The sequence below is a fragment of the Aegilops tauschii genome, chromosome 7 (genome assembly GCF_002575655.3).
Source record: "Aegilops tauschii subsp. strangulata cultivar AL8/78 chromosome 7, Aet v6.0, whole genome shotgun sequence".
NCBI lineage: Eukaryota > Viridiplantae > Streptophyta > Magnoliopsida > Poales > Poaceae > Aegilops > Aegilops tauschii.
Genome location: NC_053041.3, coordinates 172,379,946 through 172,452,034, shown reverse-complemented (window position 1 = coordinate 172,452,034; position 72,089 = coordinate 172,379,946). Strand labels below are relative to the sequence as shown.

At 45.5% G+C, this 72,089-nt stretch overlaps 2 protein-coding genes across 2 annotated transcripts; one reads left to right on the top strand and one right to left on the bottom strand.

The window, feature by feature from the left end:
• Window positions 1-27,262: 27,262 nt before the first annotated feature.
• Window positions 27,263-29,086, top strand: LOC109769418 (uncharacterized). Its single transcript, XM_020328164.4, has one exon. The coding sequence runs from the start codon at window positions 27,456-27,458 to the stop codon at window positions 28,902-28,904; it is 1,449 nt and encodes a 482-aa protein (XP_020183753.1). The 5' UTR covers window positions 27,263-27,455; the 3' UTR covers window positions 28,905-29,086.
• Window positions 29,087-29,773: 687 nt separating this feature from the next.
• On the bottom strand, window positions 29,774-35,286 carry LOC109769407 (uncharacterized). The gene is made up of 6 exons (XM_020328154.4): window positions 34,591-35,286; window positions 34,168-34,503; window positions 33,211-33,269; window positions 32,990-33,118; window positions 31,682-31,817; window positions 29,774-30,351 (listed from the first exon to the last, which is right to left on the bottom strand). Exons 1-6 carry the CDS (start codon window positions 34,954-34,956, stop codon window positions 30,022-30,024), a joined length of 1,356 nt encoding a protein of 451 aa, XP_020183743.1. The 5' UTR covers window positions 34,957-35,286; the 3' UTR covers window positions 29,774-30,021.
• Between the last annotated feature and the right edge of the window lie 36,803 nt (window positions 35,287-72,089).

Genomic DNA, 72,089 nt, shown 5'->3' with positions numbered 1-72,089 from the left:
GCGGAGCCAATCATCTGCAACAATCAGCTCGGTGCTGCTGGAAACACCGGCGGATTTAGCCTCAAGAAACGGGCTAAGTGATCAACAGGTGGTGGTGGTGGTGGGTTGTTGTTGTTGTTGTTGTTGTTGTTGCCTTGGTTCTGTACTAACACTTGCATCAGGGCATTCTGCAGCTGAATCAACTGAGTGATCTCCGGTAGGAAAACAAATCCGGTGTCGCGTCTCGGAGGCATCTGATAGTTTTAGAAAAGATGAGAATTTAGAATAGGATGAGGTCTAAAGGGAAAACACTACCCATATGCTCATGAGACAAACACAATCAATAACACTCAATCAAATCAAACAAGGCATACAATCGATCTAACTATCGTTACAAAAGTGCTCGGACTATACTATATACATGGGGGAATACTACTACTGATTTTGGTGGTCTACTAGAAATTTTGATCGGTCGAAGACTCCATGATATCTGCTCCAGCTTCATCAATAAAGTCATCTTCACTGGGGTCCGAGTCGGTGTCGTCGACGATGATGTAGTTATCCGGGCAAGTAGAATCGTCATCTTCTTCTCCAGGTGATGGGTCTCCCAGGAATACTTCGATCTTCTGTATTAGTTCGCCGTTCTTCTCCAACAACGTGGTGATCTCCTCCTCATATCCATCGCGCATAGACTTGAGTTCTTCCTCCAACTCCGTGATCTTGGTCAATGCCTTCTTCAGATATATCATGTCTGAGCACATCCGGTTCTCCTGGCGACGAATGTGTTGGTTTTGCTCCTGGATGAAAGCTGCAATTGATCCATCCTTCTTGGTGCTGATCATCTCCCATTTTTCATCTCGGCGTCCACAGATCTGATAAACAGTATCCTTAAGCTCCCTGCGGTAGACTTCTCCAATGCGTCCCATAGAGATGTGGGCTGCCATGCTCTTCCCTAAACTCCAGGTTGGTGCATCAAAGGAAAACTCTATAGGCTCAGTGACTGGCGTAAACGTCCTTCCAGGAATTTGAACTTGAATCTTCCAGCGCTCCTCTTCTGATAGTGTGGCGTTGTGGGTCCCGGTGAAGCTTGGTATACTGATGTTTAGGTACTTAGTGACTTCCTTCAAGTGTCGTCCAAAAGGTGTATCTTCATCCGGTTGCATGAACTTGTTCCTTGCATCCGCCATTCCTAAAAGAGTAGAAAGTGGAGAGGAGTCAGAAATGAGAAGAGAGTAGTGTTCTAGGGTTTAAGCTTAGTGGTCGTGTCCTACAGTCAGCGTGTGCTCTGATACCACCTTTGTAGCGACCAGACCTCAAACAGTCTGTGCTCTGTGCTTTAGTGTCATCCCTGGATCAGTAATGCTGACACGCACAGTACAAATGGAGGATTTATAACAGAGTAGCAATCACACACTTATTACATCGAGTATCTCAAAAGAGAAATAAGTATGATAAATATGGCTTAAGGCCATCTAATACGATAACAGCGGAAGACTTGGAAGATAAGTGAGTCCATCAACTCCAACGGCATCACTGAGTATAAGACCACGACCTAAGGCACCTTACTCGTCGTCTGAAAAGTCTGCAACATAAAACGTTGCAGCCCGAAAACGGGTCAGCACATGGAATATGCTGGCAATGTAACACATAGAGAGTAATGAACATGATAATGCTATACTACATGCATATATGGCTGGTAGAAGGCTCTATGGTTACAATTTTGCGTAAAGCCAATTTTTCCCTACTGCAAAGGAATAAATTTTATTTAACTATCACGGTGGTTGTTAAACATTGAGATGGTTGACAGCATCTCAATCCCAATTAAGTATCATCATTAACCCAACAAAATTAATTAAAGTAACATGGTGATGAGATTCACATGATAATCCAAGTACTAGATACTCAAGATGTCCATAACCCGGGACACGGCTAACCATGATTAGTTTGTACACTCTGCAGAGGTTTGTGCACTTTTCCCCACAAGACTCGATCGCCTCCGCTTGATTCTCGCACTACATGATGTTTGAGAAACGGATGACCGAGACACAGTCTTTCAGAAACAATAACTCTTTACTCCGGGTGGACAGTTACACCTACTTTCCCCTACATCTGCTAGCCCACCTCTTCAAGAGATCATGCAACCTACTCAACTATGCTAGAGCCCATAATAGCTTGTGGCTGCACACGAAAGTTTCTAGCATGAATAATCTTATGATCCCTTTGAGCCTGGGTGGCGGTCCTTAGAAAAACAGGCAACACTGGGTTCTCCAGGTGCCTCAATCCACCCAGATGTGAGTTTTAGTTGCCACCTTAAGTAAACCATTAATTAACAATCTCACATCTGTCGTGAATATCTCTCAAACCCAATCCACGTCTACTAGCATAGCATAGCGATATAAGCAAACGTAGAAGTAACTCCCAAGGGTTTGATAATAAACAGGTAATAGGTACTACCTCAACTACATCCCAATACCCACAATTTAATTAGATCCTAACCATGCAATATTTGAGGGTTGGTCTAATGCAATAAAACTGGGTAGTAAAAGAGGTATGATCAACGTGTTACTTGCCTTGCTGATGATCCGTGAAACTTAGCGATTCGAAGTAGCAAGCGGCGCACTCCGGGTACTCTATCGCAAACAAACAAGCATACAATAAGCACTCATCAAATGCACAGGTAAAACTCAAATAACGATCTAACCAGAAATTTCAACTTAAGAACTCCGGTTTGCAAAAAGAATCAAATCAAACGAAGCAACGAAAGTCAAATGGCGAAAGAAACAAGCTTCATTTACTAATTTGGATCTAGGTCAAATTTTACAGTAGCAAAAACTTGTTTGAGTGGGTTAAACGGAAAGAGAATTTCGAGACGAAACTCTAGGCGCTTGAATCGCCTGATTCCGATAATCGAGCGAAAAGATAAACGAAAACGAAAATCTGATCAGAAATCGTGATCTGGAATAATCGCGGAAAATCCGACGAAAAAGAAAACTGACGAACAGTTAAACGAACGGACGTTCGTTAACAGCGACTAACCGACGAACACGTTCGTTAAAACGAACGGGTCGGTGAACGTTCACTAATTAAATAAACCGAAAAAAATAAACCGATCTATATATAAAAAAACTAGGGTTTTGAAAAAAAAACGGACGGCGAACGGCGGCTCGGCTACCTCGTCGGGCAACTCCGGCGGGGTCGGGGCGGGGCTCCGGCGGGGTCGGACAGGGCGGCGAGGGGCGGCGGGGCTGCGGGCGTCGTCGGGAGGCGGCGGGGCGACGAGGGCGGCGGCGTACGGCGTCGGGGCAGCGAGCTCCTCGGGCGGCGGCTTCGGATCGGGGCGGGGACGGGGTGAGGGAGAGGGGGCGGGGTATAAAAGGAGGGGGGTGCCGTGGAGGACGGGGCAAGGCGGCGGGCGGCGGCGTGCTCGAGCGGGACTCGGGCGGCGGCGGCGCTGCGTGCCCAAGAGGGAGACGGGGCGCGGGGCAAGCTGGGCCGTCGGCTGGGCCTCGGCCCAGTCGGCGCGCTCGGCGTTTTTTTTTTAATAATTCCGCCGGATCTAAACAAATCATAGAAAAATAAATAAAAATCCAAAAATACTAAAACAAATTTTTACCGTCTAATTAAAATAATTAGAACAAGATGAACATTTTATCTGGCCCAAAATGCAGTTTTGAAAACGTGCAATTTTTTAACGCATTTAAAATTGCAAATAAAACCCGAATAAAATCCAATATTTGATTTTAATATTTTTCCTCCAATATTTTAATTATTTTGGAGAAGTCATATTTCCTCCTTCTCATTTATTTTAATATGAAATATTTTTCGGAGAGAAAAATAATTAAACCAAAAATCCTCGTTTTATTATTTGATAAAAATCAAATATGAAAACCGGGAAAAATCCCCAACTCTCTCCGAGGGTCCTTGAGTTGCTTAGGATTTTTGAGGATTTGCCAAAATGCAATAAAATATGCTATGCAATGATGATCTAATGTATAACATTCCAAATTGAAAATTTGGGATGTTACACTAAGAATATAGGTTGTTGAGTTTCAAGAGAATTCATTGTTTGAACCTTAACATGTGAATTGGTTGCTACTTTAACATGAGAAGTCTTATGAGAAAGAATTGTTGTTATGATGCTAGGCAAAGTGATTGAAATTATCATTGATCAAACTTGTGCACTTTGCTAGCATTCACACTTCATAAATTATTTATTTTATCATTTACCTACTCGAGGACGAGTAGGAATTAAGCTTGGGGATGCTGATACGTCTCCAATGTATCTATAATTTATGAAGTATTCATGCCATGTTTAGAATAATTCTATATGGTTTTGATATGATTTGCATGGAACTAACCCGGGCTAACGTTGTTTTCAGCAAAACTACCGTGGTGTTGTTTTTTTGCAGAAATGAAAGTTCTCCAAATGAGCTGAAACTTTTTGACATTTTTTGGAACAAAAGAGACCCCCGAAGCTTCGTGGAAGGACCGGAAGGTGAAGGAGTAGGGTACAAGACACCGGGGCGTGCCAGGGTGCCAAGGAGCGCCCTGGTGGGTTGTGCTCACCTCGAGGCCCATCTTCACGTGAAACCAACGGCAAAAAATCCTATAAATAGAGAAACCCCCAGATATAACCCTAGATCGGAAGTTCCGCCGCCTCAAGCCTTTGTAACCACCAAAAACCAATCTAGACCCCGTTCCGGCACCCTGTCGGAGGGGGAGATCGTCACCGGAGGCCATCTTCATCATCCCTATGGTCTCCATGATGAGGAGGGAGTAGTCCACCCTCGAGGCTGAGGGTTTGTACCAGTCGCTATGTGTTTAATCTCTCTCTATCTCTCTCTCTCGTGTTCTTGAGATGGCACGATCTTGATGTATCGCGGGCTTTGTTAATATAGTTGGATCATATGGTGTTTCTCCCTCTCTATCTTGTTGTGATGAATTGAGTTTTCCCTTTGAGATTTTGTTTTATCGGATTGAACACTTTTACGGATTTGAGAGCACTTGATATATGTCTTGCATATGAATACCTATGGTGACAATGGGGTATTATATTGATTCACTTGAGATATGTTTTGGCACTCAACTCGCGGATTTCCGAGGTGACATTGGGGTGATCTATGCATAGGGGTTGATGCACGTTCCCGTCTTTTGTTTCTCTGATAGAAATCTTGGGGCACTTTTTGAGGTTCTTTGTGTTGGATCGAGTATTATGAATCTGAATTTGCTTTGGTGTTATTCTAGTACGAACTCTTGATAGATCGATCGGAAAGAATAACTTGGTGTTGTTTTAGTACGAACTCTTGATAGATCGATTAGAAAGAATAACTTGGTGTTATTTTAGTACGAACTCTTGGATAGATCGATCGGAAAGAATACCTACAAACAATTTCTTCTGACGTTCTCCGCTAGATAGGAACTTTGGAGTGATTCTTCATCGCACTTTGAGGGATGGTTATATGATCCAATTAGATTAGCATTGTTGAGAGATTGCACTAGCGAAAGTACAGACCCTAGGCCACATTTTCAAGCATTGCAATACCATTTCTGCTCCGTTTTATCAATTGCTACCTTGCTGTTTTTCATTGTTCCTATTACAAAAAACAATATCTACTATCCATATTACACTTGTATCACCATCTCTTTGCCGAACTAGTGCACCTATAGAATTTACCATTGTATTTGGTGTGTTGGAGACACAAGAGACTTTTTATTATTTGGTTGCAGGGTTGTTTGACAGATATCATCTTCATCCTACGCCTCCCAAGGATTGATAAATCGTAGGTCATTCACTTGAGGGAAATTTGCTACTGTCCTACAAAACTCTGCGCTTGGAGGCCCAACACTAGTCTACAAGAACAAGTTGTATAGTAGACATCAATGTGTGATGTTTTTAAATCCCGAATGCACAACTTCGATGGGCCACCAACTATATTACAAACCGAACACCGTACCCGACCCCAAGCCGGGTTCAATACGTACGATGTCGGTTTCCCAACTTCGAGGCGGGGGGTGTCGTCCAACGCATGCGCTCAAACTTTATTGTTCTAACATGGCACACATAGCAATAGGAAACCATCATGGTCAAACCCTTCTCGTATGTTGGGTCAAAGGGATAGATTGTGTGGGGCCCCCTCGTTATCCGTCAAGGATAATATATATACCATGGGGAGCCCACAGATATGTGCGGCATCTATAAACCGCACAAGGGAGACATGCTCGATCAGAACACCCGGCCCCCTATACCCTGCATGCGACCTGAAAAAGATGTATGGGTCTGGTGTGTGATTTGTTCAAATCCCGAAAGCACAAGTTCGATGGGGCACCAACTACATCAGTAACATTACAAACAGAACATCGTACCCCCCGCGGCCAGGTTAAAGACGTACGATGTCGGGAACGCAACTTCCAGGCGGATGCGGGGGTAGGGGCCGGGTGTCGTGCAACGCATGTGCTGAAACTTGATTTTCTCTAACATGGCACACGGAGCAAAGGGATAATTTGTGTGGGCCTAAAGATGTCAATCATTCTTTGATTTTTGAGAACAAAAAAACCAATAAAAACATAGTCTACAAATTAGCAAAACAAGGATCCCAAGGTTTATATAATCGCCATGACAGGTCACTATAGAGACATTTATATCTATAATGACTGTGTCATAGCGTTTAAATGAAGCTTGAGATATGCAACTTCCCACCGGGTCACCCATCCTTAGACTACTCCAGCCCGGGCACGCTTAACTTCTGCGTTCTATTCGACTAGGCTAGCGGATGGGAAGCCGCCCCTTGCTGATAGGAATTGCCTCCTTGCCTTTAAGGCATTTCACGCTGGTCACCCTATGGGACCTACTCCCTCCTATCACACACATTTGTGCTTTTAGAAACTGTGTGCGATATTTACATGGCCGGTGTGTCGCCGCCTAGCCTTCAATGAGCACTGACACTGGCAGCGGGAAAACGATGGAAGAAGAGGCAGGAAACCGATGAGATGAGTGGCGGGAAACGGTAGCGTGTTTGGATATATATAACAACATTAAAATAGAAAAATTAGTGGAGAAGGAAGCGTGAGCTAGCATGACGCATGCGCACAGTGCTTGCCCATATACTGCAAGTGTTGTCGAAAGGGATGAGGATTGCCGTTCGATCTGGGAGCATCCAACGGTGCAGACGTACGATCCATGGGGTTTGGGTTCTGGCCAATCAGAACACATGACTCAGATCGCGTGCGCAGTAGGGGGCATCGGCCACGGTTTGGTAGGCACACGGCTTTCGTGAGTGAACCGTGTGATATTTGAAAACATTTCATGAGAAGAATCTCGGTTTTTAAAACCCCGTAAATCCAAAACTCACCCGAAAATCGTGAAACTAGGCATGGTGTCACGACATGGCACATATACGTCGAGGATTTTTTTTTGTCCATTTTGGCAAGTTTTATTACAAGCCTCTTACAAACTGGAGCTTCTCTCAAAGAAGCCTCGTGGTTCTGATAGGGAAACGTCTCCCCCTTGTGGGCGAAACAACAATCACTGCCTCTTTTCACCTTGTATATTCTTCTACGGGCAACATGGAAACGACATGATATCCGTGCTGAAATTTAAACTTATTCAGGGTTGGTTTGGCCTTTCTATACACTAATTGCGTTTCCTAGGCATTTAATGTCCATAATTCAAATCTGAACTACAAATACATGCTCCAGTTCACCAAAATGGCTCAAAAATTTCTACATGTGTCCTTGGGTGCATGTTTAGGTCCCATGCCAGGAATGGGAATGAATTACAACTGTACCGGCGTCCTTTCTCGTCCTCAAAAATTTGGAATCTCGGTTTTTAAATCCCCATAAATCCAAAACTCACCAGAAAGTCATGAAAGTTGGCATGGTGTCACGTCATGACACATATATGTCATGGTAAAAACATTGTCCAATTTGGGCCAAGCTTTATGACAAACCTCTTACAAACCGGAGCCTGTCGCAAGAACCCTCGTGGTTTCGATAGGGAAACGTGTCCCCTTGTGGGCGAAACGATAATCGCTCCCTCTTCTAGCCTTCTATTTTCTTCTACACGCAACATGGAACAATGGGAGATTCACGCTGAACTTGAAATTATTCAGGGTTTGTTTGACCTTTTTTATTCATTAATTGAGTTTTCTAGGCATTTAATGTCCATAATTCAAATCCGAACTACAAATACATGCTCCAGTGCACCAAAATGGCTATAAAAAACGTACATGTGTCCTTGGGGTGCATGTTTAGGTCCCATGGAAGGAGTGGGAATGAATTCAACCGTCTCAACGTCCTGGCTCGACCACAAACATTGCGAATCTCGGTTTTTAAATCTCTGTAAATCCAAAACTCACCAGGAAATCATGAAACTTGGCATGGTGTCACTACATGGCACATATATGTCATGGTGAAATGGAATTAATTAAGTTTTCTAGGCATTTAATGTAGTCCATAGTCAAATTTGAACTACAAGCACATGCTCCGGTGAAGCAAAATGGGTGGAAAATCATAGTGTCATTGGGTACATGTTTAGGTCTCATTGAAGGAATGGGAATGAATTACAAACTTCTCGTCGTCCTGAAACATTGAGAATCTCAGTTTTTAAATCCCAGTAAATCAAAAAATCACCCAAAAAACATGAAACTTGGCATGGTTTCATGACATGGCACATATATGTCATGGTAACAAAATTCGTCCAGTTTGAGACAAGGCGCACACATTAATAGCCAACGAAGTCCTTTTGAAACAAATAGCTGACACATTAATATCGCAAACAGTTGTATTATATGAACTGTGTGTTCCCGTAACCATTTAAGTGCGGCCACGCGTCCCTCTTTCCTTATGGGATAGTACTACCTCCGTCCTCGTTCATTGGTCATCTTTGTTTATTTTGTGCCAAAATCTAACCATACTCGGTGGCGTGCGTGCAACTGTTTGATTAGACAGGACGAGCGCGAGAAGTCTGCCGTGCAGACCGTTTCCTGCATTCCCTAATAGCAAACAGTTCGTCGGAGCGAACTGCATGCCGTATATTGCACACACATTGATATGGATGCCCGTTTCTGTTGCTCTGTCTCATCGCAAATATTTCGTATGGATCAACCGTATGCCTCGCATCGCACACGTAACAAAAATCTGAACCGTGTTTGATGTCTCCGCCATCGCAAACGTTTTGCATCTTTTTGATGGTTTTTTCACATCCCCGTTTGCGATTAATGCATCGCACACAGTTTTTCATCAAAGGGTCTCTGATCGTAGTGTTGCGTTAGCAGCATCCTGAAGTAGTGTTCCTCTCTAGTTGGTGTAGGCATCACGGGAACGGTTTTCTCTGATGTGCTACTTTCCAATTTGAGAGATGGTACAACTACCTCATCAAGTTCTACTTTCCTCCCACTCACTTCTTTCAAGAGAAACTCCTTCTCTAGAAATGACCCATTCTTAGCAATAAAGATTTTGCCTTCGGATCTGGTAGAAGGTGTACCCAATAATTTCTCTAGGGTATCCTATGAAGACGCACTTCTCCGATTTGGGTTCGAGCTTATTAGGCTGAAGCCTTTCGACATAAGTGTCGCATCCTCAAACTTTAAGAAACGACAGCTTAGGTTTCTGGCCAAACCATAGTTCATACGGTGTCGTCTCAGCGGATTTAGACGCTGCCCTATTTAATGTGAATGCGGTTGTCTCTAATGCATAACCCCAGAATGATAAAGGCAAATCGGTAAGAGACATCATAGAACGCACCATATCTAATAAAGTACGGTTACGACGTTCGAACACACCATTACGTTGTGGTGTTCCAAGTGGCGTGAGTTGTGAAAAAAATGCCACATTGTTTTAAATGAAGGCCAAACTCGTAACTCAAATATTCGCCTCCGTGATCAGATCGTAGAAACTTTATTTTCTTGTTACGATGATTCACCACTTCACTCTGAAGTTCTTTGAACTTCTCAAATGTTTCAGACTTGTGTTTCATCAAGTAGATATAACCATACCTGCTCAAATCATCTGTGAAGGTTAGAAAATAACGATACCCGCTGTATGCCTCAACACTCATCAGACCGCATACATCGGTATGTATTATTTCCAATAAGTCATTAGCTCGCTCCATTGTTTCGGATAACGGAGTTTTATTCATCTTGCCCATGAGGCATGGTTCGCAACTATCAAATGATTCATAGTCAAGTGATTCCAAAAGTCCATTGGCATGGAGTTTCTTCATGCGTTTTACACCAATATGACCTAAACGGCAGTGCCACAAGTATGTTGCGTTATCATTATAAACTTTGATCTTTTGGCATCAATATTATGAATATGTGTATCACTATGATCGAGATTCAACATGAATAGACCATTCGTCAAAGGTGCATGACCATAAAAGATATTACTCATATAAATAGAACAACCATTATTCTCTGACTTAAATGAATAACCGCTCGCAATAAACAAGATCCAGATATAATGTTCATGCTCAACGCTGGCACCAAATAACAATTATTGAGGTCTAAAACTAATCCCGGAGGTAGATGTAGAGGTAGTGTGCCGACGGCGATCACATCGACCTTGGAACCATTCCCGACGCGCATCATCACCTCGTCCTTAGCCAATCTTTGTTTATTCTGCAGCTCCTGTTTCGAGTTACAAATATGAGCAACCGAACCAGTATCAAATACTCACGCGCTACTACGAGCATTAGTAAGGAACCCATCAATAACATGTATATCAAATATACCTTTGTTCACTTTGCCATTCTTCTTATCCGCCAAATACCTGGGGCTGTTCCGCTTCCAGCGACCATTTCCTTTACAATAGAAGCACTCAGTTTCAGGCTTGGGTCTTGCTTTGGGTTTCTTCACGGTAGTGGCAACTTGCTTGCCATTCTTCTTGAAGTTCCCTTTCTTTCCCTTGCCCTTTTTCTTGAAACTAGTGGTCTTGTTAACCATCAACACTTGATGCTCCTTCTTGATTTCTACCTCCGTCGATTTCAGGATTGCGAAGAGCTCCGGAATCGTTTTCATCATCCCTTGCATATTATAGTTCATCAGAAGCCTTTGTAGCTTGGTGGCTTCCCAGCTGAGTCAAGTGGTTATGATACCCAAACATTTTGAGTGTGTGTTCAATGACATAACTGTTCTCCTCCATCTTGCATCTATAGAACTTGTTAGAGACTTCATATCTCTCAACCAGGCATTAGCTTGAAATATCAACTTCAACTCTTGAAACATCTCATATGCTCTGTGGCGTTCAAAATGTTTTTGAAGTCCCGGTTCTAAGCTGTAAAGCATGGCACACTGAACTATTGAGTAGTCATCATTTCTCGTTTGCCAGGTGTTCATAGCGTCCAGATTAGCGGGAGCGGGTGGGTCTCCTAGCGGTGCATTAAGGACATAATTCTTCTATGCAGCAATGAGGATAATCCTCAAGTTACGGACCCGGTCCGTGTAGTTGCTAACATCGTCTTTCAACATAGCTTTCTCCGGAAACGCATTAAAATTCAGGGGAATGGTAGCACGGGCCATTGATCTACAACATAGATATGCAAAAACTATTAAGACTAAGTTCATGATAAATTAAGTTCAATCAATCAAATTACTAATGAACTCCCACTTAAATTAACATCCCTCAAGTTATCTAAGTGATACATGATCCAAATCAACTAACCCATGTACAATCATCGCATGAGATGGGGTAGTCATCAATGGTGAACATCTCTATGTTGACCATATCTACCATATAACTCATGTTCGACCTTTCGGTCTCCAGTGTTCTGAGACCATGTGTGTACATGCTAGGCTCGTCAAGTTTAACCCAAGTATTCTGCTTGTGCCAAACTGGCTTACACCCGTTGTATGTGAACGTAGAGTCTATCACACCCGATCATCACGAGGTGCTTCGAAACGACGAACTTTAGCAATGGTGCATACACAGTCACTCTGTGCATTTTGAAACTGAACCGAAAAACCATACCAAAAATAAACCGAACCGTACCAATTTTACGGTTTTTATGGTTTCTGGTTTTGGTATGGTATGAACTTTTCATACCGTTTTGAACTTTGGTTTTTATGGTATATATCGAAAAACCAAACGGTTAACCGAATAAACCGAAGCAAAAAAATAAATTTATATTTCCTGAGGCGAACAACCATACAAATTATCATTTTTCTTGTACATGATGCAAATTCACTACCAAGCACATACATTTTTCTCGTAACATAGACATTTTTCAAAAAATGCTAAGCACGTCCATAACCGTCAAGGTATGGATCCATTCATGCATATATACTTATATATATAGTTATAAACTATTTGTGTAAAATAGTATGTGTTTTGAGTCATAAATTTGCAAATTATTATTACGCCATTTTTAAATTCGCGTCAACTTTGGTTATTATGGTATATACTGAAACCATACTGAAATAATTTGGTATATACCGAAATCGAACTGTATTTTAATTTCATACTGTATTTAGCAAAGTATTAATACCATACAAATTGAAAAACCGTATAAACCGAACCATGTAAACCGAATAAACCGAACACACAGAGTGAATACTCAGGGAGAACACTTTTATGTTGTAATTTAGTGAAGGGATCATCTTAAAATGCTACTTTTGTTCTAAGCAAAATAGATGCATAAAGGATAAACATTACATGCAATCAAATTATATGACATGATATGGTCATCATCATCTTGTGCTTTTGATCTCCATCTCCAAAGCATCGGCATGATCTCTATCGTCACCGGCTCGACACCTTGATCTTCATCGTTGCGTCGGGGTCGTCTCGCCAACTATTGCGTCTACAACGATTGCTAACGCATAGCGATAAAGTAAAGCAATTACATGGCGTTTGCATTTCATACAATAAAGAGACAATCATAAGGCTCCTGCTGGTTGCTCATAACTTACAAAACATGATCATCTCATACAATAATGTATATCACATCATGTCTTGACCATATCACATCACAACATACCCTGCAAAGACAAGTTAGACGTCCTCTACTTTATTGTTGCAAGTTTTACGTGGCTGCTACAGGCTTCTAGCAAGAACCGTTCTTAACTACGCAAAACCACAACGGAGATTTATCAAGTTTTCTGTTTTAACCTTCTTCAAGGACCGGCCGTAGTAAAATTTGATTCAACTAGAGTAGGAGAAACAGACACCCGCCAGCCACCTTTATGCAAAACAAGTTGCATGTCAGTCGGTGGAACCGGTCTCATGTACTGGACATGTAAGGTTGGTCCAGGTCGCTTCATCCTGCAATGTCGCCGAATCAAAATAAGACGTTGGTGGTAAGAAGTATGACTATCACTGCCAAAACTTCTTTGTGTTCTACTCGTGCATATCATCTACACAAAGACCTGGCTCATGATGCCACTGTTGGGAACGTTGCATGGAAAACAAAAAAAATCTACGCTCACGCAAGATCTATCCATGGAGATGCATAGCAACGAGAGGGGAGAGTATGTCTACGTACCCTCGTAGACCGTTTAGCGGAAGTGTTTATCAACGTGGTTGATGTAGTCAAACACCTTCGCGATCCAACCGATCAAGTACCGAATGTACGGCACCTCCGCTTTCAGCACACGTTCAGCTCGATGGCGTCCTCGCCTTCTTGATCCAGCAAGATAGGCGAAGTAGTAGATGAGTTCCGGCAGCACGACGGCGTGGTGATGGTGGTGGTGAACTTGTTCCCGCAGGGCTTTGTCGTGCACTGCAGAAAACTAGACGGAGGATGAAACTGTGGAGAGGGGCGCCGCACACGTCTAAGAGATTGTCGTGTGTTGTGTGGCGCCCCCTCCCTCTAATATATAGGTGGGGGGAGGGGAGGCAGCCAAGGGGCGCCCCAAGGTGGTCGGTCGCCCCCCTTGGGCTCCTGCCCTATGGCGCCCCCTTTCCTTGTTTGCACAAGGGGGGAGGGGAGGAGAGGGAAGGCAGGGGGAGGCCGACTCCCCCCTTCCTTTTCTCCCCAGGCCCGCGGCTATAGGAGGGGTGCGCCAGCCCCTTGTGGGCTGGTGTGCTCCCTTTTTTTGGCCCACATGGCCTATAAACCTCCCGGGGCTTCCTAGAACCCCTTCCGGCGATCCGATGATTACCCGGTATACTCTGAAACCTTTCCGGTGACCAAATAGCATCGTCTTTTATATCAATCTTTACCTCCAGACCATTCCGGAGCTTCTCGTCATGTCCATGATCTCATTTGGGACTTTGGACAACATTCGGTCACCAATTCACATAACTCATACAATATTGTATCGTCAACGAACGTTAAGCGTGCGGACCCTACGGGTTCGAGAATGATGTAGACAGGACCGAGACGCCTCTTCGGTCAATAACCAATAGCGGGACCTGGATGCCCATATTGGTTCCTACATATTCTACGAAGATCTTTATCGGTCGAACCTTTATGACAACATACATAATTCCCTTTGTCTGTCGGTATGTTACTTGCCCAAAATCGTTAAAGATTCGATCGTCGGTATCTCCATACCTAGTCCAATCTCGTTACCGACAAGTCTCTTTACTCATTCTGTAATACATCATCTTGTAACTAACTCCTTAGTCATTTTACTTGCAAGCTTCTTATGATGTGTATTACCGAGAGGGCCCAGAGATACCTCTCCGATACTCGGAGTGACAAATCCCAATCTCGATTCATGCCTACTCAACAAACACCTTCGGAGATACCTGTAGAGCATCTTTATGATTACCCAGTTACGTTGTGATGTTTGAGCACACAAGGCATTCCTCCGGTATCTGGGAGTTGCATGATCTCATGGTCGAAGGAACATGCATTTGTCATTAAGAAAGCAGTAGCAATAAACTTGAACGATCATATGCTAAGCTAATGGATGGGTCTTGTCCATCACATCATTCTCCTAATGATGTGATCCCGTTATCAAATAACAACTCATGTCTATGGTTAGGAAACATTAACCATCTTTTGATCAACGAGCTAGTCTAGTAGAGGCTCACTAGGGACACGGTATTTTGTTTATGTATCCACACATCTATTTAAGTTTCCGGTCAATACAATTCTAGCATTAATAATAAACCTTTATCACGAATAAGAAAATATAATAATAACAATTTTATTATTGCCTCTAGGGCATACTTCCATCACTACTTACTTGCGGTGGTGTTGTGGTGGAAGCAAAAGAAACAAGACAAAGGTGAGATGGCGAGGTCAATGATGAATATCGGGTCCACACCAGTGCAAAACCACCCAAAGTGGGCCGAAGGACGGAAAATATCCAGTTTTGATAGTTAAGGGACTAGGTTTGTCCGGTTGAGTTGAAGAACCATTTCTAAACTATCCCTAAGGTGGAGGGATGAAATATATACTTTTTCTTTTTTTTTGACAAGTTAACATTTAACATGTACTATATGTACTATATCGTGTTACAAGCTTCTAGATTCATACTCAACACATGAACTCACAAGAAAACAAAAAATAAATACAAATTTGTCCGTGAGTAGTGGGACCATAGATATTATTGGGGCTAGATGTGAATTTCATAATGTTCACATTTTCTTTTGCGGGTAACGTCACTTATTATATTTGAGATGCCCTGTATTTTCCGATGAATTCATATAATGTATCCGTCCTTTTGTAAAAAGAAAAACACCACTTTTGTTTGTTTATGAAGTAGTAAATCGAATGTGGAGCTACAATTTTTGCGACGTGATAGACGCGTATTGTTTTCTTTTTTTTCTGAAATTTTTGACCACCTTCAAACGTGTTTTTGATGGTCCAGTGCACTAGTGAAATTCAAGGCGCCACTGTACTCTACGTGCCCCACGGTGCGTTCGTTGGGTCGGGCGTCGGGCACATTTGCATTTTGCGATGATGCCAGGCTAAAGCAAGGCACGGTGTACGAGCTTCTGACACTTGAACGTCTTGTGTGAGTGATGAGTGCCATGCTGTGAGGTCATGTAAATGTCTAGATTAGAGTCGTGTGACGCACCTATAATCGCATCTTCTGCGTAGCCTGGCGCAACAGCTTGACCCACTCCCTCGTTTCGTTTGGCCTTCTTCTCTTTTATCTAGTCTTTGGCTCTTTGCCCTGTCTGAGATCACACGAACTCAGGTAGCAGTCCCTGGAAAAGTGAGGGTTGGCAAGAACTTCGAGCTGAGGGATGGAGGAAATCTGCAACGAAAGTCTTTGAATCGAAGGAAATAAGAGCAACTCCAACGGGGCGACCCAAACGGACACCGATTTTGTCCGTTTTTGTCCGTTTGGGTCGCCCGTCCGTGCATCCGCGTCCGCTTTTTCATTTGGGTCTGCGAGTGCGTCCAACGGCAGCCAGACCCATTTTTGACATGTCCGTCCTGACATTTTCTCAAACACGTAGCAGGCAGGGCAGGGGAGCTCGCAGCACAGGGGAGACCGATGGGCGAGCTCGAACCCCACGGCGGGGGCGGCACGACGAACCCCACTGCCGGGCGTGGCCAGGCGCGGCGAGGTCGGGCGCGTGACCAGGAGGGGCGGGGCGGCCCGGGAACGGTGGGGGGGCGACCAGCAGCGGTGCAGGGGACGAGGTCGGGCCGGGCACGCGAGCTGCGGCGCGTGGGAGGCAAGGCCGGTGTCCATTCTGTGCAGTCGCGAAGCCGCCTCGCTCGCTTCCACCGGTCCATGCGCAAGATGGTCACGCCGGCGTCCTCGGCGCCGGACCCTCGCGCCAAATCGGGGAGCGGCGAGCAGTGGAGGAGGAGGGGCATGAGGCGCAGGAGGAGGGGCGCGACGCTCACCTCCGCCCGGATCCAGCCCGCGGCCGGGCGCGCGACCAGGGGCGGCGGCGGCGGTGGCCGGGCGCCCGACCAGTGGCGAGCGCCGGGCGAGCGGCACGACGCGGCGCGGCGCGGCGAGGCGCGAGCGACGAGGGCGAGCGGCGCGGCGCGGCAAGGGCGAGCGACGCGGTGTGGGCGGCGAGCGAGGTGGAGCAGGGGCGCGTCGAGCGGTGGGGTGGGCCAGCTAATAAAAGTAGAGAGAGGGGGGATGGGTGGGTGACAAGCGGGCCAGGCCCGGACGCACACGGACGAGAGAGCCAGAAAGAGCGTCCGTTTTGTGTCTGCCGGCGACCCAAATGTGGTTCAAATTTGAGATGAAAATGGGTCCGCGCGGACATAAAGCGGAGACAAAATAGAAATGGGTCGCTGTGTTGGGCCATCGTTTTTGTCCGCGCCGACTCAAACGGACGCGGGCGGACGAACTGGGGGAGTTGTTTGGCCACGATGCGGTTCCTTCCTGGCATCATCGACTCCTTCGCCATTATTGCACGTTATATCTACTAGCAAAAATAATTAAATAGACCATGCATGGTAAATATGTAAAAATCGGCTCAGCTTGTCATAATTGACCGTGCCGTGAAAGGGAGGCGGCTACGCTGAATGCACGTTGCACGACCCACGGCGCGCCAGAGTTCTTGCACTCGGCGCACAAAAGATCGATGGCCCGATGCGCCCTATATTTCTCGTGGGGTTCTTTTTTTTCACGGTAATACGTGCCTTATTCATATTATAAAAAATAAAGTACAAGTCATGTAAAGATCAACATGACAAAACCGAAAAGATAGCAGAATTTCTCTGAGCTTGACACCAACGGTCGTCATCTGCCTTCGGCACCACCACAGCAGCCACCAAAGAAAAGAATGCGAATCACCTCCTCACCCGAGCTCGACGCTGCTCCATCGCTGATATGCAGCTTTACAGACCTCCAAGATAGCTCATCAAAAGTGAAACCTTGCCATTGAACAAATCAGACGGGGCAACACCCCGGACACGCCATGGAACTCCAAATCTGACTCCCCACCACGACTAAAACGCCGAAGGAGGAAACCATACCTGCCATCGACAGTGGCGGACCCAGAAATTGAAGTTAGCTGGGGCGAACATTTAACGTCTAATTTTTTCGACACAAATGCAACACTATTCAACCAAAACTCATACTCCCTCCGTTCGTAAATATAAGTCTGTTTGTAGATTTCTATGCAGACTGCATACGAAGCAAAATAAGTGAATTCATATTTAAAAATATGTCTATATATATCCGTATGTATTTCGTATTAAAATTTCTAAAAATATATATTTAGGAATGGAAGAAATAGCATTCAACAAAAAAAAGAATAAAAAAGATTTTAAAGACCCTTGGTGCTTAAAATGCTCACTTATGTCACAATATGATCCCATTTTAATTTTCAAACGAGATTTGGGAACGGCTGGGTCTGGTTAGGTTGAGGGGAACGGCTCGAAGCGATTTCTCTATCGATTGGGTGTAAAAAAGAATAGGACGATGATAACTGCCACATGTGTGTGCGTTAAGGGGTCTGCCCACACGTTTTTTGTGGTGTCTTAGAGGACCAGCCCACACGCCTATATGTTGGCAAAACAACTAGCGCCCACACGCCTTTTTTTCTTGCGGTTCCTCTCACACGCCTACGTGTGGGCAAAATGCATAACGCCCACACGACCTCTCTCAGCCACCTACCTCACGGTCCCGCATGCCCCGCGTGACAATCACCACGCGTCCCCGCAGTTGCCATGGTCCGGACCCTCTTCAATGTCCGTTTAACTGCAGTTGCCATGTCGCCGAACTACAGTTGCCATGTCGGACAACTACAGTTGTCATGGTTGCTCAACTGCAGTTGCCATCTCAGGTCAAATGCCAGATGCCATTTTGGACAACTGCAGCTTTGTCATGTATGGTCTGGTTTACTGTAGTTGCCATGATTTAAAAACTTTAGAGGTTGCCACCTACTAACACTAAGCAGTTGCCATGTATGGTCTGGTTTACTACAGTTGCCATGATTTGAAAACCTTAGGACTTGCCACCTACTAACACTAGGCAGTTGCCGTGTAGCGCTACAAAGAGACATTGCAAAAACAACATGTTCGGGGAAAAGAGAGAGTTGCCATCTGCTTACAAGCACACTAGGGCAGTTGCCGTGTACTCTGCAAAACACATGGCAACTGACATGTTCAGGTAAAAAAAAAAGAGAAAGTTGCCATCTGCTTACAAGCACACTAGGGCAGTTGCCATGTACACTGCAAAACGCATGGCAACTGGCAGCTTGGGTGTGGGAGAGGAGACGGGCGTGTGGGCGAGATGGCAAATGCCCACACATCAGCCCTTGTGCGTGAGTGAAAACTGGCGTGTGGGCGAACTGCTAAACGCCCACACATCGGCCCCTCCATGTGATGAAATGGACGTGTGGGCGACCGGGTGAATGCCCACACACCAGCCCAGTCCTACGTGGCACCACAATTATGCCAAGATTCATGCACCCACAAACGGACGCGGATCCACGCGTGTGTGCGAGATGCAAATGCCCACACGTGTGGGCGTTAGTGTTTTCGAAAGAATAAAAAAGATTTCCTTCTCTATCATTCATCGATTGCAGTACAGATCGATTGGGCACTTGGACCTGGCTGTAGTAACTATAAAACGTAGCCCAGTCCACCAGCGGACGAGCCCAAATCTCTTTCTCCCTCAACACTTCGATCGGGTGGGCATAAAAACCGACGGACCGAACACCGGACCGAAACCGAGACTGGAAAAACCGAATTTTCGGTTTATTTTATTAATACAGCGAAATTCAGTTTTCACTTTCAATAACCGAACTTAATTCGGTTTGTTCAGTTTTTGTCTCGGTTAGCCGAAGTAAAACCGAACTGTACCTTCACGACAATACTCAGAAGCTGGCGCCGGTCTCTTGCCTGCTGGACCAATGACGCTTCGCGTTTTCACGGGCCCAACCATCCGCTTCTGACATATCTACGCTAACTAGGCCGGTGCATTTACTAGGACTCCTACTTGCCGAAATCATTAATTAAGGAGTACTCGTTGCAAAGAACACTCCACCTTCCCAGGTCACGACAAGTGGCGCACATGCAGCGCGCCACTTGTCGCAACCTGAGAGATTTCCCTTTTTTCGTACATCCGTTTATTCAAAACGTTTTATCTCTTAAACCATTCGTCCAAATCTCAAACCGTTTTCACCATTGAATTCTTCGCGTCGAGATCTTCAAAACTAGATCCCATGTTGATAGGTTTTAACGAAAAAGACCGGACAAAAAAATGGACGAAAAAACCAAACCGGGAGCACGGTTTTTTTCCCTTCCGAAGAGGCACGCCCGTTCCTCTCGCGAAATCACAACCGTGCCTCTCGCAGAAGCAAAACCGTGACTCTCGTGGAAGGAAAAAAACAGAAAATTTTCCTTTCCGAAAGAGGCACGCCCGTGACTTTCGCGAGAGCACAACCGTGCCTCTGGCGAAAACAAAACCGTGACTCTCGCGAAAGAAAGAAAAAAATAGAAAACGAGTATTTTTTCCCTTTCCGAGAGGTACGGCCGTGACTCTCGCGAAAGCACAACCGTGCCTCTCGCGGAAGCAAAACCGTGACTCTCGTGAAAGAAAAAAAAACAGAAAACGCGTTTTGTTTTTCCCTTTCCGAGAGGCACGGCCGTGACTCTCGCGAAAGCACAACCGTGCCTCTCGCGGAAGTAAAACCGTGACTCTCGCGAAAGAAAAAAAACAAAAACGCGTTTTTTTTTCATTTCCGAAAGGCACGGGCGTGACTCTCGCTAAAGCACAACCGTGCCTCTCGCGGAAGAAAAACCGTGACTTTTCGCGAAAGAAAAAAAAAAGAAAACGCGTTTTTTCGTGTAAAAGAAAATCGATGTATTTTTTCGTCGAAAAGCTAAAAAAGACCGGGGGAAAACCAAAACGTCGAAAAAACCCAAAAAACCGTTTAAAAGCCGAAAATGCGTGCGAAAAAAAAATCTGGAGGGAGCGTCCAGAGCACGACACCTGGCGAATGGCTGAGAGCACGCCAAGTGGCGCTGATCGTTGCGAGGCTCCCGAAGGAGCGCTCGTTAACTAGTTGCTCTCCCTACTTGCTACGTATTGGATTTGACTTAAGCTAGATAGCACAGCCCGTTTGCAACCAGTATTTTTAAAAAAAATTGCTGAACCAGCAGTGCACTTCATGGACTGGACCATGGGCCAGACGGCTGCATGATAAGCCCATCTCTGACTGCGCAACCAGCCGAGTCACATGTTTTCACCGAAATCACTAATTGAGGAGTACTCGTTGCACAGATCACTCCAACTCCCCAGGTTGTGACAAATGGCGCACATGCAGCGCGCCACTTGTCGCAACTTGGAAGTTTTCACTTTTTTCGTAGATCCGTTTATTCAAAACGTTTTATCTCTCAAACCGTGCGTCCAAATCTCGAACTGCTTTCACCGTTGGATTCCTCGCGTCGAGATCTTCAAAACTAGATCCCATGTTGATAGGTTTTGACGAACTTTTTTTTCACGAAAAAACCGAGCCGGAAGCATGGATTTTTTTCCCTTTCCGAAAGAGGCACACATGTGCCTCTCACGAAATCCCAACTGTGCCCCTCGCGGAAGCAAAACCGTGACTCTCGCGGAAGGAAAAAAAAAGAGAAAACGCTTTTTTTTCGTTTCCGAGGAGGCACGGCCGTGACTCTCGCGAAAGCACAAGCGTGCCTCTCGCGGAAGCAAAACCATGACTCTCGTGAAACAAAAAAACAGAAAACGTGTTTTTTTTTCCGTTTTCGAGAGGCACGGCCGTGACTCTCGCGAAAGCACAACCGTGCCTCTTGCAGAAGCAAAATCGTGACTCTCACGCAAGAAAAAAAAAACAAAAAACACGTTTTTTTCGTCTTCGAAAGGCACGGCCGTGACTCTCGCGAAAGCACAGCCGTGCCTCTCGCGGAAGAAAAAAACGCATTTTTTTGCGCAAAAAAATTTTTGTTCAATATTTTTTGATCGAAAAGCTAAGGAAGACCAATGGAAAACCAAAATGTCGAAAAAACCCGTTAAAAAACCGAAAACGCGTGCGAAAAAAAAGAGACAAAATCCGGAGGGAGCGACCAGAGCGCGACACGTGGCGAATGGCTAAGAGCACGCCAAGTGACGTTGATCGTTGCGAGGCTCCGGAAGAAGCGCTCGTTAATTAGTTACTCTCTGTTTTCACCTCGCTTGGGTGAAGGAAAGGAGCCGAGAGCTTCAGCTATATTAAAGGGTGTTGCCCTCGCTTGTGAGGAAACACACAGATGGCAATGGACTTCGGTAGAAACCGGAGACCGTACCGAATTTGTCGGTTAACCGAAGTTTCGGTTAGCTGTTTTAAGTTTTCTTTTTCGGTTTATACTTTTGGAAACCAAAACTGAGAAATAACCGAACGGTAGAAACCGATTTTTCGGTTTATACCGATCGCCCACTCCTACTTCGATGCAGTCACAGACAAACAGCGCCGCCGCCGATGGCTTTTTTGTTCTGATGCCTGCCGGAGAAAAGATAGAAGGTAGGGTTCGATACTGCGCTGCCGTCGACCCGGGGCGGCCGCCCCAGCTCGCCCAATGGTGGGTCCGCCACTGGCCATCGACGAACCACGAGCCCAGCACATGCTCCGTCTTTCAGATGTCGTCGGTGCAGACCTCAATCTGCATCCGCAATGGCGGAGCCCGCCGCCGCCACGTCATCTTTGCTTGAAAGACTGGTTTCCAAATCCATGCCCAACCATAGGACGGATGGCCTTATCAGGGAAGGATCCGAAAAATCTTTATTCAGAATTGTCATCGTTGCCGCCGAAGCAAAGACAATGAACAACCTAAAAACCTAGACTACGAGGGAGTAAAAAGATCCACACGCGTGGATCCGGCGACCCTCCTCACCACCAACGACCGAGATCGCCGGAGGAGGGAAGCTGCAGGAGAACAACGTTGGAAGATCGGCCTCCCCTCACGGCGGCTAGAACCAGATGAGAGGAAAACAACGATGCAGGACGAAACGAAGTAATTTCCAATGGTGGGTTGTCCAATGGTGGGGTTCTCTCCTTCACGCGTGCATTGCATGCACCCGTATAGTACTCCCTCCGTCCCTAAATATAAGTTTTCTAAAAAATTCTACTATAAAAACTACATTCAGATATATATAAACGCTTTTTAGAGTATAGGTTCACTCATTTTTCTCCTTATACGGCCTGTAGGAACGGAGGAAGTATGATACGATGATGTATGAGTAATGTGGCCATGTGGGTCGGCGTGTCGTCCACTAGTGCCCAAATTTGACAAATTTGACCTATAAACGAAATCAAATCACAGAATGAACTATCCGTGAAACTTTCACGCGGCTGACTTTTTGTGTGACGCCCGACACGAAGGCGCCACACTATATTGTGCAACGCCTCACAGATAGGCGCTACACGGCCAGCGTCGCACCCATGTGATCAGAAAATTACTAAGTCAGTGTGCAGCGCCTAGTGTGGCGCCTAGCTCCTAGGAGTCGCACTAGTGCAGCGCCTAGCTCCCAGGCGTTGCACTAGTGCAGCGCCTGAGAGCTAGACGCCACGGGTCAGCCGCGTGAAATAGTTTCACGGACAGTTCATTCTGTAATTTGATTTCGTTTATAGGTTAAATTTGTCAAATTTGCCGTGCCGTGGAGCTTGACAGTTCTTGATTGATGGGGCCTCGTGCTGGACTTGACGCAGTGGGCAGATGCAGTACTGAAACGTAGTACAGTATTTGCTAGTCCTCTCGAGGACAGGGCGGCGATTGCCGACTGGGGCGTGGATTTGCCTCTTCCTGTGAGCCACCAGTACTGGACAAAGACGATTGGGGCACAGATCAGTTTATGCCAACAAATTGTTAGCTAGCTGACCTTTATTTTTAATCAACAGGGAGAGCTCCCCGGCTCCCATTTTCCCCATTCTACAAGAGCATTGCAGTGTAAACGGTGTGCTGAAGAAAAACGAAACAAGGAACATGGGAAGACAATCCATAATTATGTCAGATCAAGGATAACTTCTTTACCCCGTGTTTTTTCCGAAAAGAAATATATATCTTTACCCTGTGAAGCGCAATTTTTTTGTATGATAATACGTGTCTCATTTATATTATAAAATTATAGTACAAACCACGTAGACACCGACATGATTTTTTTTAAAGGCAGATCACTAGCCTTCGCACAAACAAACACCAGGCAAAAATAAAATTACGATTAAGACCAAAGAATCTCCTGAGCTTGACACCAACGCCTGTCACCTGCCTCTGGCATCACCAAAGCAGCCATCAAGGAAAAACTGACGGATCACCTCCTCACACGAGCTCGACGCAGCTCCATCGCTGATATGCAGCTTTGTGGATCTCCAAGGTGGCTCACCAAGGGATTGTCGTTGAACGAATCACACAGGGCAACACCCCAGACACACTATCGAACTCCAGATTTGGCACCCCTGCATGATTAAGACACCGTAGGAAGAAACCATATCTGTCAGCTACAATCTACATCCATCCTCGACTACCTCTCAAGCTCCGTGCCGACGCTAGAGCAGACACTGTCGCAATGGCGGAGCCCGTGGACACAAGGATGCGGTCGCCGCCACGACATCCCCGCTTGGATAAGCTAGTTACCAAATCCATCACTGACCATAGAGTTGATCGTCTTGTCGAGGGAGAAATTGAACCTTCTTTATTCAGCGCCGCCGCCGAAGCCAAGATGTCAAACGACCCAAAACTTAAGCTACTACTAGGACCCTAAAACCTAAAACTATCTTGTCTGCATGCGCAGGATCCGGCGACCCCCTCACTACCGATGAGGCCGTTACCGGAGAGGGGCCGCCGGAAGATTAGCCTCTACTGGCGGCGGCTAGGGTTCCAGTCGCCTGGCTCCTGAGAGCTCCCAAGATGAAAACAATATATTCTCTTTCATCTAAGAAAAAATTATGGTTGCATACATCGCCCAGATGCAGAGGCCGGGGGTCATCCTCCTTTTTCAAAAAAGATGTAAGGAAAAGTTTGAAGTTTGTTCATGCAAAAACAAATCACGGTCTCTTGTATTTCAGTCTCTGTCAATACGTCACGGAAAAAATTCAAAATAAACCTTGAACTTATAGATGAAAGCTAAACTGAACCCTGAACTCCCAATCCCTGAAATCAGCACACTAAACTCTCTGATCCCGGTCTAATTTAAACCTTTAGAGCCTTCCTAAACAGGGATTGGCTGAATCCCGGCACTATTGACTGCAGACGTGACCGTGCCAGCCCAACAAGCGCCAAACGTGTTTTTTTTTCTTTTTCATTCTTTTTTTAGCCTTTTTCCATAATATGTGACGTAAAAATACAGAAAAATAGACAACTGCTGATTCCGGACGCGACTGGGCCAGTCAGCCACATGGGAAGTGAGTTTATTTTTTCTTTTTCATAAGGTGCGACATAATAAAAATACAAAGAAAATAAAGAATCCAGAATCGAACCTGCGACCTAATGTTGTTGATCTCCTCGAGCAAGCCAATAGAACAAATAGTTGTTAGTGCTTTAATGAGACGCCCGATTATTTTAGCGCACACCGGAAAGTCGAGATTAAAAAAATTAAGGGCAAGCAAATATGGAAAACTAATCAATTTGTGAAATCTCTGAAATAATTAAAGCGCGACTACTGTTTGAAAATTCTGAATACTTTTTAATAAACGAACAACTTCTAGGCGGCTTTTGTTTTATTTCGTAAAACACCCAAAGTAAAAATACAAAAACTGAGGAAAAGGACTCAAACCTTGCGACCTACCGCTGCTGACTTCCTCCCACTAGCCACTAAAATCATTAGCCGTTGCTGCTATGATGTGAGCCCCGAAAGATTAAACCACATAGAGCAGCACCGAGATTTGACTCATTTTTTTAGGGGCACACAAATATTGAAAACGTGCAGAACAATTTTTCCAATATCCTTTTTTAAGTGCGAACACCTTTTGAAAATTCTGAATAATGTTTTAAAAAACGAAGTCTTTTAAAAAGACAAAACAATTTTGAGAAAAGTGAAGACTGTTTGAAACATAATTTTTTTAACATCAGAACAGATTTTCAAGCCTGTTTTTTTTAATAAACAATGTATGAATATGTTTTTATAATTTTATAAAATATTTATTGTCATTAAGAAAATGTAATGCATGTGTTTGGCAAAATGTTGCGGTCTCAAATTAACAAAATGGAATTTCTTGAATTATTTGCGTTAAAAAAGTACAATCGGTATTTCAAAATTGTTCATATTTTTTGAACAAAAAATGAACACGTTTTGAAATCTGGACAGATTTTTAAAGTCCAAACACTTTTTGAATTTTTAAAAAATGGGAGCAACTTTTGAAACTGGAACAAATGTGTGAGAAAAATGCTGAATAATTTTAAAAAAATGAATAACGTTTTGAGAACAGAATCAATTTGAAAAGCGAACACTTTTTAAAAAATGTTGAAAACAGCCAACACTTTAAAAAAATTGAAAACATGTATTTAGAACTTTTTTCATAATGTATTTGAAAAATGTTGGAAGTTTACCAAAAAATGTATGTGCGTCTTAAAAATGTACTTTGTGTACTGTGAAAAATTACAGATGTGTACAAAGAAACAGAAATCATCAATAAAGACGAGAGTACAGCGAGCGCGCGAGTGGCTGCTTTAATGGGCCGGCCCGATTTGATTTGCCACGTAAGCGAATACCAGTGAAGTTCAAAATAGATCGAGATCGAAGAGTTTGGTGTGCTGATTTCAAGATTTAAAAGTTCAGGATTCAATTTAGCTTTCGTCTGTGAGTTGAAGGTTTATTTTAAACTTTTTCCATACGTCGCCGCCCCTTCATCTTTCCTGTCGCCAGCCACTTCTCCCCGCCGCTAAACCAGGCTGCTTTAGCACGAGCTCGGGATTGATTCGGACCAGACCTTGGCCGCGTCCTCGAGCAGGCGGTCAACGTGAGGGAGGAGCCGCCCCGCCGCACTTCCGCGGTGGTGCCGCCCCCATCCCGGATGCCGACAGTGCCGGGTCCTGGAGTTGCCTGCGATGGGGGCGAGGATGGTGGATCTCAGCGGGGACAGTGGATGCGGGGGCGAGGGCGGCCGTGCCGCCGGCTAAGAGGAGGCGGGCGGTGGCCGTGCCGTCCTTGAAGACCGCGACGGCGGCGGCAGGGCGGAGGCCATCCAGCGGCTCTTCAAGCTGTGCCGCGCCGTATTCACGGCCCTGGCCCACGCCATGCTCGGTACCATAGCTCACCCTGCCGGAAATGGGAATGGCTTGCGCAAAATTGATGTCGTGTATTGGTTGAATCAACTGAATTTTAATTAGAATTAGCTGATGGTGCTGATTTTTGCAGACATGATGAGGCAAGAAGATATCGGCCTAAGCTCAAAGCCTGGGAGCACGGGACGGGAAAACTAAAGCAACGGGAGCGGCAAGTTTCAGAAAATTGACAGTGAATTGGGGACCGAATCGGATTCGGAAAAAGGAAACCGTCCGTGTCTCTATTTGGAAATTTGACGCGTCCTCCGTCGCCTGCAAGTCCATCGTCTACAAATATCACTACATCCTCGCCTCCACACACCACCTTTCTATCCAGATCCCAATCGCCCGCCCTCGATCGGCATCAACTCCTAGCTACAAGCAGCAGATCGGGCAGCCGCCGGGCAGGATGGAAGGGCTCGACGTCTTCCAGCACTACCGTCTGAATCCTACGGATGTGGAGGCCGTGACTTACTACCTGCCACGCCTCATCGCCGGCCAGCTGCATGGCGCCGAGAAATTCATCCACCACGTCGACATCTACAGCTGCGAGCCCAAGGATCTCGCCGCCAAGATTGCGCCCGTGCCGCAGGCCGCCAGCAGCGGCGACCGCTTCTTCCTCACCACGCGCAAGAGCAAGAACGGAAGCAAAACCCAGAGCGTGCGCACCGCCGCCGGCGGCACCTGGACCGTCAATGCTACCACGACCGTCAGACACGCGGGAGTCGAGGTCGGCGAGAGGAAGAACCTGTCGTTCAGGAAGAAGGGCAAGTCCACCGGCTGGGTCATGGAGGAGTACAAATGCTTGCTGCCAGAGGCCGTCGTCTCTGACGGGGTGAAGGTGTTCTGCAAGATCCACTTGGCTCAGCATCCTCCTGACGCGGCCCGCCAAGAATCGGCCGCGTACAAGCTTCAAGAACCGCAACGAGAGCCTGTGACTGCGAGCACGCACGCACAGAAGAGGCCAGCGCCGGCTGCCGCCGCCGATCCTCATCCGCCGCGCCCCAACAAGAGGATGCGAGGAGCAGTCCCCGTCCCGGCACCTGCCACACCGTCGTTCTGGACGCATGGTGAGGCAGCCAGAGCAATGTATGGCCCGCTGGCTTGTACCAACTTCACTGTTCAGGATGCACAAGTACCTGCTGTGGCTGTACCAGCGGCAATCGAAGGTGCTTCAGCATCATGCGAGTCCACTACAACATCCAGCCACTCCGGCGTTGCTTCTTCCTCAGATAATATGCAGCGACAAGCTCAAGCTCCTGAGATTTCCTCCCAGTCAGATGTGCTGGAGTCTGTCAAGCATTACAGCCAACAACAGATGATTGTTCCTGAGGCTGGCTCAAGCATTGCAAGGAGCACATCTGAAGAGGATGTCTTTGAGCCATTGGAGCCTGTTTCCAATTTGCTGGATGGGGAGGCTGATGGTTTTGATATTGAAGAACTAATGAGAATGATGGAAGACGACCCAATTGAAGCTGAGCCGGTCACTGGAGCCAACACTGGCGTGGAGATGGGCCAACAGGAACCTTTGTACCTGGATACCTTGGACCAAGGCATGCTGGACGACATGCTGCAGTCGGATGAACCTTACTCAATGTGGATATCAGAGGATCGGGCCATGCACGACCCTTCCTTCCATGATGCTGACAAGCAGAAGAGGTACAATGCCGCGTCTGATCTTGACGCTCCATCGCTTCAGGGACAGGACCACTTGTTCAAACCGCGGCCGTGTTTCTCCGATCCATTTGAAGCAGCGTGGAATGCCGAAGAGGCGCTCGAGAAGGAGAAGAGGGACAATCTTCACGCTGGACCGCTTGGAGGACACAACAACTTCTTCTCGTCTGCAAGTGTCCATTAAGTCCGATGTTGAAATTGTTTTCAAAGTGTATATGAGGATACTCGCTGGCTGATATATTAGTTCATCATTGCACGATCGCCACACATGTACCTCTGAGCAATTTGCTCCACTTGTTCATGCTAGCGAAAACTGTTGTTCTTCTTGCCCCTCTGGTGGATTTTCTGAACCTTGCGTTTGCTCTACTTCTTCTGCTCTGTTTCCTGTGATGGACCATGTTAAAACTGCTCTTATCCTTTTGTATTAGGCTCAGATAAGCAAGCGTGATGCAGTTATGATCTGGGCAACCGCAGATAAGTATAGTACAGTAGTAACTATGTTTGTAAATCAAAACTGTTTCACTGCTCGTGATAATCTGCAGAACTATTTCAAGGTCACAAGTTCCAGAGCAAATTCAAGTTGTGGCAAAAAAAAAAACTGTCTATTTTGATTGCTGAATGTCTTCTATTATCAACTAAAGCCTGATCCTTCTGGGAGATGCAATGTATTTAAAAAGTTCACTGAATCATCAAAATATTTCTGGTCAAAGAATCCTTATTTTGCAGCTTGCCAGTTGAAACATATACAGACCTCAGGGCAGCAACTGATGCATGCCCATGTCTGAAGTCTGAACCGTGTTGCTTTCACGAACCAGTTGAAACATATACAGACCCAGGACAAGATCTGTGCAAGGTCCAGGACATGAGGTTGAGGCCAAGCGAGAAGCGAGTGACAGGATTTTGAATCCTAACGGTAGCACGATTCCACAATCTTAAAGTCCAACATGCTCTCTCTGTAGGCATCATCCCATGTTCTCTACAAGAGAACATCTTTAATCGACAAATGAATAGCCGGAGTGGATCGCCAAGGCCCAAAGGCAACGCACACAAATCTAATGAAATCCAACTCTTAACCCAGAGACGATATACAATACTTGCAGCATTAACCAACGTACATGACATTTCAGACTAAAGAATACGCAGATGGAATCTACATATGCACAAGCGCTAGGGCATTTGGGACCGCTTTTCTCTAAGTCGCCAAAAAAAGAAAATTCCGCGAGGGTAAAAACATGATTTACCACTATACACTCTTGGATAATAAGGCTGGCGAAAAGAATGAGTAGCCATGGGACCAGCCACTACTCGATGGCAACGTCCCTCGCCACCATGTCCCTGTTCACAATAAGCTTCCCATCGTCATCCCTGGTGAAAAGCTTGTCAACCAGCTCATCCCAACTGGTCCTTCCTGCAGATTTCGGTTCTGATGAAGTCGTCTCGCTGTGAGTGTCGGAAGATGACGCAGGGCAAGCGCCCTCATGGGTTTCCTCTTTAGAGATGTCTATCGCGTGAGGAACATCCAAGGTTTTCGCCCTGTGGAGCGCATTCTTGTGTTCTTCCTTGAAACTTTGCAATCTCTCCATCTTTTGTTCAGCAGGCGGAGTTGTTGCCTTCTCCTTTTCCTTCATTAGCTGCACAAAGACGTAGCTATAATCATAAATAAAGAAATAAATATCGACTCTGGAACGGAAGAAATCAATGCGCCAACTAACGACTGTAAGTTCCAACAAATCGTATTACTATGTTAGTCCCTTTATAGTTTCAGCCAATGGAAACAAGCTATAAGTACCAACAAGGAATAACGGTTAAGTGATTTGGCACGCCAATATGCATCAACAATGTTGCATATAAAGAGCTTGTTTACCATGTATGTCTAAACAGTTTGGTCGATTGTTCCATTCTATTCCACAGAAGAAGTACACTATGTCCTACAGAACACATGACGCTAACTTGAATTTAATTTATCTCTCACTCAAACCAAGTGTGCAGAAGAAAAAGTAATACTCCCTCCGTTCCAAAATTCTTGTCTTAGATTTGTCTAAATACGGATGTATCAAGTCACGTTTTAGTATTAGGTACATCTGTATCTAGACAAATTTAAGACAAGAATTTTGGGACGGAGGAAGTATAAGAAAAATAGGAAGGAAAAGGATAAGGTTGGTTTGGTTTGTATCCATACCCTACCAACTTTCTGGTATGTACAAATATTTGGCCTTTATTTGGATGGTTTTTGGCAACTCCCATGCCCCTTTGGCCACTTCCAATGCAATCTGCTGACATAGTTGACCAAAACATGGGCAGCCAAAACCTTTGCTAGCCAAAATTTTGGAGGGATTGGCCTGGGCACCACCAAAACACACCCTAAATTTAGAAGGCTCTGAACATGTACAGTTAACTTCCAGTTACCCATTCAAAACCTAAATGTGGAAGGCTCTCAAACATGTACACCCAACTACAAGTTAACAATTCCAAACTTAAGTGCAGAAGGCCTCAGAAATCCATAAATCAGTATTTATTTGTGTACCGTCACTTGGAGAAGCAAGGAAAATTACTTGGTGCCCGGCCGTTGTTTTATGTATGGAAAAATTATTAGTTGATCTCCTAGCAAACAATGAAGCCTAAAAGTGCAACAGCTCAACCCTTAGTCCAAACATTGGAAATTTAAATGAAGTTATACTGGCATAAAGTGCATGTTGGCCCAAAAACATGGCACTTAGATTAACCCTTTTGTGCTTAAGCTAAGACAAAAGCCCAATGTGAGGACGGCGGTCAGGGGGGCGGGGGGCTTTGAACATTTTAGGATGCATACCCACGCATGTAATCCATAATATCACTAAATAGGCCCAAGCATAATACATATTGCATAATATCACATTGACATGCAAGACTGCATTTAGAAACCAAATAATTATGCCATCACTCTGAAGCTCATGGTTCACAAGCTGTGACAAGTGCACGTACCTCTAAAGCCAAGGCGGATTCTCGCTCAATCCAAATAATGCCATGATCAGCAGTGGTACTGCACGATAACACAATATGCTCAAACCGCCCTTCCACTGGAATAGCAGTTCTCACCTCAGGTGGGTATCTTGCGCAGCTACAAATTAGTAATGTAATTAGTAATGGTTACGTTATCATATTCTCCAAGTGGGAAAGTTCTTAGAAATCTCTTTCATAATCTTCATATGTAAAGAGTACAGAAACAAATTTTGTTTTCGCTCACAAAGAAATTTATCGGTCATGCAAATATTACAGACTGTAACTGGATCATCTCTTTGATTTGCAGGATACCTCAAAACACTTTTTTTTTAAATGTAGGATTGACATGAATCCTATAGGATGGAATACCACATGACTTTGCACACAAATGGTATCTTTTCAAGGGGAAAACTTTGTTTTTGCCACTCTAGCTTTTGCCAATTTTGCTTATGCCACTCTAGAATTTGACATATCACTTTTGCCACTCTTGGCTTTTGACAATACATCACAAATGCCATTCCATGGCAAAAACGATAAATTTTCATTTCACTTTTGCCACTCTTAGCGTTCGACAATGTATCACAACTGCCACTCTGAAAATTTTGCTTTTGCCACGGAATGGCAAAAGTGATATATTGTCAAAAGCTAAGAGTGGCAAAAGTGAAATGTCAAAGTCTAGAGTGGCATAAGCAAAGTGGGCAAAAACTAGAGTGGCAAAAACAAAGTGATGAAAAAGATAGTAGCCTTTGTCATATGAGTTTTGAAATGTTTGTCGTGGACCATGCTTCAGTATTCTATACTTCTTTTTCCAACTGTTATACCTTTATTTTCTTATGTTCATACTCCCTCCGTCCCATAATATAAGAGCGTTTTGGACACTAGTCTAAACAATCACTGTAAAAGCTAGAACTTCCTTTAACTGACCAGGAAAGCTACACAAAATGAATCTGAGGAAATCTTGCTTTGCTTAGTCTAAACAATCACTGTAAAAGCATACACCGATTTATATATTTTTTTCATCATTTTGAAAATGTGTGCAATAAAACAGCAGTGGGCGAAACTATTAACGGCTAGAACTTCCTTGCTCTGGAAGAACAAAGTGCTGAAGCTTTGTTGCATACTTTTCCAAAAACCATGATGACTGAATCCTTTCTCTATAGTATAAAAAGGCTTAATGATGAGCAAACCAGCACACAGCCTGAAACTTAATCAATAACAGGTTCATCGTTTACAGCATACCAACATGACTTAACTAATAACTAGCAGCGACTATCCAAGCGCATCAATTACCTGCAAAATTTCCTCTCGACGATATGATACATCCGACCAGGAGCATACAATCTTCTTGGATCTTTAAACTTCTTCTTGTCTTGTTTAAATGTATCTCTCAAGCAAAACAGGAATAACAAGCAGGGCAAGCTGTCCAAAGCATAAATGAAAAATTCCATTATTCTATCCTTTTTTACTGGCGGAAAGTTGAACTACATGGAGAAAGAGAACAGGGGACTTACCAGAATATAGAGCCGAAAATATATTCCAATGGTGTTGGTGTTCTTGGCAAAAAATCATCCTGGCAAAAGACACCGTATAGTGATAAAATGAGCATCCGATGATTTTACTATGTAATTAGTGCCACAGATGGTAACTTCTAAGGTTACAACAACTAGAAAGGATCGGTTTTTGAAAGTCAGCATTTTATTGATTAAGCAATAAAGTCATACAAGGTCTGCTGGATACAATCCGGAACAGAATGAAAAACACACAACAAACTAGAATTCGGTTAAGTTCACGAGCTATTCACCTGTTCGGAATCAGCGAATTTCACAAAGGAAATAGTACCACATCAAATAAATCAATTTCAACATATAGCAGTGGAACAAGTTCAAGCACCACAAATACTACATTATGTGGTCAGGCATACGATCCAAATTTCCATTTCCAGGCATACAGTTTGTACCAATTACAAATTATCATGGTGAATTAATTGATTTCTCAAAAACTAATGTAGAATGAGTTGAATTCACCCAACAACATGGCAAACAGTTAACTTAGTTGATTTCCATATCAGTCATAAGCTGATATCAGTTAACCTCATATGACTTGCCTTTCTGAAGAATGGCAGTTAAAGGATATTCTGCTGAAAACTGTCAGCTAGCTTTTTGAAGAACAGCAGCAGGAAAGAATACTCTGTTGGAGTATAATCTTATCCTATCAGCGGGAGTACCTTTCTTCACAGCACAATTCCCGCAGCCTAATTCCTAACGTTCGGCACAATCAAACTAGTTCAGCTTTCACAGACATTCCAATCACTCCACAAGCAAAGCACATTTGACCAAATCGTTCCCCCTCCTCTCACCCCAACAATTCCAATTTCCAATTGTCCGGGTCAAAAATTTCCAATAGTCAAAATATTCGGAGGCAGCAAAATTGAACAGGTAGGTAATGGTTGGCCACGGGGCAGCTGGTACCTGCAGCACGATAGAGTAGATCACGTCGGCGTACTTGACGGCGAGATTGAGCGACATGCACCGGGCGGGCGCGAGCGCGTAGCACCGTATGTGGCTCCTGGGTATATTGCCGAACGCCTTGCGGTTGTTGACCACCAGCACCGTCATGAGCGCGGCGATGCCGGAGCCGAGCGAGTGGCCCGCGAAGATGAGCTTGCAGTCGGGCCCCTGCTGGCGCAGCAGCTCCCGCAGCGTCTCCGTCTCCCTCTCCAGTATGAACTGGGCCGCCTTGAGAAGCCCGTGGTGCACGTAGCCGCCGTCGAACATCTGCATCCCGAGCTTGTTGTCCATCAGGACCTGCAACCAACGGAGGAATCGGACGGGTTCACATTCCAGTCCTGCGGATATGATGAGGCTGGTGGAATCGGGGATGCGAAGCGGGACCTTGTAGTCGGCGTTGCGGACGAGGTTGAGGCCGCGGACGGCGAGGACGACCTCGTTGCGGCGGCGGTCGACGTAGACGATGTAGGGCGGGCAGGCGGTGCCGACCTCGTCGTAGGTGGTGCGCTTGTGGACGCCGGCGCCGTCGATCTGGGTGTAGCCGCGGGTGGCCGGCATGAGCTTGGGGTTGTCGAGGTCGTCGGAGACGGCCATGATGATCTGGCAGATGCGCGGGACGGGCTCGAAGTCGTCGGGCGAGGCGGGCGGCCAGGTCTCGCTGTCGTAGGCGCCGATGTAGGTGAGGCGCTTCCACATCCAGCGCACGCACCCCACGCACAGCACGCACTCCAGCCCGCACGACACCGACATGGCTGGCCGCCTCCCCGCGGCGCGCCGGCGCTTGGCCTCGGAGGAAGGCGCGCTTGGGCTGCTGGCTCTGCTTGGCGGGGCGGCGGCGCGGGCTGGTCTATGTGGTGGTGGTCGCCTCCCTCCGCCAGCCGAGCCGCCGATGTTTTTCTATTGGATTGCTTGCCTTGGTTGTTCCGGAAGCGACGAGGTTGAGCTGGAGCGGTGGCGGTGGTGGTGGTGGTGGGGTGGGGGAGGAGTGATGTGAGATGCCGCTGCGCTGTGCGCGCACTTCGGGCGGGGGGTCGGGTTTTACTCGCTTTTTCAACGCGGCTGCGCTCCGCGGGCGAGGCCGAGGACCGCCGAGGATCGGTCATTGGTCTAAAACGGCAGGAGGAGACGACCAGCTGGCGTTGCTTCCCCGAAACTTCTGGCTCACCTTCTCACCCGTGTCCGTTCACATTTACACAGGGGCTGGTTCGTTTTCTCCGATGGGAGGATGTCGTAATTTCGTGGAAGTGCACGGGATATAAGAGCCGAACCTCTCAAACCGGCAGACCGTCCGGTCATAAAAAATTGACCTAACCGAAGCTCTCAAACCACGGACAAATATTCGGGCTGATCAGCACCCCTCATATCCAGCCTAAATATAGGGCGAATATGAGGCGGCCCGGGGCGTTCGTCACGTCAGCTCGGCCCACCGCTGGCCCATCTTGACTCTACAAAATCCTCCTCCGAAGCAAACCTGGCTCACTTCACTCCGCTCCCCGACGCTCCCCTTTCCCTAATCCGCCCAATCCTTTGCGCCGGCGAGCATGTCAAGCACCGGCAGCCACTCCGACGACAACTCCAGAGACGAGTACGAGCTAGCGCTCCGTATCACGCTCGAGCGGGCGTGGCTCGATACGGGCGGCAGCTCCGGGTCCGGTGCGACGCCTCCTGCCGCCCGTCGCCGCAGCGCCGACGCCGACGCCGGCACTTCCCGCCCTGCGCGCGTGATAGAGGCAAAGGTGTCTCGTCTTTCGATGAGATGATGGCTATCGTTTTCAAGGAAGTCGACTTTGACGATCCGACTACGAACGTGCGAGGACGCCGCGCCTTAGCAATCGCTAAACCAACTCCGAGAGGTTATTGACCACGCCGGAGCACGATCAACCTGACCACGAAGGTCTGTTTCCTGCAGGCAAACGACGAACAAACAAGAAACTAAGATTGCAATCTGGATATTGCGAATATAAGAGGAAAGCTTTATTGATCAAGGTGGGGTTCTGTGACGCCTTTGTCTGGTCATTGAACACAAACGAAGTACGCGGAGTTGCAGCTATGGCGATCTTTAAGCTAAACAAAACCCCAAGCAAAAAGCTACTAGATGGATCTACTTATATAGGAGCAAGGGGTGGCGGCCAAGGAGGTGGGAGGACGTCCCAAGGAAGCCTAAAACTAAGCCTAGGTCTTACAAGGCTCATGGGCCTAAATGAAGGTGATGCAACACCTTTGGACTTGTTATTTGACTCGGATTCTGCTGCAGCGTCAGATTGTTTCGTCGATATCTCAACGCTCCGGACGAATTTGAAGGTGATTTCAATTGGGTTGGAGAGAGCACGAAATCTACTTTTCAACAAAAAAGAATCACCCAATTCGGAGTCCGTATGAAAAAGTTGTTGGCGTTTTAAGTCGGATATGTCTGTGCAGTCCGAATCTGAATTCAGAACGTGAGAGACTTGGACTCTATCTTTTCTTGGCCCAAAAGTGACGTGAGATGACTTTTTGAACAGAACCTAAACTTCTCCTTTTCCCTTATCTTCATATGTGGATTGTACAAATGTCCCACACACCTGCAATTAGACAAAACACAAAAGTGTGTGAAGTACTTTTGTTCTGGATAACATAAATAGATTATTGAATAGTTTGTACTAGAAATCACCTGACAAATATGCATGTATGCAATATTTTTGGTCGTATCCAAGATAGTCATGTCCTCATCAGCGCGGATCTGCGCGGACTGCCCAATCTGCTCCACCCGCCCGACGACATTCCTCTACCTCCGGCCGCTGCTCCGCGCGGGCAGCGGTGGGTTCTAGTGCCCACTCCGCCGACATCGCGGATGTGAACTCCGGAGTCGGAGGCATGCGTCGCCCGCCTGTCATCTTCCCTAAACCACAACGCCGCCACTAGAGGCCCCAACCCACAATGTCGTCGATCGTGCCGCCGCTGGACGCCGCCCCGGTACATCCAACTCATTCATATATACACCTCACGTGCTACATGTTCGATGAAATGTCCGAGCAATTTTTGTATTATTTTGGCCATTTATAGGTCACTCATGGATTCGTCGTGGAATGATAGATGTGGAAACACATACCTTGAAGAATTCAAATACAATGAGTTCATCGACTCGTCGGATTCGGACGACGAAGATGCTGAAAGGATTATGCTGATGAGCACCCAAGAAGAAATGGAGAAGGAAGAGGAGCACGTACTAAACTTCAAGGGTTCGATAAATGGTCGGAGAGTTATTCATCGGGATAGGATCGTTGGCGCACGACTTCTAACACAGACTACTCCATAATGGACCAACATACCATGAAGGTTTCTTTCGACTCCGCTTCCGGATGAGCAGAGCTTTGTCCTTGCGCATCGTGACTGTTGTGGAGAGAGCTGGTGATAACTTCAAGCCGTGGAAGGATTGATGCAGAAAACTTTCTTTCTTTCCTCTGCAGAAATGCATGTTGCGGAAAACTTTCTTTCTTTCATATGCATAAATGCATGAATGCTCTAAGGATTCTTGCTTATGGTAAGGGCACAAATGCCATTGATACTGAAATCTGGATGGGAGTGACCAAGATCTTGAACACCATGGTGCAATTCGCACGCACTGTGGTGAAGGTGTTTGGAGCAGAGTGCCTGAGAGAGCCAACTATGGAGGACACATAATTTTTTTGCCAATTGGAGTGTCAAGAGGATTCTCAGGTATGCTTAGTTCAGTTGATTGCATGCACTTGCAATGGAAGAACCATCCAAAAAGTTTGCACGCACAGTACCAAGGTCACAGCAAAGAAGCCACCATCATACCTGAAGCAGTGGCATCGAAGGACCTGTGGATTTGGCATGTTTTCTTTGGAATGCCTGGTTCGGACAATGACATCAATGTACTCCAACGATCTCCTTTGTTCAAGAGATTTTGTGATGGGGAAGCTCCGTCGTACAACCACATTGTCTACGGGCACAACTACAACACCGGGCACTACCTTGTCGATGATATCTATCCTCAGTGGGGGATGTTTTTGAAGACTATATCGGATCCTCGTGGTAGAAAACAATGCCTCTTTGCACAAGCGTAAGAAGGTGCTAGGAAGGATGTGGAGAAGAGCATTCAGGGTGCTCCAAGCTCGACGGGGTATTGTTTGTGGAGCTGCAATGACACGGAAATTGAGACACTTTGACAACATAACATGTTGTGTATTTTTACACAACATGATAGTCGAGGATGAGGGTGAATGGGTAGCCCACACACATGAATTTGAGAAGCCCGGAGTTTAGGCCTGCCTCCCTGAACAAGAGGTTGAGCATATTGCCAATTTTCTTGAGATGCATTGTCAACTTCAGGATCAACGGGTGCATATGCATCTTCTCAATAATCTTGTGGAGGTGGAGCATATGTGGATCCACTGCTCGAAATAATTGAACTGTGATTTTTATGTTTCAATTATGCACTATGAATAAATTTTAAGTTTGGACAACAATTGGATATATATTTTTATGTACAAATAATTTGTCAACGTTTGTATTTATGTGTGCTATTCCTTGTTTGTATGTGATGATCAACGTTTGTATTTATGTACGAATAAATTTTAAGTTTGGACAACGTTTGGATTATATATTTTTATTGTCAACATTTGTATTTTCGTGTGAGTGCAGCGATTCGGTGCCCAGGCTCATCTGCACCCTGTCCGAAAAAAAAAATCAAAAACAATACCAGAAATTTTTTAAAAATTTCCAAACTTTTTTCCCATGATAGACAATTTATTGCGTGAGGTTCGCTCAAAATTTTAGCTCATTTGGACATCTGAGTAGCTCTCAGAAAAAAAGATAAATTGGGTCAAAACAGTACATGAACAGTAAACTGTTTTTACATACCCTGAATTTGTCTTTTTTGCCGAGAGTTGCTCAGTTGTCCAAATGATTTAAAAATTAGGGCGGACCTCACGCATCAAATTGTCTACCATGGAAATTGTTTTTTGGAATTGTTTGTATTTTTCTATTATTTGTTTTGAATTTTTTATTCAGCACGGGTGCAGATGAGCCCGGGCTCAGAAAAAGATTACTCCCTCCGTCCGAAAATACTTGTCGAAGAAATAGATAAAAATGGATGTATCTAGAACTAAGATATGTCTAGATGCATCCATTCCTCCAACAAGTATTTCCGGATGGAGGGAGTACTTGTTTTTGTGTGTGCTATTCATAGTTCGTATGTGATAATGAACGTGCAAGGGTTTGTATGGAATTCCAAAAGTAGGAGCTGTGGTTGCAAATAGAGTCACTTGAGGGCCGGGCCGGCCCTGCCTGCGGGCACGTTCGCAGACGTATATGTGCCCAAATTTTTACCTAAAAAAAATGTGTCCAAATTTGTCGATTTCGGTTGTAGATGCTCTTAGGTTAGAGATGTCCTAAACCTTCCAGGTTGCAGCAGGCCATTAGGCCAAATTTCAAAACCTGTCGTGGGCTTGTTGTGGAGAATATGCGCCGAATGACCTGGCTCCAGCACCCTCCGTGGTCAAACACAGTTGGCGGAATGCAGCGGCACCAGCATGGCAACGATCCAATAATGGTGGGAAGTGCATTTACTCCGGGTGCGCCGCATGGGAACAACGAGAGAGTCCAATGCGTGCATGAATAGTCTGTGGCGTATCTTCTGAACAATTGTCTGTCTTCTCGTGCTACTACCTACCTTCGTTTTTCGAAATACAGCACGTACTGTATATTCTAGAAAGATTTCTAGGGCAGCAATATCGGCCAGGTTTTACATTGCCAATTGAGGCTGCCTTTGGATTGAGTGTAATTTAATACGGGTGTATCAATTTTACAAATGTATTTTATAGAATTAGACTGATTTCCGGCCGTAAACGATACAGACGCCCGTGGGCGTGTATTTTTTACGGGTGTATCGGAAGGAAACACAATAATCCAAGCGTGGCCTGATATTTTCTTTTTTTGTTTGCGAGAAGATAACGATTTCATAGATAATTCGATCTTACAGAAAAGCCCAGAAAACAGTATATAATACAAAGAAGTCCTTCTGAGCTCCAGCATTGCCGCCATCCCGAACGAGAGGGAGACGCGCCGCCGCCTGTGCTCGTCCATGCGCCTTGGATCGACGAAAGCATCCCCATGGCAACCGGGAAGTCCTCACTCACCGCCCCTGGAGAGGTAACGCCCAGGAACATCGGCTCCGCCGCGAACCATCATGTCGTCATCTTCGAGATCTTCACACCCCAGATCCGCCGCCCCGCGGGATCTGGTTGGGGAAGGAAGCAAAGCACGAATCCATCGATTCGCGAGTGCTGGGGAAGCAGGCACACCACCACGGAGCTTCATCGAGCGCCGGAGTCGAAGGGGACGCGCACCTGCAACAAAAACCACACCGGCGACTCCACCACCTCCTCATCGCCGCCGGCCGGTAACCCTACAGACCCTACACTAATTACAGCCGCGAGACGAGGACCCCCCGCCCTCCCGCCGCCGGAGCGGCAGACGGAGGACGAGGGATCCGGCGCAACGGCGGCGTAGAGGTGGATCGGCAGGGAGATGTAAAAAAGTCGCCCCTCTTCTTCGGACGGGAGAGGGAGAGATGTCCAGGCCTGATATTTTCAACTGAATTTTTTTAGGAGAGTTTTCAACTGCATTTTTTAAGGCGTCTATTACATCACGTACTTGTATAGCGGAGGGAACATGTTGTCAAGGCATCATCCAGTTGGAGAAGTTGCAGTTAGTACGGCTGCTTAGCTTTGTGTCACGGTATAGTCAGATCGGAAGGGTCATGTTGCCGTGTACATAGTGCAAGACAAGCGTCGCGGTTGATGCCGGGTCCGGCGTGAAAATGACTTTTGAGATCAACTGCTCAATGGTCACATCGCTCTTATCTGTATGAGCATGAGTACATCCCAGAACCCATGCACGACAGCGACAAAGAATGAGACCGTCAACAACTTACGCGTGGAAAATTAGCAAGCTGATGGCAACAGGAGCCCATCCCATTGACCTTGTTTATTGCTCCATGCGCTACCCGCGCTAGGCGTTGTGCGTGAGACCAGATATATCTGAGACGTGGATGGAATTGTTTTCGCGTCTGGATGGCGTTTGGTCGCCGGTAGCTCTCGGAGGCAGGTGAGGCGGGGCGAGGCGAGGCAAGGAATGTTTAAAAATGTTGAACCGGTACGAGGGATTACACATGGCAAAAGAGCAAAAGCATCGATCAAATGGGGGCACATGGCAGGGAGAGCTTTTGGGTTTCCTTCGAAGCCAAGGCACAAATCCCAGGCAGAATGAGTCGTCTGCCTCTTCTTTTGCGGAATAGGCGACGGCTTGACGCCGGAGAATTTTGGGCGACAAGAGTCTTGTGCCTCTTCTTTTGCTTGCCTATTGGAGGAGCAATGCTACAATCACCGACTGTTTTCATTGAAAGTTACCCATAAATTAGTAGGGACACCAAAGTGCGGGAGCACGCACCTATTCAGCCGTGCCCATCCGTCCGATTGCCTCATGATTCGCATAGTCGTTGGACTGCGCACGTGGGCATACTGAGTTTCAAGTTTTAGTTTCACAAACTTGTGATTTTGTCGTTTGCTCGTACCAAATTTTAGCAATTAAAACTTTACGATTTTTTTATAAATTTATCAAAAATTAATCTTATTTGCAAGCCCTCGTCACAAAAAAAAAATTCAAATATGCAAATAAAACTTAATTTAGAATTTTGGTTCAAAATATATTAAAGATTGAAAATCAAAACTCAAAAGAAAATCAGGGTCAAGTTCTTCGCTTGGTTGGCTATTTAAAATAGAATTTGGACGGCGGACAGATTGGAGAAGCGCGGATGGCCAAACTGTGGCCTTTGTACACTTTGCAAGCGGGAGCAAGAGTCTGTTGACCACCTTTTCTACAAATGCCGCTTCTCTATCCGCCTATGGGGATTAGTCAAGGACTGGCTGCAACTGGTGAGCATCGATACATCCTCATGGCACATCTCGGACAACATCAAAGAGTGGTGGGTGGGCCTCTCCGACACATCTACCCCCAATAGGAAGGCGATGGCCTGGCACACCATGCTCGTCGCCTGGACCATTTGGAACGAGATGAATGCGTGAGTGTTCCGTCAGAAGAGTGCCCCACCGACGGTCCTACTCGCCAACATCAAGAAGGAGGCCATGCTTTGGGTAACTGCGGGTGCTAGAAAGTTGGGATACTTGATGACCCGAGAGTAGTTGGTCACCTTCATTTGTGTTGTTGCAGCGCTGTCTGTGTTGTAACACAACCATATACTCTATTCCTCTTATTAAATGAATGAGGCAAATCTTTTGCCTCTCTAAAAAAGACAATCAGGGTCGGTGTACCCGCCCTTACGTGCCACAATCCCCTTTTGGAAGTTGTGCACATGTTGATGTGGGCTAGGCGGACCCACCTTGAAGTTCGGAGCCACCCGTGGGTATTAGGGGGACGAGAGGAGCTTGTCTGTTACTTTCGTACGTAAGGGCAACTTCAACGCGGATCACCAAACTAAACATCACCAAATGTCTGTGGACAACGATAGGCATGGACGCCATCCAACCGTAGGCACCAAATGCTCGTTCCCGGTTTTTTCTTTCTATACACGAAGTACTTGAGATAATCAAAGATAAATAGGACAATTCTTCCATAGTTGAAAGATAAATATTCCAGTGCAACCATAAAATAAAAATATTTCAATCTAAACATAAATATTTGAAATAAAATGGTTCAAGTTTGAATTCAACCTAGTCAGACACATGTTCTAATTGCCCATATTAAACCTTTGAAGATGCTCAACAATATCATTTTGTAGCTGCTCATGAGTTCCTCGATTGCTAATTTGATGATGCAATTAGAGAAAATCTTCAAATATCGCCGGATTGTCTCTCGAAGTTGTATAGGATCATCCACGTTTTGAAAATCCAGACCATGGCGAATTCCATCACCCTCATGCTTCACAATCATGTTGTGCATTATCACACAAGCTATCATCACCTCCCACAATGTCTGTGTATCCCATAGTTTAGGAAGTTCGTGAATAACTGCAAAACGGGCTTGGAGCACTCCAATTGTCACCTCCACATCATTTCTAGCAGCTTCTTATGTTTGAGCAAAATGACATTTTTTGTTACTCCTTGGTTCAGAGATGGTCTTGACAAAAGTTGCCCACAGAGGATAGATACCATCACAAATATAGTAAACCATGTTTTAGTCTTGACCACTGATGGTATAGTTGCACTTGTACCCAGGAGCTTCATCCGCACACAAGTTTGCAAACAATGGATACCGTTGCAACATGTTGATGTCATTATGAGACCTAGGCATGCTAAAGGAAGTGTCAAATCCATATGTCATGTGATGCAACTGCTTCAAGAATGATTGTGAGATTTTTGCAATGCCCTTGGTATTGCCCTTGAGTATATGGGCAATTCTTTCATTTCCAATGCATGCAAGTCCAGGGATCCAAGCATACTTAAAAACCCTCTTTATTCTTCGATTGCCATGAGCCTTGTTCTGTCTACGGGAGTTGGGTCTCTCAAGTACCCCCGTCCAAGCATCTTCACCACTACAGTGGCAAATTTGACCATTGTTTCGAGGCTTGTGCTTTCAGGCATCCAGAGGTACTTGTCCCATGAATATGCGGTCGTGCCATAGGCAAGCATCTGTTGGGGAACGTAGTAATTTCAAAAAAAATTCTACGCACACGCAGGATCATGGTGATGCATAGCAACGAGAGGGGAGAGTGTTGTCCACGTACCCTCGTAGACCGAAAGCGGAAGCGTTAGCATAACGCGGTTGATGTAGTCGTACGTCTTCACGATCCGACCGATCCAAGTACCGAATGTACGACACCTCTGAGTTCAGCACACGTTCAGCTCGATGACGTCCCGCGAACTCCGATCCAGCAGAGCTTCACGGGAGAGTTTCGTCAACATGACGGCGTGATGACGGTGATGATGTTGCTACCGACGCAGGGCTTCGCCTAAGCACCACTACGATATGACCGAGGTGGAATATGGTGGAGGAGGGCACCGCACATGGCTAAGAGATCAAGATATCAATTGTTGTGTTCTAGGGTGCCCCCTGCCCCCGTATATGAAGGAGCAAGGGGGAGGCCGGCCGGCCCCTGTAGGGCGCGCTAGGAGGAGGAGTCCTCCTCCTAGTAGGAGTAGGACTCCCTTTCCTACTCCTACTAGGAGGAGGAAAGGAAGGAGGAGAGGGAGAAGGAAGGAGAGGGAGGAAAAGGAGGAAAGGGGGGCCGACCCCCTAGTCCAATTCGGTTTGGGACAGGGGGGCCGCGCGCCCTGCCTCCTCTCTTCCACCACTTGGCCCATGAGGCCCATTACTTTTCCTCGTATTCCCGTAACTCCCCGGAACCGAAAAATACCCGAACCACTCGGAACCTTTCCGATGTCCGAATATAGTCGTCCAATGTATCGATCTTTACGTCTCGACCATTTCGAGACTCCTCGTCATGTCCCCTATCTCATCCGAGACTCCAAACTACCTTCGGTACATCAAATCACATAAACTCATAATATCGATCGTCACAGAACTTTAAGCGTGCGGACCCTACGGGTTCGAGAACTATGTAGACATGACCGAGACACCTCTCCGGTCAATAATCAATAGCGGAACCTGGATGCTCATATTGGCTCCCACATATACTACGAAGATCTTTATCGGTCAAACCGCATAACAACATACATTGTTCCCTTTGTCATCGGTATGTTACTTGCCCGAGGTTCGATCGTCGGTATCTCAATACCTAGTTCAATCTCGTTACCGGCAAGTCTCTTTACTCGTTCCGTAATACATCATCCCACAACTAACTCATTAGTTACAATGCTTGCAAGGCTTATAGTGATGTGTATTACCGAGTGGGCCCAGAGAAACTTCTCCAACAATCGGAGTGACAAATCCTAATCTTGAAGTATGCCAACTCAACAAGTACCTTCAGAGACACCTGTAGAGCACCTTTATAATCACCCAGTTACGTTGTGACGTTTGGTAGCACACAAAGTGTTCCTCCGGTAATCGGGAGTTGCATAATCTCATAGTCATAGGAACATGTATAAGTCATGAAGAAAGCAATAGCAATATACTAAAACGATCAAGTGCTAAGCTAACGGAATGGGTCAAGTCAATCACATCATTCTCCTAATGATGTGATCCCGTTTATCAAATGACAACTCATGTCTATGGCTAGGAAACTTAACCATCTTTGATCAACGAGCTAGTCAAGTAGAGGCATACTAGTGACACTCTGTTTTGTCTATGTATTCACACATGTATTATGTTTCCGGTTAATACAATTCTAGCATGAATAATAAACATTTATCATGAAATAAGGAAATAAATAATAACTTTATTATTGCCTCTAGGGCATATTTCCTTCAGTCTCCCACTTGCACTAGAGTCAATAATCTAGTTCACATCGCCATGTGATTTAACACCAATAGTTCACATCACCATGTGATTAACACCCATAGTTCACGTCGTCATGTGACCAACACCCAAAGGGTTTACTAGAGTCAATAATCTAGTTCACATTGCTATGTGATTAACACCCAAAGAGTACTAAGGTGTGATCATGTTTTGCTTGTGAGAGAAGTTTAGTCAACGGGTGTGCCACATTCAGATCCGTATGTATTTTGCAAATTTCTATGTCAACAATGCTCTGCACGGAGCTACTCTAGCTAATTTATCCCACTTTCAATATGTATCCAGATTGAGACTTAGAGTCATCTGGATCATTGTCAAAACTTGCATCGACGTAACCCTTTACGACGAACCTTTTTTCACCTCCATAATCAAGAAACATATCCTTATTCCACTAAGCATAATTTTGACCGCTGTTCAGTGATCTACTCCTAGATCACTATTGTACTCCCTTGTCAAACTCAGTGTAGGGTATACAATAGATCTGGTACAGAGCATGGCATACTTTATAGAACCTATGGCTGAGGCATAGGGAATGACTTTCATTCTCTTTCTATCTTCTGCCGTGGTCGGGCTTTGAGTCTTACTCAATTTTACACCTTGTAACATTGGCAAGAATTCTTTCTTTGACTGTTCCATTTTGAACTACTTCAAAATCTTGTCAAGGTATGTACTCATTGAAAAAATTTATCAAGCGTCTTGATCTATCTCTATAGATCTTGATGCTCAATATGTAAGCAGCTTCATCGAGGTCTTTCTTTGAAAAACTCCTTTCAAATACTCCTTTATGCTTTCCAGAAAATTCTACAATATTTCCGATCAACAATATGTCATACACATATATTTATCAGAAATGTTGTAGTGCTCCCACTCACTTTCTTGTAAATACAGGCTTTACCGCAAGTCTGTATAAAACTATATGCTTTGATCAATTCATCAAAGCGTATATTCCAACTCCGAGATGCTTGCACCAGTCCATAGATGGATCGCTGGAGCTTGCACATTTTGTTAGCACCTTTAGGATCGACAAAACCTTCTAGTTGCATCATATACAACTCTTCTTTAAGAAATCCATTAAGGAATGTAGTTTTGACATCCATTTGCCAGATTTCATAAAATGTGGCAATTTACTAACATGATTCGGACAGACTTAAGCATCGCTACGAGTGAGAAAATCTCATCATAGTCAACACCTTGAACTTGTCGAAAACCTTTTTGCGACAATTCGAGCTTTGAAGATAGTAACACTACTATCAGCGTCCGTCTTCTTCTTGAAGATCCATTTATTTTCTATGGCTTGCCGATCATCGGGCAAGTCAACCAAAGTCCACACTTTGTTCTCATACATGGATCCCATCTCAGATTTCATGGCCTCAAGCCATTTCGCGGAATCTGGGCTCATCATCACTTCCTCATAGTTCATAGGTTCATCATGGTCAAGTAACATGACCTCCAGAACAGGATTACCGTACCACTCTGGTGCGGATCTTACTCTGGTTGACCTACGAGGTTCGGTAGTGAATTGATCTGAAGTTACATGATCATCATCATTAGCTTCCTCACTAATTGGTGTAGGAGTTACAGGAACAGATTTGTGTGATGAACTACTTTCCAATAAGGGAGCAGGTACAGTTACCTCATCAAGTTCTACTTTCCTCCCACTCACTTCTTTCGAGAGAAACTCCTTCTCTAGAAAGGATCCACTCTTAGCAACGAATGTCTTGCCTTCAGATCTGTGATAGAAGGTGTACCCAACAGTCTCCTTTGGGTATCCTATGAAGACACATTTCTCCGATTTGGGTTTGAGCTTATCAGGATGAAACTTTTTCACATAAGCATCGCATCCCCAAACTTTAAAAAACGACAACTTTGGTTTCTTGCCAAACCACAGTTCATATGGTGTCGTCTCAACGGATTTAGATGGTGCCCTATTTAACGTGAATGCAGCTGTCTCTAATGCATAACCCCAAAACGATAGTGGTAAATCGGTAAGAGACATCATAGATTGCACCATATCTAATAAAGTACAGTTACGATGTTCGGACACACCATTACGCTGTGGTGTTCCAGGTGGCATGAGTTTGTGAAACTATTCCACATTGTTTCAATTGAAGGACAAACTCGTAACTCAAATATTTGCCTTTACGATCAGATCGTAGAAACTTTATTTTCTTGTTACGATGATTCTCTACTTCACTCTGAAAATCTTTGAACTTTTCAAGTGTTTCAGACTTGTGTTTCATCTAGTAGATATACACATATCTGCTCAAATCATCCGTGAAGGTCAGAAAACAATGATACCCGTCGTGAGCCTCAACACTCATTGGACCGCATACATTGGTATGTATTATTTCCAATAAGTTAGTGGCTCGCTCCATTGTTCCGGAGAACAGAGTCTTAGTCATCTTGCCCATGAGGCATGGTTCGCAAGCATCAAATGATTCATAATCAAGTGATTCCAAAAGTCCATCGGCATGGAGTTTCTTCATGCGCTTTACACCAATATGACCTAAATGGCAGTGCCACAAATAAGTTGCACTATCATTATTAACTTTGCATCTTTTGGCTTCAATATTTATGAATATGTGTATCACTACGATCGAGATTCAACAAACCATTTACATTGAGTGTATGACCATAAAAGGTTTTTATTCATGTAAATAGAACAACAATTATTCTTTTACTTAAATGAATAACCGTATTGCAATAAACATGATCCAATCGTATTCATGCTTAACGTAAACACCAAATAACATTTATTTTAGGTCCAACACTAATCCCGAAGGTAAAAGGAGTGTGCGATGGTGATCTTATCGACCTTGGAATCATTTCCAACACACATCGTCACCTCGCCCTTAACTAGTCTCTGTTTATTTTGCAACTCCCATTTCGAGTTACTACTCTTAGCAACTGAACTAGTATCAAATACCGAGGGGTTGCTATAAACACTAGTAAAGTACACATCAATAACCTGTATATCAAATATACCCTTGTTCACTTTGCCATCCTTCTTATAAACACTAGCAGATGACATATTTGATGTATAAAGTAAGCAATGCAAGGCACCATATGCATGATATAACCAACATCAGCATGCCAAGTTAGAGCGAAGACCTCAGGGGGTAAATAGGAGTGGTCTTCTCCTTCTGAATCCCCCTCAGAACAGTTATCTTCCTCTCTATTACAATCCGAAATGGGTGGAGGGGGGCTGCCTTTGCGCCTATCATGGAGCGACGTCTGCATGAAATTTTATTGCCACACAAGGCTTGTCTCTTTTGCTCTACATGTTCAGTTCCATTGTGTACAATAACTGACATGCATAGGAATAAAACATAGTGAGATTATGTAAGGAGTGCATGCAGAAATCCAGAGTGATGGTAGCAACCTGTGGATAGACCCAAAACCAATAATAGCAGGCAGATAATGGCTTCAGTTAAAATATACAGATAATGGCTTCTTTACAGTTTGTTTCCCACCCAACATGAAACTCATAGTAGACACTAGAGATTAACCAGATAGTAGATAGATACTATTGATTGCGGCCCCGATATGTACCCCACAACCATTTAAAAACTCAAGTTTGACCATTAGTTTGGAGCTGCCTCAAAGTCTAATCGGTGAACATGACGATAAAGTAGCATGTAATATTAAGCGATGCATAACGTAAGCAGACACGAAAGAGCGCGAGCTCTCTTGCGGACCCGTGTAGTCCTCGAGGTCATCTGCTCGGTTGATGATGGTAATGCAGTTGTCGTGGTTGCCGGCGGCGGGGAAGAAGATCGAAGGCAGCGAAAGACAGTCTGGAGGCCGGATCCCTGCTGTGCTGGACCCTTCCGTCGTTGGAGCAGCTGAGCTGGGGTGGACGACGGCGCAGCAGGAGCGGGACAAACCACACAAGGTTTTCTTTGACAACTATCTGTAAGAGAAGTAATTCTGCAAGGGCTCTCGGTTGAATTGGAGGATTCTAACAACGCAGGGATAGGAAATACACAGTAATAGGATAGGAATGCACGTGCAAAACAGAGAATTTAAAAACACAGGATTTCTGCCAATCTGGTGGTTTGGTTCACAAGAATTGGAAGATCACAGGATGCAAAGAAGCATGGTGAGATTAAGTCAAACCATAAGAAAATGTAGAGTTATAATGCTATTATGCTACTATCTCTTAATCTTGTGCTTCATGAATAGGAATTTGAAAAGGAGGACAAGTGGCTATTAAAATTCCTACGATTTTTCTTTCAAGGAGACACTAAAGGAACAAATCCTACAGTTTTCCTTTCTCCATTCCTTTGAACCAAATGCATGAATAGTAGTACCATAGGAAACTTTCCAATTCCTATGTTTTCCCTTTACTTTTCCTTTCAAGCACTGGCGATTCTAGGAGGCAGGCTTGAGCAAGGAAAAGCCTACACTCAAAAAATGTTTTTGTGCTACTTCTACTACTTTGGACCCAGGCCACTGCCCTACTAGCTCAACTCCCAGGCCCATTGACAAATGCACAGCTCAAACGCGCAGAGATAAATAATGATGGCGTTCAAGAGAGTCCATCACGGATAGCTAAGTTGCCTGGTACCTCACTGCTTGTCATATAGTAGGAGAAACTAATCATATTTCACGTTACTACGTGTGCTTAGTGGACAATATATATAACATGTAGAGTAAAGAAGAGATGCAACAAGTGTACAACCTCTTTGGCGAAGCCATGCCGATTTCAGCATGATTGGGTTGATCGGTGAGGATGCTCCGGCTGACTTGGCTGTCGGAGGAGGGGAATAAGATCTTAGGCGTCTGGAGATGGAGCCCGGGGTACTGCTCCGCTGTGATGGAGGGTTTTGTTGTTGGAGCAGATCCGGTGAGTTATACGACGCCGAGGCTGAAGCAGGTCAAGAGAGACAACGTTAACCTGAGTGGAATTCTAATAGCATCTCCAATAGATGACGTAAAATACATAACCACAAAGTGCTAGATGTAAAATACATCAGCCGCTCATCTCTGAACTTAACTGTCTAAACTGAATTTAACTGTCGAAACTGAACTACTGTCAAAACTGAATTTTACTGTCGAAACTGAATTTTGTTGTCGAAACTGAATTTTACTGTCGAAACTGAATGCACAAGTAGCAGAAAAAGCAGTAGCAGCAGTGCGTGCGAGAGCTGGGGCAGCTGGTCGTGTAGCAGCATTAGGGTGAGGCTACACATCAGTCGACTGACTTTTTCATCTCTGGTCAGTCGATTTTCCAGCCGTTGGATACGAAATCCAGGGCCTGCAGTTCATCTTCAACCTCCACCCCCTGAGCCGCCAGCCACCACCGGCCAAATCGCCGCCCCCCGCCGCCCGCGGCCGGCGGTGCACTGCCCCGCCCGCCCCGAAACCACTCCCCACCGTCGACTCGTCGTCGCCCCGGCCATCCCTCTAGGCCCCCCGGCCGAGCTTTTTCTCTGGCGATCCCCATGCCACCGCCTCACCATCGCCGGCGACCACCGCCCCCACCCTGAACCCTAAGATAGATAGTGGGGTACCTCTCTGGCGAGCCCCCTCCCTGCTGCGGCTGGTTCTTCCTTAACTCCGGCGAGCCCCCCCCCACCCCGTGAAAATCGACTGACCCAAAAGTCGATTCAGTCGATTGAAGTGTAGCTAAATCGGAACAACATCGCAAGCAAGAGCAAGAGCGAGAGCAGCAGCGCAAGTAGGAGCAAGAGCAAGAGCAGGCCAGGCAGGGGACCGAGAGCAAGAGCAGAGCAACAGCGCAAGCGAGAGCTAAAGCAACAATAGCTCCTACTGATGTGGACAGGAAGTGGCCGATGACGCCGCCGTGGATGGAGCCGCGCCATGATGGCTCGGGACCGAGCGCCGGCAGCACCGTGAGATCGAATCAAAAAGAAAATGCGGTGATTAGTGTACAACCTCTTTGGTGGTGCCGATTAGGCCTCAGCTTCATCCGAGGAAACGGTGATGATGCTGCTCTTCCGGTGGTGCAGGTGAAGACGGCGGTGTGGGAATGAAGGTGGCGCGAAAGACGAGGGGAACGTCGGGGCAGCTCCTTGGAGGTGGAGGACGGGGTGGCTGAACCGGCGGGACGACGAGATCGACGATGGATTCTCATCTGGTACGGTGGATGAGGGACGTCGAGGTGTTGCTGTGGACGACGTCATCGGGGAAGAGGCTCCGGCTGGGTGGCGGACGGAGGAGGGTGTGGGGCTTCGCGGGTTTTCGCGGCCTCGATGTACGAATAGGCGGGCGGATGGGATGGGAGTGGGGAACCATGGCTTAGGGACGTGCTTGTCCGAAATGTGGGGTAAGTTACGAAAGTAACCCCACCGATTTGAGCTAGGCGGTTCTTTCGGTTCAGGGGTATCACGGGCATTTCACGTGTCGGGATTTCGCAGGAGGTGGGAGTTTCCGCGCGCGTTGTAATTTTGGGATAGCAAGGCGCGGGTTGAGATGGAGGGAGTTTTCGGAGCACAATGAGACAAAGACATATCTTAAATATTTCAGGGTAACAAGGCGCGGGTTGAAATTTCCGGACAAGCCTAACGTGTACTGTACCAAATCAATTCGCACTTCCGTCGACGAAAAAACAAAAAGAAATCAATTCGCACCACACAAGAGAGTCTAGTCCCGTGTACTGTACCAAATCAATTCGCACTACAAATGTCATTCAAAACTTTGAATTCATGTTATGTTCAATTAAAATATTTTGCTACGTGTATAATGCATGCAACCTGCTACTCAAGTGAACGTTTTAGTGCATTCCAAACGTATATACTACCGCTTCAATATGAACTAAATTTGAACTCGTTTCTCTATTTGAATAAGATCTACAATCATGATTGTTGTGAAGTCAAACCATTTGAATTCATTTCACTATTTTAATAAGATCAACAATCATCATTATTGTCAAGTTAAACCATCGTTTGTGTATTATCTTCACAACACACCACATGATTACTATCGAGTTAGATATGAACTATGTGTACTATATGAACTCGAACTCGATTTGTTGAATCCACTTTATGTTGATTTCAAATGACAGTACATTTCAAGCTCTAGCTAGATCTTCATAATCTAAACCATGTCTCATATGTATAATGTGTTTATCACATAATGTATGGTGCCCCGCCCCCTACGCCTACAAGTATTTAGATGTGAGTTGCAAATGCCACACATTACCACACATTCAAATAAAATGTGAGATTGTTCGATATATAGTATTGTTTAGATTGTTCGATATTTAGTTGTAAGCTGCAAACGCCACACATTATCACAAATTCAAATAAAATGTGAGATTGTTCGATGTATAGTATGGTTTAGATTGTTCGATATTTAACTGTGAGTTGCAAACACCATGCATTATCACATTATGGTATAGCATGTGCAAAAGCACAGCACGCGTATCACCGCTATATTCATGCATGCATATGTTTATAACACTATGATCTCCTATTCAAATATATGAATCCACTTTCATATCAAATTATGATCTTTGTTAGTCTCTTACACCCACACAATCCTCTAACCTTTGTAGCTAGCACTAACTTTCTCTCGTGCATGCACATGCCCTCCTCGCCCTCCCCTCCCTCAGCGTTCTATCCATCATGCACATTCATTTTTTAGGTCGTTCTCCCACAGTCTCCACAACTCCTTTTCGACACACACCAATCGATAAACCTCTCCAGCGATGTCTGCCTACAACATACACACGCACCTTCCATCTCCTCCTTTCTGTGTCCATGACTCGTGTCTCTCATACGGTCCCACACACGTGTAAACTTTCGCCCCTCTTTTCATCGATCTCACAATCGCACACTCCTCCCCCTATCTAGCTAGTAGCTAGGCCTCTCACACTACCTCCTAGCTCCATTCTCTCTATCTATCTGTCTCGCTGGGCCTTATTTGTGTAACGCCCACGATGCGGCTATAACTCCCACGTGTCGAGGCATGACTTAGAGGCATAACCGCATTGTGGTTTTGTCGCAAGAAGGGTCATCTTCACACAATCCCATGTAATGAACAAGAAAGGGATAAAGAGTTGGCTTACAATCGCCACTTCACACAATACATGAATAAAACATACATCAATCAGAGTACACACATAGGTCCGACTACGGAACCAAAAGAAAAGAATACAACCCAACTGCTAGATCCCTGATCGTCCCAACTGGGCACCACTACTGATCAACAGGAAACGAAACAACCCAACGAACAAGAGCTTCATCGAGCTCCCACTTGAGCTCAGTTGCGTCACCTGCACTGGTATCCTCGACACCTGCAACTGTTTTGGAAGTATCTGCGAGTCACGAGGACTCAGCAATCTCACACCCGCGAGATCAAGACTATTTAAGCTTAAAGGAAAGGATGGGGTAATGAGGTGGAGCTGCAGCAAGCACTAGCATATATGGTGGCTAACATACGCAAATGAGAGCGAGAAGAGAAGCAACGGAACGACCGTGAACTAGCAATGATCAAGAAGTGACCCTGAACTCCTACTTACGTCAAACATAACCCAGAAACCGTGTTCACTTCCCGTACTCCGCCGAGAAGAGACCATCACGGCTACACACGCGGTTGATGCGTTTTAAATAAGGTCGAGTGTCAAGTTCTCTACAACTGGATATTAACAAATTCCCATCTGCCTCATAACCGCGGGCACGGCTCTCGAAAGTTTATACCCTGCAGGGGTGTCCCAACTTAGCCCATTATAAGCTCTCATGGTCAACGAAGGATAAACCTTCTCCCGGGAAGACCCGATCAGTCTCGGAATCCCGGTTTACAAGACATTTCAACAATGGTAAAACAAGACCAGCAAAGCCGCCCGATGTGCTGACAAATCCCGATAGGAGCTGCACATATCTCGTTCTCAGGGCAACACCGGATGAGACATCCTACGAGTAAAACCAGACCTCGAGTTTCCACGAGGGGGCCCCGCAGTCTACTCAGTTCGGACCAACACTCGAAGGAGCACTGGCCTGGGGGGGTTAAAATAAGATGACCCTTGAGTCTGCAGAACCCAAGGGAAAAGGGGATAGGTGGTAGCAAATGGTAAAACCAAGGTTGGGCCTTGCTGGAGGAGTTTTATTCAAAGCGAACTGTCAAGGGGGTCCCATAAATCACCCAACCGCGTAAGGAACGCAAAATCAAGGAACATAACACCGGTATGACGGAAACTAGGGCGGCAAGAGTGGAACAAAACACCAGGCATAAGGCCGAGCCTTCCACCCTTTACCAAGTATATAGATGCATTAATTAAATAAGAGATATTGTGATATCCCAACATATCCATGTTCCAACATGGAACAAACTTCGACTTCACCTGCAACTAGCAACGCTATAAGAGGGGCTGAGCAAAAGCGATAACATAGCCAAACAACGGTTTGCTAGGAAAGGTGGGTTAGAGGCTTCACATGGCAATATGGGAGGTATGATATAGCAAGTGGTAGGTAGCGCAAGCATAGCGATAGAGCGAACAACTAGCAAAGCAAAGATAGAAGTGATTTCGAGGGTATGGTCATCTTGCCTGAGATCCCGCAAGGAAGAAGAACGAGTCCATGAAGAAGACAAACGGACGTAGTCAAACGAATCCTCACAACTCCGGAACGAATCCGAAGCTAACGAGAGAAGCAACCCGGAAAGAAACAAACAACATCGTAACAACCACCACATACACATGGCATGATGCATAAACAAGTATGATGCATGTCCGATTTAATGAGCATGGCATGGCAAAATGCAACAAACAACACTACAAATTAAGTGGAGCTCAATATGCAACGAGTTGCATATTGACGAACACCACATCAATTATTTAGTTCTCTCTCATTTATGTACCCAACAATATTAAATGTTATTAAACATGGCAAGAGGTAAAGTATAATAAAACTACCTATCTAGGCAAGTTTAAATGAGGCCGAAACAACAAACAACAATTCCGGAAAATCCTCATGTCCATATTTTAGATTTGGCACTGTTCTGCCATAAACACAATTTTAATGTTGTTAAACAGTAAAATAAAGTGCACCATGTTAAACTAGGCATTTTTCTACCCCATTTACATATAAAGTTTATTAAATTCCGAGCTACGGTTATTTAGTTATGAAATAAATCATTTTAACGTGGCATTTATGCAAATTTAAACAAACAGCATTTTAAACATTTTAAACATGGATGAGAGTGACATATTATGAAACTAGATAAAATTCTAAGCACTTTTCATATATAAAACATTTTAATCCGATGCACGGTTGTGGAGTTATTAAATGCATGAAGACTAGGGACTTTTCTGCAAAACGGAAATCCTGGGATAATTGCTAAAATCACAGATCTGGAAAAAAACCCTACACGGGCCGAAACTTGCTGGGCCAACAGTGCACAGGAGAGGGGGCTGCTCACATTGGGCCAAAACTGGCCGGCTTGGGCTGGCGGATCCAGGCAGGGGCCCGAGGAAGGAGATGGCCGAGGCGCTCGGAGCAGAGGAGGCGATTGCCTCGGGCGCGGTTGGAGGACGAAGCTGCAGGAGACGCGCACGGGGAGGCGGCTGCTGCTCGGAGGCTCAGCGAGGGGTGGATTGGGTGCTCGGGGTCCTGTTGGTGGGTGAAGGAACGAGGAGAAGGGGATCCCGAGGTGGATCGAGACCGGGTGGCGGCGAAATGGATGGGACAGATCTTCTAGGTTTTAGGGTTAGACTGGTTATATAGGTAGGGGATTAGAGTAGGGGCTATCCCGTCCCTCCGATTTAAATCGGACGCCAAGAAAATAAGCTAGGAGAGTACAACAAAGAAAACGGTGATGTTTTATAGATGTTTGGGGATGATCCGGACCCATCGGTAATAACAACCCGGGACAAAGGCCCCGGAGAAGACAAGAGAGAAAACGAGGAGTAACGTTGCAAGTGTGGTTGGTCTCGAAACGGACAACGATAGCAAGGGGGGGGGACGCGGAAACTATGAGCAGATGCAGGTTTTAAAAACAATGACGGCAACAAGGTGCCGATGCAATGCGGATGATGCCATGATGAAATGCAACAAACAAATAAATACACACGACGACAACGAAGAACATTGAAGGCTTCTGGAGCATCGGTCTCGAGGCGTTACAACACTCCACCACTACGAGAGGATCTCGTCCCGAGATCTAGGATGGCACCGGAGAGAAGCGGAAGAGGAAGAGGAAAAACAAAGTTGCTTCTTTGACAAACGAGTGAAACCAAAGAACCTTGAGAGGTCGCAAAGCTTGAAGAAATGACACGACGGAGGTGAACAAAATTTAAAACACTCCGTTCAGCAAGAGGAACAAGGACCATTACAAGAACCTTGTAGGTTGAAAAACATGGAAATAAGAGCTTAACGGATCAAAATTAATATGAAAGCACACCGGTAGAAAAGAGAAACATGGAACAAGAATGACATAATTTGGACAGCACTCCGATAGAAAATGGAAAGAATTGAATATGATCTTGACAAGATGAGAGGATACTCGATGAAATTAACAACACATTGCCTCCGGAACTAATGAAAGAATGGCACAAGGGGTAAGAAATATTTCAGACAGCACTCCGGTTGAGGAAGGAGACAAAACTTGATAAGATGAGAGAACTCGAATGAAAACACGACACTCCGGCTAAACGGATAAGAAAGGAAAAATTACATGATCTTGACAAAACAAGATGATTGGTCGAAGACAGCAACATCACGATGCCTCCGGAAGAAATAAATAATAGAAGATAGATCCTTGGAATAAAGGAATGGAGAAGAAAATGACAACTTCTGCCACAAATGAGCTTGGAAAGCACCCTTCCAAGAAGGTTATAACAGAGTTGTTGGAAAATCAACAACGAAAAGAACAAGCTTGTTGAGGGCTTATGGAACACATCTCAAAATTATGAGGTGCCAACCCGCCACTAACGGAAAACAGTTGATTGGATTGAGATCAACAAGGAGATGAAAAAACTTCTTTCACCAAGAGGATAGGAGAAAACTTGGATCATTGATAAGCACCATAATCGCAACATTCCTTAGGGAAGGCTTTAGGTGAAACATGACACAAGATAAATCCAACGAAGAGATTATTATGAGTTGAAACAACTCATGGATGAAGAAAATATGATGGGTTTAAATATCTCATTCTTGACAACTTGTGAATCATGAAACATGAAGAAAATAGTCAAGAGTGACATAACACCACCTCAAAAGATCAGGTAGGAAGAATTGCACTACGGAATGCAAGAATGCTTGAGCTCCAACAAGAATCTTGAAGAACACTTCGAGAATGAATTAAAACCTTGATGAACCACCATGTATAGCCTCCATGAAGAACTACGATAATAAAAGAATGATCAAACAAAAGGGAAAGTTGAAAAGAACTCCGGGAGAAGCCTTGCAATGATTAGATGAAGCTTTGAAATGATATAATTGAAATAACTTGGAGCTCCGGAAAGAAAAAGATGAACAAGTTGGAGCCAAAAATTTGATAACATGAATGAACTCCGGAAGAAGGAATTAATCACTTGGAGGAAAACAAGAATAAGAATTACATTACGCGTATCCTTCACCAATTTAGATTGATGACAAGCAACGGATTTGGCATACTACTTATTCTCGTAGAAAGGATTAAGATAGATATAGCGCAAACTTGAATAAGGTCTTGATGGAACCACCGGTGGGATTTGGAAACAACGAATGAATTAATATGATAACCAAGAAAGAGAACTCTTGAACGAACCACCGCGAGAATGGAAAACAATTGAAGAAAAGAGGACGAAACACCGTAAGAATTAAAGAACGCGCGAATATACTCGAGGGAAATTAGATACATGAGAACGAATAGATCACGATCTGACTAGAGGATATTTTAACGATGCACCGGGAGAATATGGAGATGAACGAAGAGACCTCAATTTAGAATAATTGGAGAACGAAGCTGAAAACTTAGAACGAAGAAATCTTCTGAAATGATGGCCTTTGGATGATCAAGAAATGAAAACAACTCTGAAATGCTCCGGATGGGTAAGAAAAGAATTGCGCGATTGGAAACAATTATGAGAGGATGGCATAAGCTAGAACTATGAATCTTCAAGAGAACGGACCAAGATTTAGGAGAAATTCTTCTTCGGTCTTCAAATGTTGAGAATGATGACAAGAAACACCGCCATGAATTGTTGAGATACTCCGGGATGAAAATTAGAAAGGTTGAACCAACGATGAAAGAATTTGAAAGATCTTGGAGAAAGACATATGACTGATGAAAATTCTTACGTCAAACTTTGAAAAGAATTTAAGAATAACTCCGGAAAGAATTAGAAGAGTCAGGTAGGATCCTGGAAAAAGACCTGTGGGTTAGGGCCCACTCAAGAGAAACACCGTTGAACAATTTAAAAGAGAGATTGCGCCGGTTGAATTAAATGGCTTGAATGAGATAACAACCTCGAAATAGCTTGAACAGATTGATAATGGAGACACAAATCTTCTGTGATATCTTCGGCACTCCAGAACAAAAGAATGGCGAGAAGTGGATGATTAAGAGGTACACCGGCATGAGAAGCATTTGAAACGAGGAAAGGGTATGATCAACACTGAAAGCTTGAATTGAATCCACCAGAGAAGAAAATGAGAACAAAGACGGATGAACTTGAAGCTCCGTTAGTATCTTCATGGGAAATCACCGGTTAAGAATATGGAGGATAAGAATGAAGAGACTTCACATCCATTAGATGGATACTTGATTAAGAAATCTGAGTCCTTAAAGAAAAAGGTGGGAGGGCGGGAAAAACAAAGGCAACTTGGGTCGGATGAAATGAACACCGTTGAGAAAAAGCTTAGAATTGATCTTGCGGATGTTGAAAATGATCGGATCCACTAAAAGAGAAACACGCCGGTTGGAAAAGAATTAACATGACGACCTCGATGATCAAGAAGGATTTGTATTCACATAGCAATATGAGAACACCGTTTAGGGAAGGTATGGATTCAACATTTGACTTCGAAGCAACTCGAATACCACAAATAAAACAAAACAAAGGATTTGGCTTGCAGAATAAGCCGAAACAAACATATGATAGAGATTTCGTCCGAAGTTTTCGTGGTGGGGCCCACACGGGCTCGATCGTACAACACCATCATGTACAAGGCAGTGCACATGAAATACGAAGCGTCCCCGAGTCGGCATAGCCAAGGACTCTTTAAGACACTACGAGACCACTGTAAAACCAACCGTGGAAAGGCGGACCACTAGACGTCGAACCCCAATCTCATATCATGCATCTGTCGGAAAGATATCCTAGGAGCTACTTGAATTCCCACTTATAAACTCCCGAAACTTTATGGTTATGCAATCAGGTGTTGGGGATACAGGGGACACAAAATATATCACCCAAACTAACAATCCATAGATCCAGCTGTATCCATCCGTCAACACATAACCAAGAAACCTTCGGAAATCGTGTACCTCAACCTTCGAAAAGCATCCGTTATACGAGTTATGGCAATACTCCCGAACTCCCGCCCCAGTACTGGGTGGCGTCGAGGTGATCTCACCAACAACTGCATAAAAGAGATTTCGATGTCGGCGAAACTCAGGTATTCCAGAACTGCAACGATAAAATTGTGACGACAACACCTCGGAGCTCAACTCCCCGGGACACTGCCACAACCCCTAAATGTCAGCAGGCACCAAGAACAATGTTCTCATCACAAAACCATCGGAACGGTTCCAAGATACCCGCGTGATCCTAATTTTTTTTTTGTGAAATTTGAGGAGAGAAAAGTCAAAACTTCTACGTCAGGAGTCCTCACCAGAGCGACGAAGGGACTGAGGAGTAAAAAGAATCCTACTCTCCGATATATGTAATCCTAAGACTCAAAACATTCTTTTTTCTAGACTCAACAACGCCAGCGATTCGATCAAGCAGGGGGCTCCTAAGTCGGGGATGGCTCTGATTACCAACTTGTAACGCCCACGATGCGGCTATATCTCCCACGTGTCGAGGCACGACTTAGAGGCATAACCGCATTGTGGTTTTGTCGCAAGAAGGGTCATCTTCACACAATCCCATGTAATGAACAAGAAAGGGATAAAGAGTTGGCTTACAATCGCCACTTCACACAATACATGAATAAAACATACATCAATCAGAGTACACACATAGGTCCGACTACGGAACCAAAAGAAAAGAATACAACCCAACTGCTAGATCCCTGATCGTCCCAACTGGGCACCACTACTGATCAACAGGAAACGAAACAACCCAACGAACAAGAGCTTCATCGAGCTCCCACTTGAGCTCAGTTGCGTCACCTGCACTGGTATCCTCGACACCTGCAACTGTTTTGGAAGTATCTGTGAGTCACGAGGACTCAGCAATCTCACACCCGCGAGATCAAGACTATTTAAGCTTAAAGGAAAGGATGGAGTAATGAGGTGGAGCTGCAGCAAGCACTAGCATATATGGTGGCTAACATACGCAAATGAGAGCGAGAAGAGAAGCAACGGAACGGTCGTGAACTAGCAATGATCAAGAAGTGATCCTGAACTCCTACTTACGTCAAACATAACCCAGAAACCGTGTTCACTTCCCGGACTCTGCCGAGAAGAGACCATCACGGCTACACACGCGGTTGATGCGTTTTAAATAAGGTCGAGTGTCAAGTTCTCTACAACCGGATATTAACAAATTCCCATCTGCCTCATAACCGCGGGCACGGCTCTCGAAAGTTTATACCCTGCAGGGGTGTCCCAACTTAGCCCATTATAAGCTCTCACGGTCAACGAAGGATAAACCTTCTCCCGGGAAGACCCGATCAGTCTCGGAATCCCGGTTTACAAGACATTTCGACAATGGTAAAACAAGACCAGCAAAGCCGCCCGATTTGCTGACAAATCCCGATAGGAGCTGCACATATCTCGTTCTCAGGGCAACACCGGATGAGACATCCTACGAGTAAAACCAGACCTCGAGTTTCCACGAGGGGCCCCGCAGTCTACTCAGTTCATACCAACACTCGAAGGAGCACTGGCCCGGGGGGGGGGGGGTTAAAATAAGATGACCCTTAAGTCTGCAGAACCCAAGGGAAAAGGGGATAGGTGGTAGCAAATGGTAAAACCAAGGTTGGGCCTTGCTGGAGGAGTTTTATTCAAAGCGAACTGTCAAGGGGGTCCCATAAATCACCCAACCGCGTAAGGAACGCAAAATCAAGGAACATAACACCGGTATGACGGAAACTAGGGCGGCAAGAGTGGAACAAAACACCAGGCATAAGGCCGAACCTTCCACCCTTTACCAAGTATATAGATGCATTAATTAAATAAGAGATATTGTGATATCCCAACATATCCATGTTCCAACATGGAACAAACTTCGACTTCACTTGCAACTAGCAACGCTATAAGAGGGGCTGAGCAAAAGCGATAACATAGCCAAACAACGGTTTGCTAGGAAAGGTGGGTTAGAGGCTTCACATGGCAATATGGGAGGTATGATATAGCAAGTGGTAGGTAGCGCAAGCATAGCGATAGAGCGAACAACTAGCAAAGCAAAGATAGAAGTGATTTCGAGGGTATGGTCATCTTGCCTGAGATCCCGCAAGGAAGAAGAACGAGTCCATGAAGAAGACAAACGGACGTAGTCGAACGAATCCTCACAACTCCGGAACGAAACCGAAGCTAACGAGAGAAGCAACCCGGAAAGAAACAAACAACATCGTAAACAACCACCACATACACATGCCATGATGCACAAACAAGTATGATGCATGTCCGATTTAATGAGCATGGCATGGCAAAATGCAACAAACAACACTACAAATTAAGTGGAGCTCAATATGCAACGAGTTGCATATTGACGAACACCACATCAATTATTTAGTTCTCTCTCATTTATGTACCCAACAATATTAAATGTTATTAAACATGGCAAGAGGTAAAGTATAATAAAACTACCTATCTAGGCAAGTTTAAATGAGGCCGGAACAACAAACAACAATTCCGGAAAATCCTCATGTCCATATTTTAGATTTGGCACTGTTCTGCCATAAACACAATTTTAATGTTGTTAAACAGTAAAATAAAGTGCACCATGTTAAACTAGGCATTTTTCTACCCCATTTACATATAAAGTTTATTAAATTCCGAGCTACGGTTATTTAGTTATGAAATAAATCATTTTAACATGGCATTTGTGCAAATTTAAACAAACAGCATTTTAAACATTTTAAACATGGATGAGAGTGACATATTATGAAACTAGGTAAAATTCTAAGCACTTTTCATATATAAAACATTTTAATCCGATGCACGGTTGTGGAGTTATTAAATGCATGAAGACTAGGGACTTTTCTGCAAAACGGAAATCCTGGGATAATTGCTAAAATCACAGATCTGGAAAAAAACCCTACACGGGCCGAAACTTGCTGGGCCAACAGTGCACAGGAGAGGGGGCTGCTCACATTGGGCCAAAACTGGCCGGCTTGGGCTGGCGGATCCGGGCAGGGGCCCGAGGAAGGAGATGGCCGAGGCGCTCGGAGCAGAGGAGGCGATTGCCTCGGGCGCGGTTGGAGGACGAAGTTGCAGGAGACGCGCACGGGGAGGCGGCTGCTGCTCGGAGGCTTGGCGAGGGGTGGATTGGGTGCTCGGGGTCCTATTGGTGGGTGGAGGAACGAGGAGAAGGGGATCCCGAGGTGGATCGAGACCGGGTGGCGGCGGCGAAATGGATGGGACAAATCTTCTAGGTTTTAGGGTTAGACTGGTTATATAGGTAGGGGATTAGAGTAGGGGCTATCCCGTCCCTCCGATTTAAATCGGACGCCAAGAAAATAAGCTAGGAGAGTCCAACAAAGAAAACGGTGATGTTTTATAGATGTTTGGGGATGATCCGGACCCATCGGTAACAACAACCCGGGACAAAAGGCCCCGGAGAAGACAAGAGAGAAAACGAGGAGCAACGTTGCAAGTGTGGTTGGTCTCGAAACGGACAACGATAGCAAGGGGGGGACGCGGCAACTATGAGCAGATGCAGGTTTTAAAAACAATGACGGCAACGAGGTGCCGATGCAATGCGGATGATGCCATGATGAAATGCAACAAAAAAATAAATACACACGACGACAACGAAGAACATTGAAGGATTCTGGTGCATCGGTCTCGGGGTGTTACAATTTGGCTCTAACAAATGGATGTACACCGGCTGAAATCCCGCTATACATATAGCTAGCTAGCTAGGTCGTTATAACTCGTTTTTCCCCACGCGTCGATCGATCTACCTCATTAGTTATGTCTCTCCCTTCCTCCGACAAACAACAATTGATATACCAATCTAGTTAGGTTTGCTTACTAAACACATGGTTCCCCTGCATCATCCATGCATGCGTCCCGACACATCTATCACGCACACACAGAAACACATGTCCACTCTTATTGATAATATTGCAGTTCTACCCTCAGTTTGTCTAGTAGGCCTCTCCCACCATCTTTGAGAAGCAACTCCATCACCCATCCAGCACTCTACCTCTCCCCCTCCCTCTCTCTCTGTCCCAACCTATTTCCCGTCCTTCACTTCTGTATGGATGTCGACCGATCTCCCTCAAGACATAGCTGGGTCTCTCCTTCTCAACACATATACGAGCGTTCTACCTCTCTAGTTAGGTCTCCGCCTCCCCCCACACACACTGATACATCAAGCGCTCTAGTCATGTCTCCCTGCCACACACAAACTTGCCCTGTGCCCTCTGATGTTCCGATAGGTCAGTCGCCCTATATCTTTGACTTGCATAGACACAATTTCGATGGCTCTCTTCATCGATCTCGCACACACCCACTTGATCCTCTCTTCGACTCTATCGATACCTATGACCCCTCCCTCTCTTCTCGTGGATCACCCCCTCTATATATGATATAGATAGGCCTCTATTTCACACACATTGCATGTGTCAAATTTTTGTTTGAGATATCATCGACACATATTCCCACAAATACATTCACGAAATCACCCCCTCCAGAACAAAAAACACTCACGAACGCACACGCCATCTGTCTAGGTTTGTATCTCTCTCACACACACACGTAGGTGGGGGCGTGCACAAAGAGAAGAGGTTCACGCATGGCGCACGTACTCCCGTCTCTTTCCCAACCACACCCGTGCGGGTACATGGTGGAGCTCATTTCTGTACGAAAAGGCAGCCGACGTGGTAATTTGACACGTGTACTGGTTGTCCATCAACAAACAAATTGCGACTTGATGTGTTATGTTAAAAAAGAGAGGCAAACCATGTGGGGCCTACCTTAGAGGCAAGGCTCTCTATACACTGGAGATGCTTTGTACGTATTACTTTTGATGTGTCCCATCAACTCACAGAACGAGGGGAAGCTTTCTTAGTACGCCGTCTTCCCTCCCCCACGGGCGAAGTGGCTCGCAGGATGAGGTGAAGCTTGCTTACTACGCCTTACGCCCGCTCCCTCTCCCACGTGCGTGGTGGCTCGCAGGACGAGGAGAAAATTTTACTACTCCCTCCGTTTACTCCTCGTCCCTACCTTGGTTAGAGACATTATCATATTGTTTGAAATATATGTCCTTTAGTAGATTTCAATATGAACTACTAGTACATACTCCAAACACTGATGTATATAGACGTATTTTAGAGTGTAGATTCACTCATTTTGCTCCGTATGTAGTCCATATTGAAATGGACGTGATAGTACGCACTCTCCCTCACCCCTCGCCCCTCGCTCGACCCTCGCCCACGCGGTGGACGTGCAGCAATTCATTCGGTCTCAGATAGCCAGAACGATATATACTGCAGTACCATTATTGCTCGACTTCTCGAAGAGGCGAAGAGCCAAGTGCAAGGTTAATATTTTGGAGATGCCGAGCGCAAGGTTTATAGGAGAACGAGTACTAGTAGTACGTACCAGTGGTACGTACTGTACGAGGAAGAAGGCAACAAGATGTATGTTTTGCGTGACAGTCTCTTCTTACAGGACGTGCTAGACCTAGTGGACCTCATTGTTGTAATGGGACTACTCCCTATCATAGATGGCACGATTCAGAGTGGTGGGCAGCGGGCATAATTCGGATCTGCTTAGTCTTAAACCCCATGAAGAAGTCCCATCAAAAGGAATAACCATCCTCTACATGTTCTCCTATGTAAAATGAGTAAATGAGACAAAAAGAGAAAGAGACAAAGTAAAAAAATCACCAGCCTTGGATCCAGACCTATTGTATCAGTGAATGATATTTCTACATCGTGATTGACATGGCTATATTATTAACCATGCTACGGAGGTAGAAGCATATTTTTATTTATTCGTGGAGGTAGCAGTGGATGGATATTCAACGAGGAGTGAAATGATGGCTACTTCCTCGGTCAAACATAGAGAAAGGTGGGCCTCGTGATTTCATGGCTTATTAGTCATTATTACTGCCTATACTCTTTGCCCATATATAATAACCGCATGGTAGTATAGTAGTGGGCTATACTTTTAATAATCATGCTCGAAGAGAAGAGGTGCACGCACCCACGCACGTAGTGTACTAGTAGCACTCTTTGCGTCTTTTGCGTCTTCCCCAACCGCACACGTGACACTGTGGAGCTCATTTCTGTAAGACGATGCAGCCCACGTGATAATTTGATGCGTGTAGTAGTAGTTACTCACTTATAAATAATGGAGGGTCAGGAACCACGCATGAACGGTGCCGCGTCATTTATAAATAAAGTTTTTTTCTTCAGTGGCACGTACGCAATATAAATAGGTTCATATGGAGAGAAAAGGAAACCACTCCACTATATACATAGCCAGGACGAGCCTACACAGTTGCTTGTTGGGGTTGCTCTCTTCACACTCTCTCGCACAAAACGACTGTTGCCACATCTCTAACATCCAGGCGGATCACGTCCGCCGGGGGAAGGGGTGGATGCTTAGTGAAGATGCGGTCGTCGTCGCCGATGGCGAAAACCCGCTGTCGGCACGTCCCGATCAGGGGTCCCCGCCGTTCTCTCTCACAAAGCCGGTGAGGTTGCCTTCGTCCCTTGCTCACTGCCGCGACGTGGGCAGTTGCCGCCAACCGCCGCCCTCCTCTAGATTGAGCTACGTCCCGACATCCCTCATGTACAACTTCCTTACAGCCGGCTTGCACCACTGCCCCAGCTGCCCACATCACTCCATGTGGATATTTCTCTACTTCTTTGCCCCACACATACCTCTACTGGCTTCTATATATTGTATTTGTGATGAGTTTATGTCTCGTCAACTAGTCCCAGTAATCTTATTCTAATCATGCTTCTTCAATTTCTTTGCCACAGGGTTGCTCATCTCGATTTTGGTGAAACTGCACAAAATGATCCGATGGTCAAAGGGTTGCAAACTTCATTTCTTGGGAAGCTTCAACGTTGCCAGCAAATTAAAGCCTGGTTAGGGCTTACGGTTCAAGGGCTAGGGACTGCATGGATCGTTTTTTTATTTAGCTGTCTCTGTTCCAAAATAAGTTTCAACTTTAGTAGTAGTACAACTTTGTACTAAAGTTTGCATAAAATTGAGACACTTATTTTGGAATGGAGGGAGTACATATTGGCTATGATCTATCAATCATTGAGATGCAATAGCATGCATGTTAGTTTCCATTGTATTTGATGAAATGTTGCAACGGGGCAACCTTGGACGCAAGATACATGAAACAGAAGCTGGAAGCTTCATAGCATTGTACAAATTTATCTCGCTGAGAAATTACAGTACGTACTATACTAGTACTATGTAAAGAGTTAGGTGTCGCACGGTGTCCAGAAAATATGATGATAGTGTGAGGTGGGCCATGTAATCACTGAGCCTGCGTGTTTTCACTACTTTCGCACTCCTCTGCTGTAAGAATGGAGAAAATTGTAATCTAGTACCTCCTTTCGCCAAAGTGTGGGACATCCAGCAGTCGTACCACCTCAGTAATAATGACCAATGAGCCATCAAATCACATAGACCTAGCAGTAAGTTGGACGGACGAAGCAACCATCACTCTTGAATCCGCTTCTCCCTTCAACACAGGCGCCAGTGAGAGGTCACGTCCGCTCTGCCCGGGCATGAATGCGGCACCGATTCTTTGGAGCGGCGCTGACCGTTTCGGGTGGGAAGCGCGCGCGGCCGATGGAGGGGCTTTGGGTGGGCCAGGCTGTCCCGACCGGAAGCCCGGAAACGAGAGGATGCACCGACTCTCGCGGCTAAATCATACACTACACACCATCTCTCTGTACGAGTAGGTCGATGTGTCGCTCTCTCTAACACACACATGCTGTTAAACACACGCACGCGCGCGCGCTCACGCACACACAGGTTCATAGAATAGGAATATCGTGCGAGTGCGAAGCCACAGGAAGTGAGATACAAATGGAGTACATACAAGAAGAGAAGAGGTGACGAATATTCCATCAAACCTGGACTGAGGAGTAGTACTCCCTCCGTCTAGGTGTTAAGTCATCTTACGAAAATCAGATATTCCCAAAATGTTTAGGCGTCGTCAATTAACTTCGCATCTCAACCCCCCTGGCCTCATTGCTAGTGAGCGATGTTACTTTACTATGCCTTGTTATCTCCCGGAAACCCAATGCATGGAGCGCAACTACGCGTTGATCAGTCAAGAAATCAAAGTCACTTGCATGCGAGTTAATACGTGGCCCTGCATGGTAGCTAAAACGGCATCTCTTAGTTGTTGTGATTAATTGTTGTGTTTAGAGACAAAAATCAGGGCTTTGATTGGAGGAAGGACCGGTCAAGTTTCTCCTTCTCCATTCTACTTGCACCTTGGTCCCGCTGCACCTTCTAACGTGACTTACACCTAGACGGAGGGAGTAGTACGAGATACGGTGGCACACTGACTTAGGTCGAATAAAAGTGCCCAAAATTATTTGAAAAGAGCAAAGTGTACAAACTAAATAACTAAAAGAGTAAAATGCATTGTTGGTCATTGAACTTATCGTGTAAGTTCACTTTGGTCACTGTACTCAAGAATACGGTTGATACGGTCACTATATACATGATGAGGTGATTATACGGTCACTGCGAGAAAGCACGGGGGCGTGGTTCGAACCCTAGACCTCACGCTTTATACGGGTAAACAGGCTAACCAGCTACACCAACCTCCAGTTGTGATTAACTAGTCGCAAATATAGTTTTCTACCTTTAGTAGCGGCACACGCATGTAGCACGCAGCTTGCAGTGCATGCACATGCACTAGCACGGACTCAAGTCGCACGCTGGCCTCTATTGCCGCAAGTTCGTGCAGTACCTCGCCTATTGTCCGCCGTTCCCGTTGTTGGCCCTGCCACCTGAGGTCGTCGACTCGTTGCTCTACCACTACACCAAGTCCGAGCTCTCGCTGCTTGTGGCGCAACGCATACGAACTCCATCTGCGTGAGATGACATGGCCATCAATGATGATTATGATGACACCCACACTAGGTCGCTCTACTCGCCTTGTACGCACGATTGCCGTGCGGCTGCCGAAGTACGACCCTGCGGCCTCAATTTCGTCACCGGTCGCCGGTGTGTGCGTGCTGTGTGCTAACTAGTGTGTGTCTGCCCGCTGTGTGCTAGTGTGCGAGTGCATGCATGCGTATTATGTGCATGTTATAATAAGGATTCACTTAAAATAGTACGTGAGCAAACAGAGGAATCAATTGGACAGTGTTCACGAGCAGTAGCGAGATGTGTGAGGTAAGATACACCGCTGGCGCTTTTAATTTTTCTTATGAGTAAAATGCATTCGCGGTCATCGAACTTGTCTCGAAAGCTCACTCTAGTCACTGTACCTAAGAATACGATCAATACGGTCACCAAATACGACTTGAGGTGATTATACGGTCACTGCCTCTCCGTATAGCTTCGTATTTTACTCGGTTGACTAGTCAAACGCCACATCACCCTGTCTATCTTCACGGTGGTCCCACCTGTCAGTGAAAAAAAAACAGAATATTATGAGTCGCGGGAGAATCAAACAAGGGATCCGGATCACTAGGTGCGCCTCCAAAACTGACTGCAGGTTCTGTGTCTGAACAATTAGAGCCAAACCTTTATGTTAGGGTCGTTGCTGCCGCGTGTGTGTGCATGCATGTATACATGATTATCGTGCACGGGCCACGGGGAGTATATTACGTAAATATGTATATACTTGTAGGACATTTGCCGTCTTCTCCCACGGGCACGCTGCTCCACTCCATGCAGCACACCATCGCCACCTACACTCCGACGAGCCCGGCCAGGCCACCATCGCCGCCTGCATGGTGCACCTCCACGCTGAGAGCAGGTACTAGCTAGTATCCTCTTAGCTCCCAGCCCTCCTTAACCATCTTTAGCTCCACGCGCATGCGTATGCACGCAGCCAACGGTGAGGAAGAGTGTGTTGTCGGCCAGTGTCTGGGTCACAAGCAGCGATCCCGGTGTCGCTCTCGCTTGAACACGGGCATGTTCCCGTTCATCAGCACGGACATCATGATGAGCACGACGAAGGTTCACACATTTAGGCCTTGTCCTGCAGTGTCGGCCTTGCCACTGGCGACGTGTAAACGATACCAAGATGGTGACGGCGCCGAGGACGTGCACCACCGGGAGGATGCCGACGCCGACGAAGAAAAGCGACGATACGACATCGCGCATTGAGCTCATGTCATATAAGTAGCCCAACGACTTGCTCATCTCATCACGGTCGGCATACGGTTTTTTACGGCTGCGGCGCATCTCAAGCTTGGTGACCTTGTGGCTCTCGACACGTCAGGATTTGTGCACAGCTCCGCTTCCTCTATTTCAACTACTTGCAAGTGACGCTTGGGAGATGGAAATACGGTGTCTGATCGGGTTTGAGATGCCGCCGGAATAACAGCAAAAGTGTTGCGTGCATATGCGTGTAAGTGTGTTGTGCGCGTGTTAATTAAACCAGTTTGTCTAATTCATATATAGATGTTTTCTAATTAAATACGTTGTGGCGCTCTATTTGCTTAACAATAAAGTTGCGTGGGCACAGTGGTTAGAGTATGCGGGGCTTCAGCGGAGGATCGCTGGTTGATTAGTGTTGTGTTTTTTTCCTAATAGATGGGACTCATGTTGGTAAAGAGAGGGTGTTGTGGCATTTTTTTTGCGTGGGGGTGTTGTGGCATTTGACCAGTCAACATAGTAAAATACAGAGCTATACAATGACACATTGACCGTATAATCACCTCAAGTCATATTTAGTAACCGTATTGATCGTATTTTTAAGTACAGTGACTAAAGTGAGCTTTCGATACAAGTTCAATGACCACGGATGCATTTTACTCCTTTTTATTAATTTGTTTGTTTCACCCTCTGACTGGTGGAACCCAACGTACTATGTGGAGAGAGGTAAAGTGACTAAGGTTGCATTATTTATGTACTACCAACACTGCTTTAAATCCCAAAAGACCTTACCACCAAAGCCACATGACACGATTATGATTTAAATCCCAATGACTCCCACACAAAAAAACACGACATGCTTGTCACAAGAATGCAGGAATGTATAAAAGGTTAGTTTCCTCTCATTAAACATAATGTGAGGGTGGTGTAGCTGGTTAGCCTGTTCGCTCATCAAACTTGAGGTCTTGGGTTCGATAACCCCACTTGAGCATAATTTTGTTTTTGTTCGACCTCTTTCTTCCACCCAATGACAGGTAGGCCCCGCATGACAGAGAGAGAAAGTGATCTGGGGTGGTGCCAGGAGGATTCCTTGACTGGTCAAAATGGATGGATACGGAGCTATATGATCTCGTAGTGACCGTATAATCACCACATCATGTATACGTTGCAGCCTCGGCGCTTGTTTTCTAGGGTTTGCACTCTTCACACTCTCTCTCCAGTATATATATACACGCTGGAGCCTCAGCGCTTGTAGTTGCTCTCTTCACATTCTCTCACCCTCTCCAGATCTAAACAAGACTTCGTTGGCCTCTCTCTCCCCTCACTGCTGTTCAAAGAGCCGGCAGGATCCGTCCGCCGGGAAGGGAAGGAGGCTTAACGCTGTCGCCGTCGGAGAGGGAGGGAATCCACTACCGGCGCAGTTGTTCTCTTTCACCCAGCGGCGGCGCGGGAGGGCCTCCGACCCCTTCTTCCTCGCCGCCGTACATAGTGTGGGCAGAACGGCCTCTGGTCGCCCACCGAACCACACCCCAAGAACCTTAAGGTATAATTTACTTATTCCACATGCATTGCTCTAGCTGCATGTGGGCTTTTTCTGCTTCTGCACTCGAATCTAGGTGTTGGATCAAACAGGAAAGTAGGGGGGGAGTTGTATAGCATGAATCTAGGACGTGGTTCAAAGAGGAAAGGAAGAGGAAAGTAGTGGAGAAAGTTGTATAGCATGAATCTAGGACGTGGTTCAAAGAGGAAAGGAAGGGGGAATGTTGTGGGGAAAGTTGTATAGCATGAATCTAGGACGTGGTTCAAAGAGGAAAGGAAGGGGGAAAGTACTAGTACAGACTGGC

What these genes read in the sequence shown, in the direction of transcription:
- LOC109769418 (XM_020328164.4), top strand. Translation starts at nt 27,456, where the DNA reads ATGGAAGGGCTCGACGTCTTCCAGCACTACCGTCTGAATCCTACGGAT.
- LOC109769407 (XM_020328154.4), bottom strand. Translation starts at nt 34,956, where the DNA reads ATGTCGGTGTCGTGCGGGCTGGAGTGCGTGCTGTGCGTGGGGTGCGTG. An exon ending in TCTACTCTATCGTGCTGCAG is followed by an intron (nt 33,270 to 34,167) that starts GTACCAGCTGCC and finishes GTCTTTTGCCAG; the next exon opens with GATGATTTTTTGCCAAGAAC. An exon ending in AATCCGCCTTGGCTTTAGAG is followed by an intron (nt 30,352 to 31,681) that starts GTACGTGCACTT and finishes GTCTTTGTGCAG; the next exon opens with CTAATGAAGGAAAAGGAGAA.